We start from the raw sequence: 72,089 nt of genomic DNA, 5'->3' as shown, positions 1-72,089 counted from the left end.
AACATGAAAAAATGCTCACATCATTGGTCATTAGAGAAATGCAAATCAAAACTGCATTGAGATACCATCTCATGACAGTTTGAATGGTGATCATTAAAAAATCTGGAGACAACAGATGCTGGAGAGGATGTGGAGAAATAGGAACACTTTTACACTGTTGGTGGGAGTGTAAATTAGTTAAACCATTGTGAAAGACAGGGTGGCAATTCCTCAACAATCTTGAAATATAAATTCCATTTGACCTGGTAATCCCATTACTGGATATATACCCAAAGGATTATAAATTGTTTTACTATGAAGACACATGCACACGTAGGTTCATTGTGGCACTGTTCACAACAGCAAAGACCTGGAACCAACCCAAATGCCCATCATTAATAGACTGGACAAACAAAACGTGGCACATATACACCATGGAATACTATGCAGCCATAAAAAATGATGAGTTCATGTTCTTTGTAGGGACATATATTAATCTGGAAACCATTATTCTCAGCAAACTGACACAAGAACAGAAAACCAAACACCACATGTTCTGACTCATAGGTGGGTGTTGAACAATGAGAACACATGGGCACAGGGAAGGGAACATCACACACTGGGGTCTATTTGGGGGTGGGTGGCTAGGGGATGGACAGTGTGGGGCAGGGAGATTGGGGAGGGATAACACTGGGCGAAATGCCTGATGCAAGTGGTGGGGGATGGAGACAGCAAACCACCATGGCATGTGTGTACCTAAGCAACAATCCTGCAAGATCTGCACATGCATCTCACAACTTAAAGTACAATAAAAAAAATGTGTAAATGACAGTGGATAAACTATGTATATTTAAGCTATAGTACAAGTCTTTTATTTCATATAATCCCATGAAATCATCGTCAGGGTCACAATAATGAACTTATCTATCACCTTACAATTACCTGGAGCCTGTTTATGAAGTCTTTCTCTCTACCCTCCAGATAACCATTGATTTACTTTGCTGTACCATAGAGTACTTTCTATTTTCTGAAATTTTTGGACTGATGTAATAAAGTGTTTCCTCATAATATACATATATATATATATATAAAGATGCCTAGTATAATAGCATTGTTTATACACATGAGTGTGTGTGTATATACATGTGTATATCCATGACATTTTACTATTAGCAATCCATTGCACACCTACGACGGTATATCATATTTGATCTGAAATAACATGCATATGCTAATATCTGTGCTTTCTATATAAATAAATCACCTCCATGTCAACATCTATTCTTTCTGAATTGTCACATGTAGGTCCTAAACTCCACATTTCTCATCCTAACACACCTCTATTTTATTGGTTCATTTCTAGAAGTATTTTAGAGTAAAAGACATGTTCCAAGTCTGATAATTTTACACAATAGCAATAATTGGCATTTATTAACTTCAATCATAAACACAAAATATCTTTCCCCTTTTATTTTTACAACTATCCTTTCAGAAAATTAAACATCATTTCCTGAAGCCACATTGAACAGCAGTATATTTGAAGAAATATAAAATAATCATAGTTTGATGATAATACAGCCATTCACTTGAAGATTTATTATGAAAATACAGAATTGCCTATCTTGCTATTTTACTCTGAAACATATCCAGAAAATTTCTGAAGATGGAAGAGAAGTAGTTGAATAAAGTAGATATTTTACAACATCATAATACGAAAAACAAAAATAGTCTTTTTGTATAAAAACTAGTTATTCTTACCAGGACTTAAGCTGTTTTTCCTCTACCTTTATAACTATAAATCTAAATTATTGTCTGTATAGCTTTGTGTGCTCTTATAAAACTCACAATAAAAATAAAATTGTGGAAATTTATTCCCTCTGTTGTATAATTGAACAATGTGAAGTATTTGCATATTTGATATGCTTGCTAGAACTTCTTATATTACTAATTCTAATTGTACATGGCATTGCAGTAATCCTATGGCCAATACATGTTCACAAAATTTATTTAACCTAGCTTATATAGGTAGTCTTTCTTATATCCCCTTTTGACACAACAGAATTTTAACTAGGAAGGTATTAGAAAAATATGGTCTTCAAAACTTGCCTCTAAAATCACAAAATAATAAAAAATTTGATAGTTTTAATTACCTATCATATGTAATTATATATTATCTATTATGATTATATAGGTTATATCATAATAGGTATATATAATGTAACATATATGACATATTATATATCATTTATAATATATCTTATATCATTACATATGATAGGTATCTATGCACATCATATGTATATATCATACCTATGTATATATATAAAATATATTATATCATTACATACATATCATATGTAATGATACATTATATATTATGTAATAACATAACATGTATATATTGATATATGTAATAATATATATTATATATATACATATATATATATAATATATATGTGTGTGTGTGTGTGTGTGTGTGTGGCCAACAAACATATGAAAAAATGCTTACATCACTGGTCATTAGAGAAATGCAAATCAAAACCGCATTGAAATACCATCTCATGCCAGTTAGAATGGTGATCATTAAAAAATCTGAGGACAACAGATGCTGTATCATAGATATCTATCATATGTAATGATATATTATTATATATATATACATATATAACTATCATGTAATTATATGTTACATATTATAGTATAATATATACTTCATAATGTATATATTATTTCTGAGGTATTATTATATATTATATATTATTTCTGGTACCTCAGAAATAACAGCATACATCTACAGCTCTCTGATCTTTGGCACACCTGACAGAAGCAAGCAATGGAGAAAGGATACCCTATTTAATAAACGATGTGGGGAAAACTGGCTAGCCAGATGCAGAAAGCTGAAACTGGATCCCTTCCTTACACTTTATACAAAAATTAACTACAGATGTATTAAAGATTTAAATGTAAGACCTAAAACCATAAAAACTCTAGAAAAAAAAACTTGGTAATACCATTCAGGACATTGGCATAGGCAAGGACTTCATGACTAAAACAAAAAGAATCACAACAAAAGCCAAAATAGAAAAATGGGATCTAATTAAACTTAAAAGCTTCTGCATGGCAAAAGAAACTATCATTAGACTGAATAGGCAAAGTACAAAATTGGAGAAAATTTTTTCAATCTATTCATCTGACAAAGGGCTAATATCCAGAATCTAGAAAAAAATTAAACAAATTTACAAGATATAACAAACAACTCCATCAAACAGTAGGCAAAATTTATGAACAGACACTTCTCAAAAGGAGACATTTATACAGCCAAAAAACATGAAAAAAAGTTCATCATCAATGGTTGTTCAAGAAATGCAAATCAAAACTACATTTAGATACCATTTCACACCAGTTAGAATGGTGCTTATTAAAAAATCATGAGACAACAGATGCTGGAGAGGATGTGAAGAAATAGGAACCCTTTTACACTGTTGGTGGTAGTGTAAATTATTTCAACTATTGTGGAAAACAGTGTGGCATTTCCTCGAGGATCTAGAACTAGAAATACCATTTGACCCAGCAATGCCATTATTGGGTTTATACCCAAAGGATTATAAATTGTTCTATTATAAAGACACATGCACATGTATGTTTACTATGGCACTGTTCACAATAGCAAAGACTTGGAACCAACCCAAATCCCCATCAACAATAGACTGGATAAAGAAAATTTGGCACATATACGCCATTGAACACTATGCAGCCATAAAAAAGGAAGAGTTCATATCCTTTGTAGGGACATGGATGAAACTGGAAACCATCATTCTCAGTAAACTAACACAAGAACAGAAAACCAGATACCACATGTTCTCACATGTGGCGATAGCATTAGGAGAAATACCTAGTGTAGATGACGGGTTGATGGGTGCAGCAAACCACGAAGGCACGGGTATAACAATGTAACAAACTTGCACATTCTGCACCTTATCCCATAACTTAAACTATAATAATAATAAAAAGTGTTATTTTTATTCCTGTCCTTAGTGCAAAGCTCAGTTTTGGCACATAGTAATATCCCAATAAATGTTTACTTAAGTGAAACTTTATATTAATACTTTGTGGTCGTAGACAGTGAACATATCCTCTCTTAATAGATCACTTTTCTGTTAAATTTGTTTATTAAGTTTTAGGTTTTTGCACATTGGTTCGTATCCTAAGACTCTGCTGAAGTTGGTTACCAGCTTAAGGAGATTTTGGGTGAGAAAATGGGGTTTTCTAAATATGCAATCATGTCTTCTGCAAACAGAGACAATTTTACTTCCTCTCTTCCTAACTGAATACGCTTTATTTCTTTATCTAGTCTGATTGCCTTGGCCAGGACTTCCAATACTATGTCAAATAGGAGTGGTGAGAGAGGGTATCTTTGTCTTGTGCTGTTTTTCAAAGGGAATGCTTCCAGCTTTTGCCCATTCAGTATAACATTGGCTGTGAGTTTGTCATGAATAGCTCTTACTGTTTTGAGATATGTTCTATCAATACATAGTTTATTAAGTTTTTACCATGAAGCGGTGCTAAATTTTACTGAAGATCTTTTCTGCATCTATTGAGATAATCATGTGGTTTTTGTAATGGGTTCTGTTTATGTGGTGGATTAGGTTTCTTGATTTGTGTATGTTGAACCAGCCTTGCCTCCCAGGGATGAAGCCCACTTGATCACGGTGGATAAGCTTTTGGATGGGCTGCTGGATTTGGTTTGCCAGTATTTTACTGTAGGTTATTAATTACTGCCTCTATTTCAGAACTTGTTATTGGTCTATTCAGGGATTTGACTTCTTTCTGGTTTAGTCTTGGCAGATGTATATGTCCAGGAATTTATCCATTTCTTCTAGATTTTTTAGTTTAATTGCATAGAGGTGTTTATAATATTCTCTGGTGGTAGTATGTATTTCTGTGGAATCAATATTTTAAACATCAAGAATTATTATTATCATTTTGTAGGCTCTTCTCTTTTTTGATTTTTGACCAATTTAACTAAATTAGCAGTATCACTTGGAATTCATATATTCTCTACCACAGTTGAAAATCTTGAGAAAGTTATTTTATTACTCAATGCAGCATCAATGTAACTTCAGCATAATTGCCACAAAACTCTCTGGACACTTGAGGCAGAAAGGAAAAAAGGAAAGAGGGAAGAAGGGAAAATAAAGAAAATAATAAAATCAAACTTTTTGTTGTTGAGCTCCGAAATAAAATAAATTCTCTGTTTATAGTCAACATGCAGTATTACAAAGTGCTTATCTATGACCTTTCACTATGTAACACTACTTGATATGGTTTGGCTCTATGTCTCCACCCAAATCTCATCTTGAATTATAGCTCCCATAATTTCCACATGTTGTGGGAGGGACCTGGTGGAAGATAATGGACTCATGGGGTCAGTTTCCCCCACAGTGTTCTCATGGGAGTGAATAAATCTCATGAGATCTGATGGTTTTATCAGGGGAAACCTTGTTCTCTTGGTTTCCATTCTCTCTTGTCTGCCACCATGTAAGATATGACTTTTACCTCTGCCGTGAGTGTGAGGCCTCTCCAGCCACATGAAAATGTAAGTCCATTAAACATCCTTTTCTCTATAAATTATCCAGTCTTGAGTATGTCTTTATCAGCAGCATTAAAAAAGACTAATACAGTAAATTGGCACTGGTAGAGTGGGGCCCTGCTGTAAATATACCCAAAAACATGGAAGCGACTTTGGACCTTGGTAACAGGCAGGGGTTGGAACAGTTTGGAGGGCTCAGAACACAGGAAAATGTGGGAAAGTTTGGACCCTCCTAGACAATTGTTAAATGGCTTTGACCAACATGTCGATAATAGTGTGGGCAATGAAATCCAGGTTGAGGTGGTCTCAGATGGAGATGAGAAACTTTTTGGGAACTAGAGTAAAGGTGACTTTTGCTGTTTTAGCAAAGAGGTTGGTGACACTTTGCCCCTGCCCTAGAGATCTGTGGAACTTTAAACTTGAGAGAGATGATTTAGGGCATATGGCAGAAGAAATCTAGGCAGTAAAGCATTCAAGATGTGACATGCGTGCTGTTAAAACAGTTTTAAAAGCGGAACAGAGCATAAAAGTTAGGAAAGTTTGCAGTCTGACAATGCAGAACAACACTATAGGAGTGCTTAGTTTTTTACTTTTTACTAGGTACCAGTTGGCAGGGATAAACTGAAGAATTAGAGGAATGTGTGACTTACTTAGCTGCATTCCAAAGAAGAGACAGGTTATCTTTCATTGATGCCACAGAGAAGCAACTCCAGACTCAGTTGTTTTACTCAAGCTAAAACTGTATTTCCTGCTATAGGTATTAAGTAAATATGGGTAATCCAGAGATACAAATGTCAGTTTTGTTTCATTATCTTATTACCTGCTTTCACTATCTTTTATCCAGGAGTATAACTTCTAGGACTTACATAACCCTGTACGCTTAGTGAATATAAGAGCGCCTGTTGGTGCCAACACCACTGATAGGAAAGCACCTTTTCCCTCTCCAAGCCCCAAAGACACATTCTGAAGTCTTTCCTCCATTTGCAATAAAAAAATAAATTTGATTGTGTATTTTTAAGTTCTATAACATTATGTTATGGGATACATGTAGATAGTAAAAAAAAAAAAAGGCACTAATGTAAAGCAAATTACTGTAGCCATTAACTCACATATGTATCCATATTTTTGTGTTTTTTTGTGTCATATTTTTAAAACTTCTGTGTGAGGGTGATTTAGTTCAATAGCATTAAATTGTTGAAAGAATACCTCACTTACAATCAGAGATTTTGAGGTCAATGGCCATTTACTGGCTATAACCTTTAAATTATTACTAATCCCTCACCTATATAATCATCTTAAAAGTGGAAACTATTTTTCTCAAGATTTCCAACAGAGATAAAAGATAATAGAAAAGTAAGCAACAGTGGGTTCTTTTAGCGCCCATGCATATCATTTTTCAGGTAATTTATAATCATTTTCCTCTGGTGAATGACTTTCAAGATAGGAAATTGGTTTGATTTTTACAGCAGATCAAATGAGTCCTAAAATGATAGAGTGACTACAACAAATGACAATATAGTGTATATTTTAAGACAGTCAAAAGAGATTGTGAATGCTACCATCACAAATAATGATAAATGTTAATAGTGATGGATATGGTAATTACCCCTGGTTTGATGATTATGCTGTGTATACATGCACTGAAACATCACACTGTACCCCATAAATGTGTGCAATTATTATGTCAGTGATAAATAAGAAAAATAAACTTTGAAATGTTCCTTTAGTTTTGGCCTTAAGTTCTCTGTGAAATGAATTTAATGGCAATTAGAAAGAAATAAAGAAAAGCATTTCAAGTTACAATTATGAAGCTGCTAATATCCTTCAGGAAGCACAGCATGATTTGTTTCTGTTGCCTTGTTTGTTTCATTTGGCTGGAATCCCAATTGATTCAGGCATTCATGTATGCTTCAAATAAGTGAAAATCTCATGCTTCTAGATTTGTTTATTCACTTCTTTTTTTAATACAACACCTGCTTTCTTAATGTTATTTTTTCCAGTTATCCAGATACTGAAACACAAAGTATAAAAGCTCATTTCTATTCTAATCCTTGAAGATCATTTTTAATCCTGTTTTTCTCAACTTTCAAATGTGTTTGCTATTAAGTGTATCTTTTTATACCCCTTGTTGTTGTTTTGTTTTGTTAATTCTACAAGTTCTTAAAAATTAACAAGAAAGCTGTTTTGGCATTAACTACACATAACTGAATTAACATTTTCTATTTTAGAAATAATTAAAAAGAAATATGATTGGAACTATTTATACTGCATAGAGTTACAGTTGCTGAAAGGAAGTAGAAACACAGAACATTTCATTTCCACTCCCTCAGCTTGCTTTCTTCCTTTCTTATTTTCTCTACAGCCATTCCACTGGAGAAGAGACTTCTTGACACCCATATATGTTGTTTTCCTTTGTTATGTGATTATACCATGTTTGTTTATACATTCGCTTGTTATTGGGCATTTCTATCACTCCAGGTTTGGGCTACTATGAATAAAGTGTCTTGAGTATCCGTATACAGATCAGTGTGTAGTCATAGTATGTAAATTTCTAGGAATGGAATGACTGTCTGATTTGTAGATGTTTACTCTTATAAAAAGTTCTACTCAAATTTTCTTTATTTTTAATAATTATTTTACTTTTTATTTTTAAGTTCCAGGGTATGTTTGTAGGATGTGCAGGTTTGTTACATAGGTAAACGTGTGCCATGGTGGTTTGCTGCATTTGTCAACCCATCACCTAGGTATTAAGCCAAGCATTTACTAGTTCTTTTCCTTAATGCTCTCTCCCAACTCTCTCCCAACAGGCCCCAGTAAGTGTTGTTCTCTGTGTGTCCATGTGTTCTCATTATTCAGCTCTCACTTATAAGTGAAACGTGGTGCTTGGTTTTCTTTTCCTGGGATAGTTTGCTGAAAATAATGGCTTCCAGCTTTATCCATGTCCCTGCAAAGGACATGATCTTGTTGCTTTTTGTGGCTGCATAGTATTCTATGGTGTACATGTGCCACATTTCTTTATCTAGTCTATCATTGATGGGCATTTGGGTTGATTCCATGTCTTTGCTATTGCGAATTGTGCTGCAGTGAACATACATGTGCATGTCTCTTTACAACAGAATGATTGATATCCCTTTGAGTATATATCCAACAAATGGGATTGCTGGGTCAAGTGGTATTTCCAGTTCTAATCTTTGAGGAATCACCACATTGTCTTTCACAATGGTTGAACTAATTTACATTCCTACTGAGAGTGTAAAAGCATCCCTATTTTCCACAATATCACAAGCATTCGTTGTTTCTTGACTTTCTATAATTGCCATTCTGACTTGCCTGAGATGGCATCTCATTGTAGTTTTGATTTGCATTTCTCTAATGATCAGTGATGAGCTATTTTTTGTGTTTATTGGTCAAATGTATGTGTTTTAAAGCTCCAGAAGAAAATCTAGACAATACCAGTCAGAATATATGAAATCACCACATAGCTTCTCAACCTGAAAGATCTAACATTTAAATGTTCACATAAAGGTTAAGAAAAAAAAAAAAAGAAAGAAAAAATGTAAATGTGACTGAATACACCATTAAATCTCCTAACATAACTCCAGCATTCGAACCTCTATTAGTCATTCAAACAAGAGTTATGGCAAACTCAAAACAAGGCTTTTTCTTTTATTTTTAATTGTGTTTTTAGGTAGAAATTATTCTCATTCATGAACCTGTAGGGAATAGTACTGATGGAAATGGGAGCAGGAAGGGTTTCCATCAGAGCTGAAAGCAAAGGAGAGAAGAAGAACTCTTAAAAACAGATTTCCAGATTTAATCACCTTGAAATATGGTATTTGTTAGCTTTTTAAAATGCAAAAGACATGCAGCAGTATTTTGTTGTGAGCTTGACAAACATAACAGACTGATTGGTACACCTGTCATCATGGCTATTTAACATAAGACACACATCTTTAGTGCATGTTTAACAAACTGAAAATCTTAAGTATATTTTGCATAACAAACATATGTAAGATTCTAGATGCAGGTTTTATGGTTAAAAAAATGTGTTCCTATAAAACCCTGACAAATGAGTAAACAGAAATTTAAATGATCTTGTGCTGTTGGAGTATTGCAGAATATTATTAGTTACAGTACCTAGCATTTTGTGTCAAGGTATAGATTTCCATTAACAAGAATGCAGAATAAGCTTTGCAAATGGTAGGTGTAGAAAGCCATTATTTCTGAATGCCAGGTGGTAGCCAATGCTATGACTATATTGTTACAGTAACCATTTTGTCTTTAGTTTGCCCTATATTATCCTTCACAGGAAGTAGAATGATGACAGTACAATGATACTTGTTTCATCGGCATTGTCCTCAGTTCCAGGCATATGTTCTAGCCTAATCACTAACCATCATCACGTCTCTGTATCTATCCAAACACTGGTTTGGAGGAGGAAACACCTGGATTCTGTTGTGCTCTCGTCTACATTAATTGTAAATTATTGAGAACATTTTATTTCTCTCCATTATATCCAATGTCCAAACTAACTGATGTGATCTGTCAGTGACAAGATACGAATGCCATTGTCAATGCATTTTTCTTGCTATATATTTTTGATTTGTCAAGGATTCTGAAGCTTTGCTACATACAAATATTCTCTCATAACTCTTGCCACATTTTTAAAATACACACTAAAATGTGCAACAAATTCCCCTCCAAAAGGCTTTCCACTGTCTCAGCTTTTATTTCATTATCACCACTCATGTGCATGCATGCACATGTACACATGCATACATGCCTGTAAATGATTTATCTACTTTTCATAATTCAACCAGGAGTCTCCAGGTATTCAGAGCTAATTTGCTTGGTATACGTCAAGAAAAAGAGAGATGCATTTATATGTTTTCTAAGTGGTTCTTTACAACTATTTAGATGTCCTTAAAATAGAAACTGGAAGAGCTGGCATTTTAGAATTTATCTCGCTTTTCAGGTAATTTTTCTTTCGCCCAGTGTTGGGAAAAATATATTTTTGCCAAAAGTATTTAAGAGAGTTGATGAAAACTATTAAAATAATAGGAGCCCGGTGTCAATCAGAGATTATTAATACAATTAAATTCCATTCAAAATGTCTTTACAGTGGGCTGAATTAGAGAAAAGCACTGAACTAAATTGTCGTAATTACAACATTTTATCAGGTAATAAATCCCATACATAAATACAGCCATACTTACAAGTGTGTGTGTCAACAGAGGTATCTATCTGTGTGTTCACTATTAAAAGAAAAAAAATACAGGTAATCATATTTCTGTATGGTGTAATGAATACAAATGTAAAAGTTCACTTTGGAGGAAAATACAAGTCATAGACTTTTTTAAAAATTATATTGGAATTAAGTAATCTATGATTGTACCATCTTCTTGTTATAATTCAGTTCTTAGGTAGAAGTATGAAAGGCCTGGTTAAGTACCAAAGTTAATCATGGTGAGGAAAAGAAACTCAATTTTTAAAAAATATTTCATATTTAATTGCTGAATGCCTCTAGTTAATATTTGAAAGATCATTATTTAGTTCTACAACTGATGCATTTTTCCATTTATCATCATTTTGTTTGCAAGCCACCCAAAAGTTCTATTCCCTCATATCTTTGACACATTATCAAGATGGGCATATGCTGTAATCCTACAGGATAATGTAGGAATCTATACTGTAATCACACAGGATATTGGGAAACTAGTAATATTTAAATTATGTATTTATTTTTTATTTTTTTGAGCCAAGTCTCATTCTGTCACCCAGAGTGGACTGCAGTGGCACAATATCTGCTCACTGCAACTTCTCCCCCACAGGGTTCAAGCAATTCTCATGCCTTAGCCTCCCAAGTAACTGTTACTAAGGTGCATACCACCATGACTGATTGATTTTTTTGCATTTTTAGTAGATGTGGGGTTTCCCCATGTTGTCCAGTCGGGTCTTGAACTCCTGGCCCCAGGTGATCCTCCTAACTTGATCTCCCAAAATGCTGGGATTACAGGCATAAGCCACCATGCCTTGCTTTAATTATTTTTAAATGATATTTTTCCTTCTTTTTTAAAATTAATTGCCACAGTTTTTAAGACATGGTCACAGCTGCCTGAAAAGTGACTTATTCACCCATTGCATCACCTAGATCACTCCCAAATGCTCCTGAACTTGTGATCGGCCTTTCACATGGATATGAAGTTTGTCCTGGGGAATCCACTTGCTGCTGCTGCTCCTTTTCAAATGTTTCTCTTCTCTTCCAAAGTTATTCTGAAGTTAGATTTGTCTCTCAGGTCTATGGAATATCTCAAGATAAATTTCTAGAACTGCCATACATACTTAGCTGAACAGCCCTGCAGAGATTTGTGTCTTCATCTTCCAGGTCAATTATTTGGCTACTTAGTGCCAGAGCCCTCTGTAAGTCCTCCTCATCATCTCACATTTCTGACCCATCATTTGCCTCTAAGACTCATTGTAGGTTTGTTTTATGGAATCTTCCCTGTTAATTTATCTAATTCTTCTGCAGTGAGTTTTGGTCGATGCATGTATTGGACCCTAATCATCTCCAGGAGTTGGTCGGGCTCACAATCTAGCAGATCGTCCTTTACAAGAAAATATAGAATAACATTTCTGTTGTAATCAAGTGAGAAAAGTACAAGGTATTTATCTGATGTTAAGTCTGAAACCGTCAAGAAAGTATTCAAATTAAACCACTGTTTTCCTAACTTTCTAACTGTAAACAAGTATTCTTTATAATTGCATACAAATTATCTTACATTTAGAGGATCAATCCTGAGCCTCTGATACTCTGGACTATTGAACAAGGTTAGGTCTAAACCCCAAATTTTCAAGGCATTGCTTATAACCTGAAAAGAGAAAAACAAAATAAACAAAAACAAACAAAAAAATTGACATTTCCAGGAGGCTGCTGAAAAATGCGTTTCTAGTTTCTTCACTAGAAACTCCTTCTGCCAGTCTCATCCTCTCTTCTTCATCTAGCTGATGTACGGTTGAAGATAATTCCACAAGGCTAAAATATTCTCCTTGCATAAATCACGCAGGCAATGTTGAGCACAAAGTGAGCCTTCTTGTTTCTCATGAAAGATGGACTCCCTCTTTGTCTCAGAAGCTCGATTTTTAACAAATTATCTTAATTTCAAAACTTGTTTCACTGTGTTCATTTTCCTACTGTGTGTTTTCTAAAACATCTGTTTACACTAAGATATTTTAATTATGCTTTAATGTTTTTCTTGCTGTGTCATACCAAAATTTCTGTTGAAAATACGTATCCCACTTTCTTTGGTTAATGTGCTTGATATTTAATTATGTCCATTGAGTAGTACAAAAATTATATCTTATGTTAAACTGACATCCCAAGGATTCTATGGCAATAGTTCAAAATCATAAGAAGGACTATGGGCTTCTAGTAATGCTTGTTAACATAGCCTTAAAATAGTCCAAAATTCATAAGAAGGACTAGGGGCTTCTAGTAATGGTTGTTAACATAGCCTTAAAAACATAATGTTTTTAAGGCAACCTTCCAAATAGACTTAATTTAATATTACTGTATAAATTGCTCTAAAATTTATTAACAGCAGCTTAAAATAAGCATTTATTATCTCACATAATTTTTGAGACCAGAAATTCAGTAGTGGTTTATACAGCTGAGCCTGATTCAGGATCTTTTATAAGATTTTAGTAAAGCTGTCGGTCAAACTGCAGTCATCTGAAAGTTGACAGAGACTGAAGGATCTGCTTCCAAGGTAGCTCACTTCTATGGCCAGTGGCAGAAGGGCTCAGTTAAGTATCACACAAGTCTCAACATGGAGCTGTGCTCCCTTGTAGCTGACTTCTCCCTGATAAGTTAATTTTTTAAATAAGATACTAATTCACATACCCACCAACAGTGTATAAACATTTCCTTTTCACTACAGCTACACCAACATCTATTGTTTCTGATATTTTAATAATGGCCAGTACCGATAATGGAGTAAGGTGTTATCTCATTGAGGTTTTAATTTTCATTTCCCTTATGATTAGTGATATTGAGCATTTTTTTCATATTTTTTGCCATTTGTATATCTTCCTTTGAGAAATGTCTGCTGTTGTCATTTACCCACTTTTTAATGGGATTATTTGATTTTTGTTTTCTGGCTGACTTGCTTGAGTTCCTTGTAGATTCTGGATATTAGTCCTTGGTTGGATGTAAAGTTTGCAAATTTTTATTTCCCATTCTGTAGGCTGTTTATTCAATATTTCCTTTACTTTTCAGAATATTTTTAGTTTAGTTAGGTTCCATTTATTAGTTTTGGTTTTGTGCCTAAAAGAAGGGAAGCCATTACTTTAAAAACAAACCTGCATGCATGTTTATTGCAGCACATTTCACAATTGCAAAGATGTGGAATCAGTCTAAACGCTCATCAACTGATGGATGGATAAGGAAAATGTGGTATATATACAATATGGAAAAATAGTCATAAACAAGAATAAAATAATGAGGTGTTTTTGCGGGAACGTTTATGGAACTGGAGGCCATTATCCTACGCAAAGTAACTCAGAAATGGAAAACAATACTGCATGTTCTTACTTAGAAGTGAGAGCTAAGCTATGGATACGCACAGGCATGCAGAGTGGTATAATGGACATTGGAGTCTCAGAAGGAGGGAGGGTGTGAGGTGGATTAAGGATGAAAAATCATCTATTAGGTACAATGTATTCTGTTCAGGTAATGGATACTTTAAAAGTCCAGGCCTCACCACTATACCATTCATCCATGTCACCCCAAACCACTTGTACTTCTATACCTATTGAAATTACAGAAAAAAAGAAAGGGACCAAGATGGAGGCCATAATATAATTTATAACTCAATCACAGAAGCAACATACCATCAATTTGTCATATCTTATTGGCCACATAGATCAACCTTAGCACAAGGTGAAAATGGACGGTACAATCATACCAATAGTAGGAGGCAGAGACCAATACAGGTTATCTCAGAGGCAGGCAGCCACATACATGATCAAGATTAGCCCATATTACTTAGTATTTGAGAACTAAAATAAATTTCTTAAAATTGTCCTCTAATAAGCCCATTAGGGCTCTAGGTGAAAAAAAAAATCAGCCTAAATCCATTTTTTAAAATAAGCGTAGCTTATATTATTCTACTACATTTCCTTTTGGTCATCTATCGGTGATTTCTAGGACCTCTTTTCTACCTGGTTGTCCAAAACAACCAGAGGGACTACATAATGCTAGTCAACTTGATGAGCTCTAAATATTTAATATATCTCCCTCCTTTCCCCAACACATGAGCCTGAAACTTAAATAGTTATAATGTTGTCCTGCAGTCTATAAAATGTGTTTTGAACTAACAATCAATATTGGGAAAATGTCCTCCCATAAGCAGAATGCAGTAGGAGACAAGGGATAGAAGTTGAATTATATCTAAATACATACTTGGGAAAAAAGGTATATTCTTATCCCCCATGATTCTTGGCTTTGCGCATTTGAAAATCTGGGCACCAAAGAATGCTTCCAAGATGAGTCATACTGATTTAGGTAAGACTGCTTCTGGTCAATGTAGCTTTTTATATGGTTAAGTCAGAAGGCAAAATGGTATATTTATATTGACTGGGATGATTAATCCTCACCATCCAAATAGGTAAATATTACATAATGGAGGGAAGAATATGGATAGAATCAGACGAACTCCTATTGTACTCATGAGCATAACAGCATTTAGGCCTAAATCTTATTGTAATCTACACAGGCAGGAACAGCAAAGTCACAGATATTTTATTAACATAGATTGGATCATACAGTTTGGTAGAAAACACTGTTAAGTTGAGATTGCTGTCTCAAAGCCAGAAGAATTTGAAATAGTTTATAGAGGAAGTAATTTGTATATTATGTGCCATGAACAAAAAAATATAGAGCCTTTATCCATTTTGAAATCTTTGCTAGTGTTTGCACTTATATTTATATTGTAACAAATTCCTCCTGTAGAAAGCAATAAGTATTTTCTAGAGAATTCAGACATAAAATTGGGTGCAAAAATTGCTGAATTTGAGGGAATTTTCCCTTGAAAATGAAATTTCTTGCAGTTGCACAAGAAATATTTGTATTATGTCACATAAGCTCAATTTTTTTTCTAAGTAAAAGAAGAGTGTATGTATAATTTTGATTATAGTAGATATCTGCCACTTGTTAATTATCCATTGTGTAAACACCCTTTGAATTGCGAGGGAATCCCCAGTGTGATGGTGGAACTTGAGGCAGGCAGGGCCCCATCCTGCCCTCACACTCTAATAGCTCAGACATACAAACTTGAGTTGAACTTGAATTCAGATGCTTCTTCCTTAGGCATTGAATGTTAAGGGAGAATAAAAGCTATTCAAGAAAAGTTTGAAGTGATTCAAGTTAAAGGAGTCAGGTTTCCAAGAGTGGCATTCCTGAATGGTGACAGGGCTGTTTCCAGAAGCATTAATATTCAGAGTAACATCTAGCCAGTCTGTTTCTGTTGTCTGTTGTCTACTGGCTAGTTACCTTGTTTCTGCTTATTTTTTCATACTGGTCCTCCAGATTTATCCTAGGAGCAATTTTACATCATCTAGTAAAGCATTTTCATTTTCATGCTAGATTTCTGGTTTTGTTACCAAGTAGCAGGAATTTGAAAAATGCTGTTTTGATGTAGATAGTGAGCATAAACTTGTCCTTGATGGGGCTCCTGAATATAAGATAAAAATGTCAACAATCTGTCGACGAAGAGATAAGAGAAAGAGAAGAGAAAGTGGAAATGATCAGTTTACATTGCACCATTTATCAAGTAAACATGGGTTTGGAACCTCTATGTCAAATTGACTGCACAATAAAACATAGAAAAGTATTATGGTTGTGTATTTCTTTTTGAGTCTATCTTAAACTGTTAGTAGTTTATAGGACAGTTGGTAGAAGTTGGAGCAGCATATAAATTGTTGAATATTGCAGTTAGGTAAGTCCAAGGGTGAAAATTTAAAAAGATTTACTAAGGCTCTTTATTAAATCAAGAGCCAACTTTATAGACTCATAGTGACTCAGAAAATTGTTTTTAATTATATATGTGAGAGGGAATGAAACACAACAATGCCAAAATGTCAAACTGAAAAAAAGTTGTAATATTTTGTTCAAGAAAATACAAATAACTTTAATTACTTCATCTGCTTTTTCTGAAATTTCTTGTTATACTTGTTTTCTTAATATATTCTTTTCTTCCTGAGATAGTGTCTCATTCTATTGCCCAGGCTGAAGTGCAGTGGAACAATCATACCTCACTGCAGCATTCAACTCCTGGACTCAAGCAATCCTCCCACCTCAGCCTTTCTACAAACTAAGACTACCTGACTAATTGTTTAGTTTGTTTTTCTTTTTTATAGAGACAGGGGTCTCCCTATGTCACCCAAGCTGGTCTTGAACTCCTGGTCTCAAGCAATCCTCCCACCCTGGCTTCCCATAGTTTTAGGATTACAGGTGGGAGCCACTGTGTTCACCCTCAATTTTTCATTTATAAATATTATGTTTTTAGCTCACCTATAAGGTCATTTTTTATTAACATTTTTTCCTATATGATCACATTCAGTTTTAAGGCTTTAAATAACATCAATATTCCTATGCTTCCCAAATTTCTCTCTAAATCTGAGCTTTTCTCTCAACTGCAGATTCATATACACACAACACATATTAGATGATAGAACCATATGAAATTGATGACATTTGACTGTTTTGGGCTCACAAAATATTTATATTGTTCAAATTATCCATGCCTTTACTTGGGTATTTTATAGTAATCTCACATTTTACATTTTCAAAACATAGCTCATAATTTCCATTCCCTTAATCTTCTTGTCAAAACTTTTCTTAATCCAGGCATTTAATCTCAGTGGATGGCAAAACATTTTACATATTTGCTCATGCTTGGAACAAGAAGGGTTCTTGATTGGTTATTACCTCACATAACTCTAAATTCAGTAGACTAATAAGCCTTATTTTTCTACTTCCAACATATCCTACAGCCACTTCTTTCTATCTTTAAGAATAAAATCCAGTTAGAGTCACCATTAATTTTTACATTAGCTATCATTATGGTCTCCTGATTAATTTCCTTGTCTCTATGCTTGATCATTTTTAAAGGGTCCATTCTGTTCATAAAAGAGAGGGTATTTTTAAAATGTAATTTATATAATGGCACTCCTATACTAAAAATAATTATCTCCATATCACATTTAGATAATCAATATTATTTATTTGAGTAATTTTAATTTTGATATAATTTCAAAAATACATAAAAGTTGGAAGAATAGCATAAAGAACATTCACACCTAAGCAAAAGGTATACGGATGGTAATTTTTTAAATGTTTCTATCAATTTATCACTCCCCTGTTGTCTCTTCCTCCCGCCTTTTTTTTTTTTTTTTTTTGCTTTATGGGAGATGTTTATTTGCTCATTTATTGGATTTACATTTATAAAACAACATTTCTCTCAAAAAAAGCAGAGCCATTGCCTATTAAAAAAACACATACACTCTAAAAAAAAAAATGCCAGCAAGTTTAGCTGTTACAAATACAAGAAGGCCAGGCCACATCCTCTTCTTATAAGAGAGGAGCTTCCTAGGAAGAGAGTTCAGCCCAGAGACTGGGGGCCCATCCAGTGTGGAGAACTCAGCATAACAGACCGGCCAGGTGCACTTCTGCCAGGGTGTTTTTTTTTTTTTTTTTTTTGCTGGTAGTCAGATTAAATACTTATTTCTGTCTCTAAAACCTGTGCTTTAAAAAAATTATTATTATACTTTAGGTTCTGGGGTACATGGGCAGAACATGCAGGTTTGTTACATAGGTACACACGTGCCATGGTGGTTTGCTGCATCTATCCCCCCGTCATCTACATTAGGTATTTCTCCTAATGCTATCCCTCCCCTATCTCTCATCCCCTGCTATCCCTCCCCTAGCCACCCCCCTTCCTTCAGCAGGCCCCAGTGTGTGATGTTCCCCTCCTTGTATCCATGTGTTCTCATTGTTCAACACTCACTTATGAATGAGAACATGCGATGTTTTGTTTTCTGTTCTTGTGTCAGTTTGCCAAGAATGGTGGTTTTCAGCTTCATCCCTGTCCCTGCAAAGGACATTAACTCATCCTTTTTATGGCTGCATAGTATTCCATGGTGTATATGTGCCACATTTTCCTTATCCAGTGTACCATTGATGGGCATTTGGGTTGGTTCCAAGTCTTTGCCACTGTGAACAGTGCTGCAAAACATACATGTACATGTGTCTTTATAATAGAACGATTTATAATCCTTTGGGAATATACCCAGTAATGAGATTGCTGGGTCAAATGGAATTTCTATTTCTAGGTCCTTGAGGAATCGCCACACCGTCTCCCACAATGGTTGAACTAATTTACACTCCCATCAACAGTGTAAAAGTGTTCCTATTTCTCCACATCCTCTTCAGCATCTGTTGTCTCCTGATTTTTTTAATGATCATCATTCTAACTGGCATGAGATGTTATCTCAATGTGATTTTGATTTGCATTTCTCTAACGACCTGTGATAATGAGCTTTTTTTCATATGTTTGTTGGCTGCATAAATGTCTATCATTAGAGTGAACTGGCAACCAACAGAATGGGAAAAACATTTTGCAATCTACTCATCTGACAAAGGGATAATATCCAGAATCTACAAAGAACTTAAACAAATTTACAAGAAAAAAACAAACAACCCCATCAAAAAGTGGGTGAAGGATATGAACAGACACTTTCTTATGGCTAAACTAGCAAACAGAAAATCCCAGAATACGGCTTAGCAGATAACATTGGCCCCTGAAATGGACTGTTCTGGAAAGAGTGACCACTGAAAAGAGAAAGAAGTCAAAAGAAGCATAGCCTCATTTTAGGACTCGCAGAGAAGGTGGGGCTGGCAGATCAGCAGTGCACAGCGTCTTCCCTGGGGATGTGTGGGTGCCGGTTCAGGTTTTCACCACTGTCTTCCTGTCCTCCCTCCTTTCCTCCTCCTCTCCCTTCTTTCCCTCTCTCCCTCTTTTCCTCGCTCCCTTGATATATAATAATTAACATTTTCCTGTTTTATAGTTGAGCAGGTTAAGCGACCATTCAAAGCCACACTAGTAGCAGTGAAATAGGATGTGAATCCAGACCACCCCAAATCTGAGTTCTTAGCCACCCCAAATCAGAGCCTGTTGTATCCCCTAATTTCTGCTGGCATCGTTGGGGGAACTGTCCTGTTCAAATGAGGATGCCACCCACATCTGCTAGGGACCTTCTACCCACTCTCCTGTCCTGAGGTCACCCCTTCTCAATCCTCCCCCAGAGGAAGCCGGTGTCACTGTCACTTCAACCAGGCACATTCTGGCAAAAGAGGCACTTCAGCCCCGAGTTACGCTGGAATTCAGGGCAGGAAGTATGGGCTGGGTTCAGAGCCTCCGGGGAGCTGGACAAGGCAGCCTTCTGTGGGCAGGGTGTGTGCAGTGGGTGTGCAAACACAAGGTCTCTGAGCAGCAGTGAAAGGCATCAGCACCCGAAAGCCCAGGACAGATTCCTGAGTGTCCTCCTGGGCCCTCCCCTTCCCTTCCCTCTCCAATCACTAACCCTAGTTTCAACCTCCTAAACAGTTTTTATCCCCTTCCCAGACTGGAGCTGCCACCCCAGGCCCGGTCACCACCTTTCTCCTCTCATTCCCTCAGTACACTGATTGTTTTCGGAGCTACCTGATGGCAAGTTGGAGACATCATGACTCTTGATATATAATTCACTAAGTAGAACACAATATTATGTCCTTGGTATCCCTATGCATAACCAGAATCTAATCACAAGGACACATCACATGAGCCTAATGAGAGGAGCATTCTGCAAAATACCTGGTGTATACACTTCAAAAATGCAAGGCTGTGATAGATAATAAATGTTGTTTACTATAGCCTACAAGGTGCTACATATTCTGAGTCCAGCTATTTCTCTGATTTCATACAGCATCGGTCTTCCCTTTCTCATTATGTTCCTGACACTCTATTTTTGTTTTTGTGTTTATTTTTCTCCGGCAACATGCCAAGCTTTCTCCCTCCCTTTCCTTAGTATCTTTCTGGAGCACACTTATCTTAGATTTTCCTAAACTGATCACCCTCTTGTCATTGCTTTTCCAGTTCAAATTCTATCTAACAAAAGCGACTTCCTTTAGATAGACTTATTTTTCTCTCCCGAAGTACTCTTTTACCTCATAAAACCTTACTTTAGGTTTAGTATAGTTTATTACCTGATTTTCCCTATCCATCTCCCCTTTATTTTCCAGAATGTTAGTTATTTGACAATTGAAATCTTGCCTACCTTGATTACTATTATAAACTCTGCTAGGTTCCAGGCATCTGGTAGTTAGTCAATAAATGTGTTGAAAGAATGTAAAAAGGCATTCCATAAACTGATAAAATGACATATAATATTGATTTTTTAAGAGGTTTATGCACTAAGAAATGTGTAAAGCAATGTATTTACAGCAATTATAAAATGTTTCATGAATATTTTGTCAGAATTTTAATATATTTAATAATTTGATCTTATTTCCATAAATATGAATTATTCTTTAAGTTATCATGGATGCACTTAAAATATGCAAGTCTAGATAAGCTATCACTTAACTACCTGGAAAGAAGAGTTCGAGGTCAATAATTCAGTTACAGTTGCAAAAGACATAGTACATCTCATTAAATTTTGAAACATGACTATAAGTTCAAAATAATTACCTAGATTCTGGCTATTAAAGGAGGAGGAAATTAAGATGGCAATAATTAATGTGATGTTGTCTTATATCAATTTAGCAAAACTGTAATTATGTAATTTCAAATTCCCTTTCCTGTAAGGTTCGAGTGTAGTGTTGGCAAGATTTGTGCAACACTACACTCGAATTTGTGGAAGATTTAGAAGGCAGAAGTGAAGCAGCAGCAACCCATGTTTAAACTCAGAAATTTGACATAACGTCATGTATGGCTACATGTAACACACATTGTACAAATCTGCCAGATTATCTTGTTGGCATGAGGCAGTGGTTGGCTCTGCAGCACCTGGAGCTCCCACTGGGTCTGTGTCTTCAGCATCTTCAGACACTTGGCCAGGTGCTTTTGAAGTTCCATGGTAAAGTGCATCAACCCTATTGCAGGTCATTCACATTATCAAAGTTGGAGCTTCAGAGCAGTAAGAAAGAAATGTAGGTTCAGATTTTATTTATTCTTATTGCTTACAAGCCAACTACATAGATTTTAGATTAGTTTCTTTTTTTTTTTTAATCATGCTTGTGTAGCCTGGGACAATGTAAGACACAATTTCTAAATTAAAGACAACTTGCTGCATCTGTTCCCTCCTTGAATTCAGAGAAAGTGGCAAATACCTCACTTGGGCTTTCTAATCCAAAACTTTTATCAAATAACCTAAGAAGCTACTAGTTTTGAGTGTGGCTCAAATCAAGAAAAGATTATTCAACATGTCTAGGTTGCTTGAAAAACTGCTCTGCCACTTGGACCATAGGACTCAGCAGATCCAATTTTTCTTGACATCATCTATGACAAACAGGTATGCTGTACAGAGCACTTGGCAGGCATGTGCAGATAATCACAATGCAACTCTAAAGATTTTAACAAAATTATCCCATGCTCTAGGGATAACTATTTTCATTTTAAGAAAAAGATCTGGATGTGTTACAGAATCTGAGTAGAAACTAAATGTTTGACCATCAGCAACAAATTTATCATGTGAACATCTGGAAAAGGATGCTGCCTGACTGACTGAACCATAAAGTTAGGTGAGCACAGCAGCACTTCATCATCAAGCAAAATTGTTATATATGAGATTGAGTTCAAGTAAGTCCTGAAGGCTCAAATAAGGCATCTCAGAAAGTGGTCCACATGTCCATTGCTCATATGCCTGTTAAATTTCTTCCTCACTTTCTATACCTGTTATGGTTTCTTATGTCCTTTAGACCAAAAAAAAAAAAAATACTATAGCCCATTTATAATTGATTCTTCATAAAATGCTGATACTACCTGAAAGTGGAGAGCTACAAAGTTTTAGCCTCATATTGGAAAATCATTTAAAAATAATGATCAAGGAAAATCTTTCCAGTGGACAGAATTTTGAGCAGTTCACCTGATTGTTCATTTTACCAAGAAGAAGAAAATGCCAGATGTAAGCCAGATGTAATGATCTAAACTGATTCATGACAAGTGGCAAATTATTTGGTTGGATGATCAGGGATGTGGAAGGAACACAATTGGGAAACTGGTGACAAGGCATTCTGGGAAGAATTATGTACATAAACTACCTCCTTGAATGGGCACAAGATATAATGATATTTGTGTTCCACATGAAGGAAAGCCAAAAAGCATTTCAGCAGATGGTAATCTTAGTACCCATGTGGACAAGGGGAACAGTTCTATGGATGTAAATCAGCCTATCTGCCTGGATATCCTTGTTGTAGCCCAGTGGGCACAGAAACTTAGTGGTTATGTCAGCAAGGATGGATGTTATGCTGTGCTCAGTAATATGGGGCTTTGACAGCTTAATCTGGCTAACTATGGGCGAGTGACCAACATGTCAACAGCAGCGATCAATTCTAAGCTCTGATTCTGTGCCATTCCCCAGAGGGATACCGGCATGATGATCACATTGAACAGCTTTCATTGTGATAAGGGCAGTGCTTTGTCCTCTCTAGAAGAGATACTCTGGATATTGATTTACCTTCCCTATCCAAAATGCTTTAGTCAAACTCATCATCTATGGACTTATAAAATACCTTAATGAGGCCCTGAGTATTCTTTACATCATTCCTTTTGAACAGGGAACTTATTTATAACAAACAACGTTAGGCAGTAGGCTCATACTTGTTGACATAACTAGTCTTACCATTTCCCTCACTACACTGAAGCAGGTCGCCTGAGCACATGATGGTTTAGCTCTGATTACTTAGTTCCTGGGCAGCACACACCTTGCAGACTGAAATAATGTCCTTCATAATATTGTATATGCTTCACATCAGGGACAACTATATAGTTTTTATGTCTTCCTATTCAAAATTCACTGTCCAGAAATCAAAGGGTGAAAATTAGAGTCATTTCTGTTACCTCTTAAATTTGCTAATGAGAGTTTGCTTTCCTTTCTCAAATTTCTGGAATTTGGGGCTCTGTAAAGTACAGGTGTTTGTTTCCATGGGAGAATACTTTCACCAGAGGACACAACAGTGATAAGCTTTTGGAGAAATATTCTGTAAACTTTAGCGAATAGAAAATGTTAGGATTTGGAGAGGAGATGAATTAGCATTCAAAAGGAGAGTGTTAGAAAAGACCTCATAGACAAAATCATATTTAAACAGAGATTTAAAGTGGGATACAATGCCATGAAGAAATCTGGGAGGTAGACTTCCCAGCAGAGGGAAGAAAAGTCTGAAGTCCCCAATGCAAGACCATGCTTTGCATGTTTGAGATCGCCCATTCTTAACTTTTATAGGGTCATGGATCAAAGTACAATTAGAGGTTTATAAATTATATATTTAAATATTTTAAAATCAATCAAGCTAACAAATCCTTATAATCTATATTTGACAATTAAACCTTTATAATGACCTGGAACTTTGGGACTCTGAATTTCCACACAGGAGCACCTACCACTGTGGGAAGGACAAGGCCTCAAAGTGGGACACCAGACTGATGGTCACTTCCTTTCTTTTTCCACCCTGGGGTTTCATATCACTCCCCAAAGTGTCACACGTTTCTGGGTATTCACCTTGCGCACTCAAACTCTTACTCGCTTCCCAATGAACACAGCCTTTGTCCACTCTTCAGGCCAGTAGATGAGCACACTTGTGAAGATGGTCCAGGGAAGAGGCTTGTGAAGGCATTGGAAGTGGGATTTGGATCTTTTTGATGGGGATTTGTGGGATTCCAGGTGTTTCTAGCATATTCTAGAATAGGTACGTGCATTGGTACATTCTCTGTCTCCACAGACTCCCATTCAGGGGGAAGAGTATTGTACAGAAAGGCCAACTAGAACCATTTAAAATATCCTGCTCATGAAAGGATATCCTTCTTTCTTTACCTAGCGGCGGTAGTAGTTTGAGGACTATCTACAAGGCCATGTGACTGCAGTTCAGTTGGCAAGAAAGAATGTGCTAGATAAAGTTATAGAGAAATAGGAGCTAGAAAAAAAATGTCAGGGATGCTCATCCCCAGTTGCCCATTAAGATTACTATGAAAGTACCATTGCTTGGTTACCAACTCCACAAATTCTGATTCAGTTGATTTGGGCTAAGGTCCAGCCATAACACATTTTAAATGCCCTGGTGACTGTAATGCAGAGCCAAATTTGAAAATGACATATATATGCACTTTGTTTTTCTCACCGAGACAGGAAATTATTGAATAATTTTGATCAGAAGAATGCCACAAAATTATATACATTCAAGAGGAAATTAATATAGCAGCAGGTTGAAGAACAGTTTATAGGGAGTATAGAGAAGATGTAGAGAGATCAGCTTAGGAGGCTACTGAAACAGCACTGGAAAGTGATAATGGTGCCTTGGAACAAAATGGAAACACAGATAGAAATCTAGATGAAGGTACTGATTCGGGAGTCTGAAGCTCAGGATAATTCAATATATACACGTTTTTAAAAATAAAATAAATTTGACATCTAAAAGATTTTGTAATAGTACAGCTTTTAGACAGGTTTATATAGTCTCAGCTTTACAAGAGTGAAACTTGCACAGAATTGCAAATAATAATAATCTTTTCACTTGTTTATAAATATTCATCATAGCCAAAATGACTTAAAGTATTATGGAATCATGATAAATCATATTTGTACCTTGCTATTTGTACCAGCTCTAGATAAATTCTATGTACATTATAATACATTAAATACTATTTGAGCTACTAGGTTAAAAAGAATATATATATATATATATATATATATATATATAGAGAGAGAGAGAGAGAGAGAGAGAGAGAGAAAGAGAGAGAGAGAGAGAGAGCCTCAAATGGTTCATCATTGTCTAGTTTACAACTGAGGGCAGTTTTATTAAAAATCATTATTAATGTCAAAAATAATGAAGACAGGTTTTTTTTTTGACAGATGGTAAAAAATTAAATGCTTTCCAAAACTATGGGTAAGTTAGTAAAAATGTGATTTTTAAATAAACTGGTTCCAAACCATTATTTAAGTACACATTAGAAATATTATTACCTTTTAATAATTTTATTATAAGAAAATGTATGGACTTATTACCTTGAGATGAGAACTAGGGCAGGTGGCTGAATTTAATGGGCAATGGTAAGAAGCAATGTTGAAGTATACTGTTATTTTTTAAATGGGCAGCCCATTTGTCTTTATTAACTTAGTAACTGAAATTGTAAACCTTGCCTCATGTTAATATCGTTTATGAATATTTTGCAACATGTACATTGTCAGAACAAAATCTAGAAAAGGCCCTCTAAACCTAAGCATTTCAATTCATGCTTTTATTAATCTATTATTCATATATTTTTATTTCATCCTATTAACCCCATTAGTAAGGGAGGAATTCCTGCCCTAGGATTATGAAGACGGCTGAACACATGACCCCCGACGGTGGACAGATTAAATGGACAACAGTTCATTAGTCCCTTATATTCACAGTCCAGTGGAGGAGGACAATCCATGCCATATTTGGCAGTTGCACTTGGGAATGGAATGAAAAACCAGGTAGGGCGCCAACCATGTAAGGGCATGTGAGCCAGCAGATACAGTGTTTTATAGATACTAAATACTAAAAGTATTGAGAATGGAATGAATAGTTCTGCATTTCAAAAACAGAACTTTAGCTGCTTATAAAAAACTGGGTAAGGGCAGAAAAAAAGATACAGAAGATCAGCTTTGAGTATGTTTCAGTCAACAGACAGAAGCCTGAACTTGGCGATGGAGCTGGAACAGAATGATGATATTCAAAGAGCACTCCTGAAGCACGATAAAATAAACTTGGCTATAAATTTTATTTAAAGGCTGGAAAGCAAAGAGATTCAGGCTGATGCAACAAGGTGGGTGTTCCTTCCATTTACTAGAAATTAAGTTTGAGCCTGATAGGTTGGAAGAAGACAGATAATTGTTTCTGAAATTTTGAATGGGACTATGCTTTTTTAAGCATAGCAAGGATGAACATCATAGTACAATAGTTTTTACAGAATACTGAAGAAATAATTTAGCTATTGATAGAAACAAACATTAAAATATATTTATATGTATATATTTAACAATCTTGACTTTAATGTCATAATCGTATGATGTAACAGCTATAGAATACAAACATATTATATTCAGAGTTTAATATGGAAGAGAAAATGTTTAATACTTTCTTAGCTTTACTCTCATATATCATAAGTGTTTTCAACATAAACATACATGAATATAAAACATTTAACCAAGTTATGTTACCTGAATAATGAGTATCTTTTATTCCATGAGAAACAGCTATGGTCACTAAGTATAAAATATACTGCAGTTATTGTATAAACACTAGTATTAATAAAGAACAATGGCTTCCCATTTTCTTCAGGTCTAGTTGAAGAAAAGTCATAGACACCTGGTCTCATTTCTTGTTTGCTACTGAAAGCAAAATAACTGTGTTTTGATTAATAATTATCTCTAAAATTTTAAGTGTGTACAAGTGAGGTGAAACTCAGTGGGACAGAGAGGCACAGTATGTCTAATTGAGAAAACTGCATGATCAACAATATTGTGTTGTACCAAGAGACAAACAAAAACCAATTTAGCAGAAAATTGGCCTATGACTGATTAACAAAACAAAGATAAATAAGACTAAAATCTTAGTTGACAATATTTCTTATAACAGCAGAAACACAACCTGATCATGATTTTAAGTCTGAAAAGTACAAAAAATGATAAAAATAGAAGCAATAGTCTTAATAAATTGTCAAAGAAAGCACCAGAGTAAAATTATCAATTTTCTAATTCAAGGGAGAAAACTCATCAGAAGAAATAAAAACACATAGGTCTTGACTAGAAAATGCTTTTCAAAAATGTTTCATGATACCAGCTCAGGTCATGACTCTTAGCTTATCTTGTTAGGTCAGTCAAAGACTGGTGACTAAGAATCTAAGTGTTGACAAATATAGAAAGAAAAAGAAAGTGCCAATTTAATTTAATTTAATTTAATTTTACTTTAAGACGAAGTTTCACTCTTGTTGCCCAGGCTGGAGTGCAATGGTGCCATCTCAGCTCACTGCAACCTCCACCTCCCGGGTTCAGGAGATTCCCCTGCCTGGGCCTCACCAGTAGCTGGGATTACAGGCATGTGCCACCATGCCTAGCTAATTTTGTATTTTTAGTAGAGATGGGTTTTCACCATGTTGGTCAGGATGGTCTCCAACTCCTGACCTCAGGTTATCCACCCGACTCAGCCTCCCAAAATGCTGGAATTACAGGTGTGAGCCATTGCGCCCAGCCAAAAATGCTTTTTAAAAAGTGGCTACACTCTGAGAACCTGTTTTTTAGTTGTTGGTGTTTGGCTCTTAGGTGCATTTAAACATGTATATTTTAAATGATGATCATTATACAAATCAATATACATACTTTGGAATACTCATTAATCAGTTGTAATCAGGACATCTGTTGAATTTTATGGTTTAAAACCAGATATTCTGTGATACAAAAAAAAAAAAAAAAACTCAAATTTTGACATAATGGAGTATGGCTTATTTTATAAATAAGCAAGCTGAGATTTGAAGAGAATAACCTGCTTATAACAATAAGTATGTATGAGCCAGAGAATTTGCCACAGATCGTACTCATTATGCTTTTTGATAAAGAACGTTCAGAAAACATTATGCTAGGTTTCATTACATCATGTGTTTTAGTGTTTGTCTTATTTTAGGTTTTGATTTTAACCAGCATAATTTTATTTTATCATTTTGTATCACACACATACACATACCCACATATATGTGCATATAGTGGTTTATATCTAGTCCAGCTAAAGTAAATCATATTCATTAGAATTTATATGTTGAATTACTAAATATTTCTGTCTTAAGTTATAATAACATAAATAAAAGATCACCTTTAAGTTTCAAGTTTTTCAAGGCTATATTAAATTTCTAATCATGTTCTTCAATTAGTAAAAGTAAGATAACATGGATTACACTTGTATGAGCTCTATTTTTAATTCCTCTCATTTCCATTGGATTAATCTACTAAATGCAATAATGTTATCCCTAAAGGTGAAAGGATATTAACTGAGGTGGCAATATATTTTTATCACACAAAGGAGAATAAAATTTTAAGCATATTCTGAAAGATAAATAAAGATCTCCATTAAAAGGAAACTACTTTTATTTTTTCCTAAACACTAATTTCATCTGTTCACTGTTGAGCTTTCCCTTCCTATTGGAAACCAAATTTTTAAATAAAATTCTCTTACCATTGTATGCTTTTTCTATAACTTTTTGGCTGTTAAAACAATATCATAGAGGCAGCAAACCACATTGCCATGTGTGTACCTATGCAACAATCCTGCATGATCTGCACATGTACCCCAGAACCTAAAGTACAATTAAAAAATATATCATTTGGTATTCAGACACATTCCAGTTTATTTCCAAAATGTCAGTCTCCTATTCATTTTAGAGCTTAGTTCTTTTCCACCCTTCAATAAAGCTCAAGATGTTTAAAGAAAGGGCTGTGTGTGTGAGTGTGTGTGTGTGTGTGTGTGTGTGGTGTGTGTGTGTGTGTGTGTGTGTGTGTGTGTTGAGTGTTGGGGCTTGAAATACATGATATGGCTTGTTTTGAATCCATCTTCCACATTGCTTTTCTCCAAACTAAGCTATCCTGTTGGAAGCAGGAAAGAGGCACAGAGCTATCAGAAGGCTTCTGCTGAGAACATTGACCATGAGATTAAACTACTTTGGCTTGGCTCTGGTCCTTGTTGGCTCCCTCTGCTGTTGGTGGCCTCTGCCAATGTCTTCATTTTCAACCTAATTTGTTACTCTCTAACTCTTCCTCCTTCTTCCTTTGGCTCCAGTGACACCATGCTCTCTGAGTTTTCCTAACTCATTCTCCCTCATTCATATTTTACTTGGTTATATCCTATTTCTTTTCTCTATTTTTAAAACTGGAAGTTATCAAATCCTCTTTTATATTGACATTTACTGCTGAGGTCTAATTTTTCCCACCGCAAACCTTATCTTTCCTCCAGCCTTAAAATTAGCACCGTCATTTACTAGGTTACACAACATCCTGGAATCTACCTTGACTCCTCGATTTTCTCCAGCCCATTTTCATTTGTCAAATATAGGATTTTACTTTTGAAGTATATCGCTTTTGACAGGCTTCTTCATTGATGTTGTTTTAACCTACTGTCTTTTTCTCCTAACTTTCTAATTGCTCATTTTAATCTTCTAGCAAAGTTCCATTTTTCTTTTGTCTATATATCATTTGGTGCTTCTAGAAGTGCTGTTATTTTGTCATTCAAATAACAACTGTGTCTGATAATTACTAAATCCATACACTGTTCACATAAAATCTGTGTAGCCAGTCTCCTTTCTTGAATGTCTTCTTGCATATTCCATGTATATCTAATAGTGATACCATATGTAAAATTATTGAGTGTTTATTATGTATCTGTCCCTAATCTGAATGTTTCACTCTATTTTTTCTTTGAACAATCACAGTAACCTTAAGCTTTTGTTTCTATTGATATCCCTACCTCACAAAGAATTAAATCATGGAAAGCTTAAATAACACATCCCAAATTCACAGTAAATGATAGCACTGGATTGTTAAACCCACATAATCTGGCCCCACAGGAAACATCTACACAGCAGGCCCACTTAAATATGCAGAAAAAGCAATTCATCATTTCTCTTCCCTCAATCTACTTTGTCTCAATAACTCAAGAGCTACTAATGATAGTAGGACTATCTTTAGAGTTTATTTATCTAGCAAAGCTGGGGCATATTCTACTGCATCCTACCCTCCTATACACTTCTTGATCCTACACATATCTACTAAATCACTATATGTTGTCAATTCTAATGCCTACTTATCATTTATATTTGTTCACTTTTCTCTATTTCCTTTGCTTATCCAAGTTCAGATAACTATCACTTCTCAAAACTTTCATGGCTTCTCCACACATCCCATTGCCATCAAGGTAGACTACCTCTTATTTATTTTCTACACTGCAACCTAAATAATTTTAATAAAATATTACCATTCCTTCTTGAGCTTTAAATACTTCAATTGATGTGTCCTTTAAAATACAAAAGTAATCTATGTAACTTTTAAGTCCCTCATGATCTGAATGATTCTTCCTGAAACACTTGATCCTCTCATTTAGTTCGGTTAATATTTACTGAGTATACAAAATATTTACTGAGTATAGAAAACTCAGTTGGGAAATCGCTGTCATCAGGCGATGTCTTTGACCCTATCCCTACCACCCAAATCATGGGTAAGTAACCAAATCTTGCTCTTCTAGTACCCTACAATCTCCTCTGCACTTATCCAGCTTGGCCAAAAATGAGAGTTTATTTTGTATGACTCTTACCAGAATTCAAGCTCAATGTGCAAGGGCAGTGTCAGTTTTGTTCACTACTGAATAAAAGTCTCTGCCAATTTTTGTTGTGTTCTAGGCATCCACTAAATAGATTGCTTGAGTGAATGAATTAATAAATTCATTCAAAATTTTTGTTGTGTTCTAGGCACCCGCAAAGTAGATTGCTTGAGTGAATGAATTAATAAATTAAATTATATCATTTGTATCCTAAATTTTTTATACATCATTACTTTCAATTAAAACTTTAAATTATTACACTTACATAGCTTTTCTAACTAACACATTTTTCTGGTGCTGATATTTTACAAATTTGAATTACTGTCCTTTCTAGATATAGCTTTTAATTTATGATCATAGGTTTAGGAATGGTGTACATTTGTATTGAATGTCTTCTTTAATACAAGTTTGTTTTATATATACTAAAAATATTCTTATGCAAGATCACATAACATAGGCATTTAAATATTATACTGTAAAAGGCATGTTAAATAATCATCCAATGAGTGACTGTTGCTTGTCTTCTATTTTGTACCTCTCCTGTGAGCTGCTTATGAAATCCAACAGATAAAGGGTTTAGTGATTGTACATCACTAACTTTCCACACAGCCTTGTCAGTTCAATTTTTCATCTTTCTATTTTCACCTTCCTTCATCTCAGTAAAATTGCCATGGGCTACTGTTCTTGAATTACATTTATCTGAAATTCAAATATAATGAAAATAGGAATTGATGAATGGAAACTAGTCATAGCCATCAATTTAGATCTTAGGCAAATAAATTCAAGTTATGGAACAACAACATTTATTCCTGGGGTAATAGGAGTAACAAGATAAATTAATACAGTAGTGAATTGCAGCTAATTAGTGCCCATATAGTACTAGCTGAATATAGTAATTATTTAAATATCCAATGATCTAAGTTGTTTTTGTCATTCAATGTCCTATTTTAGCTACTAGAGATTTTAAGTAAATGTCATTGACTCATTTTATATATTTGTTATGAAACCAGAATATAAGGTACATGTCAAAAATGGAAATTGATTTTTGGGCATCAAACTCATGTAATTTAATTCATGTTTTTCTCCCTCCCGGTGCATAGAAGATATGTGTATTTCTGAGTAAGAATGGAAAAAAAAAAAAAAAAGAAGAAGAAGAAAAATCAAAACTTCTAATTCTTTCCTTGGGTCCTAGTCAAGGTTAATTTTGAAAGAAACTCTTAAATGCTCTTGTCAAAGAACATAATTGAAAAACAACAAAAACAACCAAACAAATAAACTAAGAACTACAAATATTTTCAAGCAAGATAATGGGCTTCTTGTTTGAACCAGCTGGTATGATGGTTGCTAGACTAGATGGTTTTGTTTCAAATAGATCTGATATTTCTTTGGATTAGAACAAATTAATATACACACACATGATCATTGTATTAGTCAGGGTTCTCTAGGGAGACAGAACCACTGAGAGAGAGAGAGAGAGAGAGAGAGAGAGAGAGAGAGAGAGGAGACAATTTATTAAAATAGTTGATTCATGATTACTGAGGTTGAGGTTATTGCATTCTTTGTTAATATTACTAACATTTGCTAAGCATTAAAGATACAGTTTGGAAGGACTTTAACTTATTTCCTTATTTGATATTCTAATTTGCATCTGTACTGGCAAAGTTTATTCACATCAGGTTCTAATGCCAATCTTCATATATCATCACTGTTTCTGTTAAAACATGCCATTACTAACGCTTTGGTAGGCCAGAGGCTCTGATGATGTTACATGCAAATATATGGAAAAGACATTATTAAAGTGATTTTTCAGAAGCTTCCTACTACCTTTTCAAACATAGCATTCCTTAACTCACATCACTATGGAATTAGGTAACCAAGGATATGTACTAGTATATGACAGTGATTGTGTAAATGATATATTTTGGTGTTTAAATACATATTTACTTATTTACTAAAATTAATTGAGAACAAAAACCCTAGCTTTTGTCTTTACTCAAAATGACTAATAAATCTGAAATGTAATAAGTAATATATTGAAAACTAAAATATAATTTATGTATGATACATAAATAAGTAAACCATTTTAATTAATGCTTTTCAATCACTCATATTTATTATTCTCTGGAGATTTAAAGTTTTTATTTTCTCAAATATATACTCATTATTATTACCTTAATAATAAGTTTTTACAGTAGATGCTTAGATTTTGGTCACTTATGAACTTTGTAAAACATATTTAAAACCTTATGAATTTTTGAAATATTTAGAAAAAATAAGTTGATTTATTTGTTAATAAATATTAATCAAGAATATTTACCATTTTATAAAGCAAGCATTTTAGCATCTTTTTGTTTCTCTATTTGAAATGATATTGTCAGCAAGATAATTCAAGATGCCTAGAAATCAAAGATTGTTTGTTAATTTACTCCAAAATTAAGATTCTAGCTTTAAATTTTCCTATAAAATAGTAGCACTTTAAACTGATTTTGCTTACCATTTTATAATAATTTTCCTGTATATTAGTCTATAGAAAATAACAAAGCATTACTCAGATATTTGAACTTCACCAGTCTAATTTTGTGCCACTTAACAACTAAAAGTTGGGATTTATTTCAATATATCGTAAAGCAAGTAGACTGAACTAATTTTCATATTTTTTAACAGCTTTAAAATACATTACATTTACTTTATGAATTTGTAATTTGGTGGATCTCAAATAGATAAGGAACTTGACAATGAATCAGACATATTTTTAGGGTAAATTTCTCCTTCTTATGCTATATACATGTGAGTAACTTGTTTATTGATTTGCATCACAGCTCAGAAAGATTAAAGGCAGATAAGCAGGTCTGTTGCTTATGCAAACCCCATCAGAGAACAAAATATTAGTTCCTTTTCATTGTAGACTCATTTAAACCCTATAAGTTATTTTCGTAGAGCCTCTATCTTACTTTCAGAGAAAATCATATGGGATAGGGCATAACAATATTTAGCACAAGGCTGGGCGCTGGTTTCTTGTGTTGCATGAGGAATGGTATAAGAAACCATATCTTATTGTTAAGGACTCTTGTTCCTAACAGTGTTTTTGCTTCTGAAGCCCATTAGCTAAAAGAGGAAAGAATGTGTGTATATTAGCTTGTTTATATCCAATATCTGTAAATATTTTCTATATGTACACATCTGTATATTATGATAAGCATGATTTATACTCATGAGTTTATGTTTCTATCTCTAATTTATTATTGTGTGAACCATTCCTCCTTTCTTCCCTTGCTTATCTGTATACCAAGCTTTGAAATAGTGAGATATAATAGTTTTCACAAAGCAGTATTTGCCTTTTGACATACTCAATTCTAGTACATATGTATCAAAACAAAACTAACAAATATTCCTGTGAAAAACAATTTTTTCAACTAGAATACAGTTAACATTTACAGTTTATTTTGCATGTAGACTTACAGTTTCAAAGCTTACTTTCAGTAGGCACTTTTACCACTACCACCACCTTTAGTGAGATTGTTTCATACATTTGGAATACAGTTCGTTTTGTCTGTTGTCATATTCTGCATTGAACTTAAAATCTCTCATCTTCCTGAAGGATTTTGAAATTACATACCTCAATTTTTGTAATGTAAAATTCTGTGCATTTGCAAAAATATAGAGACATCTGTGTATGATTATAGTATTATATAGCATAGATTCACCACCCTAAAATATTCCCTGGATTATTTTAATCCTACCCTTTTCTTTCCCCTGGATTCCTGTCAACCGCTCATCTATTTTTAATTTCTAAAGCTTTGCTTTTTGCAGTAGGTCATATAGTTGAAATTACACAGTATATAGCCTTTTTAAACTGAAATATTCAACTTAGGAATATACATTTAAGACTTATTCATAATTTTGCATGTCTTGACAGCTTATTTCTGTTTATCACTAAATACTGTTCCATCGTATGGATGTACCATAGTTCACCTATTCACTTATTGAAGGACATCTTGGTTATTTCCAGTTTAGGGAGAATATAAATACTGTTATTATAAACATTTCTGTACAGTTTTTTGTGGGCCTGAGTTTTCAAATCAGTTGGGATGAAATATTTTGGAGCATAATTTTCTAAATAATATGTTAAGGCTATATTTAACTGTGTTAAAAAAAATGGCAAACCCTATTTCAATGTGGCTGTATCATATGGTTTCCTATTAGGAATAAATGAGAGTTATTTTAGGTCTCTATCCTAACCAGAAATTGGTATTATCTGTATTTTAGATATTAGCAAAGTAAACAGATGTGTAGTGGTATTTTGTTATTTCATTTTGTGATTCTATAATGACAAATGATGTTAAGTATATTTTCATATGTTCATTTGCTATCTTTATATCATTTCTGGTGACATATCAGGTCAGATATTTTACCTATTTTTAATTAGATTGTCTGCTTTTTTGTTGTTAAGTTTTAAGACTTTTTGTTAAAATTTTACATACAAGTTCTAATGTGTTTTGCATATATATTCTCCCATTGCTGATTCAACCTTTTAGTTTCTGTAATAGTCAGGTTCCTCATATAAAAAACAGATAATACATACCTATATTTATGTCTATATCTATTTAATAAATCTATATTTAGATAAATAGATTTAGTGATAAATTTATTATAAGGAATTATCTCATACTATTGCCTTCTCACTTTGGGAAAAGAAATTTGCTTTACCGAATTTACCACTTAAAATGTTAATCTCATCCAGAAACATTCTCACAAACATGCTAAGACTAATGTTTAACCAAATATCATGGCACCCCATGGCCTAGCAAAGTTGACACACAAAAATTAACTACTACAGTTTCTTAATCATGTTTTTTTGCACACAAGATGATTTTAATTATAATAAGATTCAAAAGGAAATGTTAGAAATCAAGAACAGTATAAAAAGTATTAATAACAAATATGTCAATGTAAGAGAGTAGACAACCCAGAAAGACATTCATACAAATATAGTGAACTGATCTTTGAGAAAGGAACAAAAGTAACTCAAAGGAGAAAGGAATATTTTCAACAGTGGTGTTACAGCAATCGGACATTCACATGCAAAAAAGTGTACCAAGCCACAAACTTTACACTTACAAAACATTAAATCATTGACTTAAATGTGAAATGCAAAACTAGAAGTCTTCTACAATGAAACTGAAGATCAATTCTATGTAACCTTACACTTGGCAATTATTTTTTTAGATATAATACCCAAAGCATGATCCATGAAAGAAGAAATATGTGTTTGCTTAAACATCACTACAGTTTCTACAGAAATTAAAATATTTTGATGTAATGTTATCAATATCTTTTTGTAATACATTTGTTAACTTAGATAATAACTCAATAAAAAAACTGCATCAATTAATGAGCAACAAAACCAGCCAGTTAGAAAATGGCAGGATCAAATTCACAAATAATAATATTAATGTAAAATGTAAATGGCCTAAATGCCCCAATCAAAAGACACAGACTGGCAAACTGGATAAGAAGTCAAGACCCATTGGTGTGCTCTATTCAGGAAACCCATCTCACATGCAAAGACACACATAGACTCAACAAAGGGATGGAAGAAGATTTACCAAGCAACTGGACAGCAAAAAAAAAGCAGGGGTTACAATCCTAGTCTCCCATAAAACAGACTTTAAACCAACAGAGATCAAAATAGAAAAGGACATGACATAATGGTAAAAGGATTAATGTAACAAGGAGAGCTAACTATCCTAAAAATATAGGTACCCAATACAGGATCACCCACATACATAAATCAAGTCCTTAATGACCTGCAAAGAGACATAGACTCCCACACAATAATAGAGGGAGGCTTTAACACTACACTGTCAATATTAGACAGATCAATGAGACAGAAAATCAACAAGGATACCCAGGACTTCAATGCAGATCTGGACCAAGTGGACCTAATAGACATCTACAGAACTCTCCACCCCAAATCCACAGAATATACATTCTTCTTAGCACTGCATGGTACCTACTCTCAAATTGACCACATAATTGGAAGTAAATCACTCCTCAGCAAATGCAAAAGAATGGAAATCATAACAAATAGTCTCTCAGACCACAGTGCAAACAAATTAGAACTCAGGATTAAGAAACTCACCCAAAACCGAACAACTACATGGAAACTGAAGAACTTGCTCCTGAATGATGACTGGATAAACAATGAAATGAAGGCAGAGATAAAGATGTTCTTCAAAACAATGAGAATAAGAACACAGTGTACCAGAATCTCTGGGACACATTTAAAGCAGTGTCTACAGGAAAATTTACAGCAATAAATGCCCACATGAGAAGAGAGGAAAGATCTAAAATCAATACCCTATTGTCAAAATTGAGACAGTGAGAAGAGCAAAATCAAAAAAATTCAAACTATAGCAGAAGACAGGAAATAACAGATCAGAGCAAAACTCAAGGAAATAGAGACACAAAAAAAAACCTTCAAAAAAATCAATAAATCTAGGAGCTAGTTTTTTGAAAAAAATCAACAAAATAGACCACTAGCAAGACTAATAAAAATGGAAAGAGAGAAGAATCAAATAGACACAATAAAAAATGATAAAGTGGATATTACCACCAATTCCACAGAAATACAAACTACCATCAGAAATTACTACAAACAACTCTATGGACATAAACCAATAAACCTGAAAGAAATGGATAAATTCATGGACACTTAGCCCTTCACAAGAATAAACCAGGAGGAAGTTGAATCCCTGAATAGACCAATAATGAGGTCTGAAGTTGAGGCAGCAATTAATAGCCTACTAAACAAAAAGTCCATGTCCAGATGGGTTTACAGGTGAATTCTACCAAACATACAAGAGGAGTTGGCAAACCAAATGCAACAGCACATCAAAAAGCTTATCCATCACAACGAAGTAGGCTTCATCCCACAGATGCAAGCCTGCTTCAACCTATGCAAATCCATAAACGTAATCCATCACATAAATCGAACCAAAGACAGAACCACATGATCATCTCAATAGATGCGGAAGGACTTTGACAGAATTCAACAGCCCTTTATGCTAAAAAAATATGAATAAACTAGATATTGATGGAACATATATCAAAGTAATAAAAAGCCATTATGACAAACCAATTGCCAATATTATATTGAATGGGCAAAAACTGGAAGCATACCCTTTGAAAACTGGCACTAGATAAGGGCGCCACCATTCCTATTCAATATAATATTGGAGGTTCTGGCCAGGTCAATCAGGCAAAAAAAAAAAAAAAAAAAAGTGTATTCAATTAGGAAAAGAGGAAATCAAATTATTTCTATTTGCAGACATGATTATATATTTGGAAGACCTCATCATCTCAGCCCCAAATCTATTTAAGCTGATAAGCAACTTCAGCAAAGTCTCAGAATACAAAATCAATACACAGAAATCACAAGCATTCCTATATGCTAATTACAGACAAATAGAGAGCAAAATCAAGAACAAACTCCCATTCACAATTGCTACAAAGAGAATAAAATACCTAGGAATACAACTAACAAAGGATGTGAAGGACCTTTTCAAGGAGAACTACAAACCACTGCTCAAGGTAATTAGAGAGGACACAAACAGATAGAAAAACATTCCATGCTCACGGTTAGGAAGAATCGATATTGTAAAAATGGCCATACTGGTCAATTTGATTTATAGATTCAATGCTATCCCCTTCAAGCTACCACTGTCCTTCTTCACAGAACTGGAGAAAACCACCTTAAATGTCATATGGAACCAAAAGAGAGCCTGAGTAGCCAACATAATCCTAAGGAAAAAGAACAAAGCTGGAGGCACCAGGCTACCTGACTTGAAACTATACCCCAAGTCCACAGTAATCAACACAGCATGGTACAGGTACCAAAACAGAGATATAGACTAATGGAACACAACATAGGCCTGGGAAGTAATGCCACACATCTAGAATCATCTGATCTTTGACAACCCTGACAAAAACAAGCAATGGGGAAAGGATTTCCTGTTTAATAAATGGTATTGGGAAAACTGGCTAGCCATATTCTGAAAGCTGAAACTGGAACCCTTTCTTACACCTTACACTAAAATTAATTCCAGAGGATTAAAGATTTAAACATAAGACCTAACACTATAAAAACTCTAGAAGAAAACTGAGGCAAAATCATTCAGGACATAGATATAGGCAAGGACTTCATGACTAAAACAGGAAAAGCAATTGCAACAAAAGCCAAAATACACAAATGGGATCTAATTAAACTTACGAGTTTCTGCACAGCAAAAGAAACAATCATCAGCGTGAACTGACAACTAATAGAAAGGTAAAAAGTTTTTGTAATCTACCTATCTGACAAAGGGCTGATATCCAGAATCTACAAAAAACTACATTAGATTTACAAGAAACAAACAAACGAACGCATTCAAAAGTGGGTGAAAGATGTGATGAGCAGACACTTTTCAAAAGAAGACATTTCTGAGACCAACAAACATGAAAAAATGCTCATCATCACAGGTTACTAGAGAAATGCAAATCAAATCCACATTGAGATACTCTTTCACGTAAGTTCGAATGGCGATCATTAAAAAATCTCGAGACAAGAGATGCTGGAGAAGGTGTGGAGAAATAGGAATGCTTTTACACTGTTGGTGGGAGTGTAAATTAGTCCAACCTTGTGGAAGACAGTGTGGTAATTCCTCAAGGATCTAGAAATAGAAATTCCATTTGACCCAGCAATCCCATTACTGGATATATACCCAAAGGATTATAAATCATTCCATTATAAAGACACATGCACACATATGTTCAATGTAGTACTTTTTACAATAGCAAGATGTGGAACCAACCCCAATGCCCATCAATGATAGACTGGATGAAGAAAATGTGGTACATATTCACCATGGAATACTAGGCAGCCATAAAAAATTATGCATTCATGTCCTTTGCAGGGCATGGATGAAGCTGGAAACCATAATTCTCAGCAAAGTGACACAAAAACAAAACCAAATACTTCATGTTCTCACTCATATGTGGTGTTGAACAATGAGAACACATGGGCACAGGGAGGAGAACGTCACACACTAGGGTCTGTTGTGGAGTTGTGGGGACTAGGGTAGGGACAGTGGAGGGTGGGGTGTTGGGGAGGGATAACATTGGGAGAAATGCCTTATGTAGGTGATGGGGGGATGGAGAGAACACATCATGGCATGTGTGTACATACACAACAATCCTGTAAGATCTGCACGGGTAACTCAGAACTTAAAGTACAACAAAAATATATTATTTAAAAAAACATGGATTTCAGTTTTTTCATGGAAATAAACTCATACTAATTTATTATAACATGTCTAAACAGTATCAAGCTTGAAACACTAAGAATAATAAGATACCACTTTTAAAATAGCCCTTAGAAGAAGAAAATAATTTTTGCTAACATTGAAACAAGAGCAAACATCAAATTCATGGTGAAACTTGGGTGGAAGAATCGTGAAATATTTGATACTTACAAAAAGTTTATGGGGAAATCAGTAGTTTACAAATTAATAACTCATTTTAAGAAGGGACTGAACAATATTGAAAATGAAACATGCATTGGCAGGTCATCCACATCAATTTGAAATAAAAAATGTTATCTTATTTGTGTCCTAATTAAATAAATCTGATGATTAACAGCAGAAACAATAGCTAACACCATAAACATTTCAATGGGTTTAGCTTACAATTCTGACTGAAAAATAAAAGTTGAGAGTTTTGGCACTCAATTGTGCCAAAACCATTGTGTCCAGATTAGCTGCAAACAAGAGCAGAATATTCAATGGAAATTTTAAACAAGTGGGGTCAATACATTGAAGCCGTTTAGGGATAATCGTAATGGAAGATGAAACATGTCTTTGCCAATGTGATTCTGAAAATAAAGCACAACCGAAGCAATGACTACCAAGAGGTGGAGGCAGTCCAGCCAAATCAAGAGTGTACCAATTAAAACCATAAGTTATGAAAATACATTTTGGGGGGATGCTCTAGGCATTTACTTTGACTTTCTGGAGGACCAAAGAACAGTAACAACTGCTTATTATGACAGAGTTTTGAGAAAGCCAAAGATTTAACAGAAAAAACACTTGGAGAAGCTTCCCTGGAGAGTTCTTCTCTACCATAAAAATGCTTCTGCTTATTTGTCTTTTCAAACAAGGGCAATCTTGTGAGGCTTTTGGTGTTAAATCATTCGGCAGCTATCTTACAATCCTGATTTGGCTCTTCTGACTTCTTTTTATTTCCCAATTTTAACATACCTTTTAAGATGCTCAATTTTCTCTAGTTACTAATAATGTAAAAGAGACTACATTGATATCGTTAAATTCCCCAGGCTTTCAATTTCCTTAGGTATGTACAAAATGGCTGGTATTATTGCTTACAAATGTGTCTTCAACTTGATGGAACTTATGTTGTTTATTTTTATCTTTTTTTTTTTTTGAAAGAAAAAGAAAAAAGAAAAAAAGAAAAAGAACAATTAAAAAAAAAAAAAGAATGAAGGAGAGGAAGAAAAAAGAAGAAGAGGGAGAGAGAACAGGAGTGTTGCTTTATTGACCGGTCTAGAATGCAGTCTAAAAATGGGTATGCCTAAAATTGTGCTTAATAATGGAGACATGAAAAAATGAGGGAAGAAAATAACAAACAAGCAGCCAACCAATATTTCATTTAAACCTGTAAGTAGGTGTGATGTGGTACTGATAAGAGTATATATTTTGTGTATTTAAATTGGAGAGGTCTATAAATGTTTATTAAGTTTACTTGCTCCGGATCTGAGTTCAAGTCCTGGATATCATTGTTAATTTTCTGTCTCATTGATCTGTCTAATATTGATGTTGAAGTCTCCCACTGTTATTGTGTGGGAGTCTAAGCCTGTTTATAAGTCTTATATATCTGGGTGTTCCTGTACTGGGTGAGTATATATTTAGGATCATTAGCTCTTCTTGTTGCATTGATCCTTTTATCATTATGTAATGTCCTTCTTTGCCTCTTTTGATCTTTGTTGCTTTAAAGTCTATTTTATCAGAGGCAAGAATTGCAACTCCTGCTTTTTATTTATTTTTGCTCTCCATTTGGTTGGTAAATCTTCCTCCATTCCTTTGAGTCTTTGTGTATCCTTTCATGTGAGATGGGTCTGGATGCAGCATACTGATGGGTTTTGGCTTTTTATCCAATTTGCCTATGTCTTTTGATTGGGAGATTTAGTCTATTTAAATTTAGGATTAATAATAATATATGTGAGTTTAATACTGCCATTTGATGTTAGCTGGCTGTTTTGCCCATTAGTTGATGTAAATTCTTCATTATGTTGATGCTTTTTACTTTTTGGTATATTTTTAGAAAGGCTGATACTGGTTGTTCCTTTCTATGTGTAGTGGTTCTTTCAGAAGCTCTTGTAAAGCAGGCCTGGTGGTGATGAAATCTCTGAATACTTGCTCGTTCACGAAAGATTTTATTTTTCCTTCGCTTATGAAGCTTAGTTTGGCTGGATGGGAAATTCTGGGTTAAAAGTTCTTTTCTTTAAGGATGGTGAATATTGGCCCCCACTCTCTTCTGGCTTGTAGGGTTTCTGCTGAGAGATCTGCTGTAAGTCTGATAGGCTCCACTTTGTGGGTAACCTGACCTTTCTCTCTGGCTGCCCTTAGTATTTTCTCCTTCATTTCAACCCTGGTGAATCTGATGATTATGTACCTTGAGGTTGGTCTTCTTGGGGAATATCTTTGTGGTGTTCTCTGTATTACCTGGAGTTGAATATTGTATTGCCTTGCTAGGTTGGGAAAGTTTTCCTGAATAATATCCTGAAGCATATTTTCCAGTTTGGATTCATTATCTTCGTCACATTCAGGTACACCTATCAAACGTAGATTAGGTCTTTTCACATAGTCCCATATTTCTTGGAGACTTTGCTCATTCCTTTTTATCCTTTTTACTCTAATCTTGTCTTGTTTTATTTCATTAAGTTGGTCTTCGACCTCTGATATCCTTTCTTCTGCTTGATCAATTCAGCTATTAAAACTTGTGCATACTTTCAGCTCCATTAATTCACTTATATTCCTCTCTAAATTGTCTATTCTCGCTAGCGTTTCATCAAACCTCTTTTCAAAGTTCTTAGTTTCTTTGCATTGGGTTAGAACAAGTTCTTTTAACTCACAGAAGTTTCTTTTTTTTTTTTCCCATTTATTTATTTTATTGCATTTTAGGTTTTGGGGTACATGTGAAGAACATGCAAAATTGTTGCATAGGAACACACGTGGCAGTGTGATTCGCTGTCTTCCTCCCCATCACCTACATCTGGCATTTCTCCCCTTGCTATCTCTCCCCAGCTTCCCACCCCCCACCCTCCCTCCCCTATTTCCCCCCAACTGACCACAGTGTGTAGTGCTCCCCTCCCTGTGTCCATGTGTTCTCATTGTTCAACACCCGCCTATGAGTGAGAACATGCGGTGTTTGATCTTCTGCTCTTCTGTCAGTTTGCTGAGAATGATGGTTTCCAGGTTCATCCATGTCCCTACAAAGGACCCAAACTCATCGTTTTTGATGGCTGTATAATATTCCATGGTGTATATGTGCCACATTTTCCCTATCCAGTCTATCGTCGAAGGGCATTTGGGTTGGTTCCAGGTCTTTGCTATTGTAAACAGTGCTGCAATGAACATTCGTGTACACGTGTCCTTATAGTAGAACGATTTGTAATCCTTTGGATATATACCCAGTAATGGGGTTGCTGGGTCAAATGGAATTTCTATTTCTAGGTCCTTGAGGAATCGCCACACTGTCTTCCACAATGGTTGAACTAATTTACACTCCCACCAACAGTGCAAAAGTGTTCCTATTTCTCCACATCCTCTCCAGCATCTGTTGTCTCCAGATTTTTTAATGATCGCCATTCTAACTGGCGTGAGATGGTATCTCAATGTAGTTTTGATTTGTATTTCTCTGATGACCAGTGATGATGAGCATTTTTTCATATGTTTGTTGGCCTCACGTATGTCTTCTTTTGAGAAGTGTCTGTTCATATCCTTTGCCCACTTTTGAATGGGGTTGTTAGTTTTTTTCTTGTAAATCTGCTTTAGTTCTTTGTAAATTTTGCATATCAGCCCTTTGTCAGATGGGTAAACTGCAAAAATTTTTTCCCAATCTGTTGGTCGCCGATTCACTCTAATGATTGTTTCTTTTGCTGTGCAGAAGCTGTGGAGTTTGATTAGGTCCCATTTGTCTATTTTGGCTTTTGTTGTCAATGCGTTTGGCGTTTTGGTCATGAAGTCCTTGCCTACACCTACGTCCTGAATGGTTTTGCCTAGATTTTCTTCTAGGGTTTTTATGGTGTTCCTATACACCAGTAACAGACTTAAAGAGAGCCAAATCAAGAACAAACTTCCATTCACAATTGCCACAAAGAGAATAAAATACCTAGGAATACAACTAACAAGGAATGTAAAGGACCTCTTCAAGGAGAACTACAAGCCACTGCTCAACGAAATAAGAGAGGACACAAACAGATGGAGAAACATCCCATGTTCATGGTTAGGAAGAATCAATATCGTGAAAATGGCCATACTGCCCAAAGTAATTTACAGATTCAATGCTATCCCCATCAAGCTACCAATGACCTTCTTTGCAGAACTGGAAAAAACCACCTTAAACTTCATATGGAACAAAAAGAGAGCCCGCATAGCCAAGTCAATTCTAAGCAAAAAGAACAAAGCGGGGGGCATCGCACTACCAGACTTCAAACTATACTACAAGGCTACGGTAATCAAAACAGCATGGTACTGGTACCAAAACAGAGATATAGACCAATGGAACAGAACAGAGGTCTCGGAGGCAACACAACCTTTCTACAACCATCTGATCTTTGACAAACCAAACAAAAACAAGCAATGGGGAAAGGATTCCCTGTTCAATAAATGGTGTTGGGAAAGCTGGCTAGCCATGTGCAGAAAGCAGAAACTGGACCCCTTCCTGACACCTTACACTAAAATTAACTCCAGATGGATTAAGGACTTAAACTCACAGAAGTTTCTTATCATCCACCTTTTGAAGCCTACTTCTGTTAATGGAACACATTCGTTCTCCTTCAGGCCTTGTTCCGTTGCTGATGAGGAACTGTGATCCCCTGCAGAGGGAGAGGCGTTCTGATTTTGGGTATTCTCAGCCTTTTTAGGCTGGTTTCTTCTCTTCGTTATAAATTTATCCATCTGTCATCTTTGTAATTACTGATTTTCTAATTGGGTTTCTGAGTGGATGTCCAACTTGTTGATTCCCAGCGCCGGAATCCGAGCAACCCATTGCACCAGCTAAAACAGCTGCATTAAGATTGATGGTGCTTTCCTGACTCTGCACCAAGAACTGCCACACCGGCCACAAGAGTCGTGCTGGCGACCCATGGGGCTCCTCCGCTGGGAATCTCCTGGTCCGTGAGCAACAAAAATTCATCTGAAACTGTGGCATCCTCTCGTCTGTGCTTTCACTGGGAGCTACAATCCTGAGCTACTAGTGATCAGCCATCTTGGATCTCTTTCCATTTTATCTTTTAATTAATTCATTTTTTCACAAGCTTTTTGAAGTCCCTTATAAAGAATGAAACAACTACCAATTTTCTTCTTAAGCCAGCATTACCTTGATCCCCTTAACTTACACATCCATCCTAAGAAGAACATTGTAAATTGTTTCAAACATAAATGCAAAAATCTTTAAAATACATTATCAAATCAAGCAATATATAAATATAATTCATAATGACCAACTATTAACCTAATAATTTTTATCCAATGTTTTATTAGAGATCATAGTAAGCAAAGCAAAAAAGAAAAAAATATCATACTCATTGGGAACAAATTATAGAGTTAGAATTCTGTCTATATCTTGGCCAGTTGTATTGCTTGTATTATTAATTATAGGCAAGGACTAAGTTGGGATTTCACAGTCAGTAAGGCTTAACTCATTCAAGTGGGAAAATATCTAATTTTATTTTTCCCCAGTTCTCAAGCTAACATTCTGCTCATTAGCACTTGATCTAGTCACTTATAAGTAAATTCAGTATATTGAGGCAGAAGACCCTGATATCTGTTATAGCTTACAGGTGTACCAAGATATTGATTCCTTTCTTTATTTGGAAAATACATATATTTAAGAAAAGTATGCAATCACGGATAAATCCTAAAAGTGAACATGAGAATACATATTCAAAATATAAAACTCATTTGAATCTCTCTGTATTACCAATATAATTAATATCGATATAGACATCATGCCATTCAGATTATCATTGTTAAAAAAATACCTAGAAATGAACTTATTGGAAAATGTGCAAAACTTATACATTACAAACATCAAAATATTGCTTAGAAAAAAGTTGTAAAACACTACATAATTTGAGAGAAACACCATGCTCCTGGTTTAGAAAACTTAATATTGTTAAGATATCATTTCTCCCTAAATTTATCCATAGATTTAATCTCTATAAAAATCTCTCTCAAAATCTTAGCAGCTTTTGTGAAGATGATTAAGTCTATCTCTAAAATTTACTTCTGTCAAAAAAGAAAATAAATAGGAGAAATAACATTGATGAACATAATTGCACACTTGATTTCAAAACTTATAAAGCTAAGTGTAATACTGGTGTACCTACTTATATAGAAGGACGAAACAGAATACAGAGTACAGAAATAGACCCATACATATATAATGTTTTGAATTTCAACAAAGGGGGCAAAGGAATTCCTTACTTCAGAGCTTTCTAAAATATTCTTACATACAGGCACATGTGAAAAGTGATATTACCTGTAGTTTAAACAAGTAACTCAAAAACTCTATTACCTCAGACCCTCTCTAGGGGTCTCAGGGTCTAAAAGAATCAATATTTTGGTACATCTGTAACCTGGGACATAAATTTGTGAGTTAACTGCCTCTTTGAACTAAATTTACTTATAAATGACTAGGAAAAGTGCTACTGGGAAAAATGTTAGATTGAGAGCTAGGGGAAAATAAAGTTACATTTTTGTCCAGTTGAATTTTTTGAACATCACTAATTGTAAAATTTCCACTCAGCCCTTGTTACTAATAGTGGTGTGCCCAGTGCAAAACCAAATTCCAGCTCTACTCATAGGCAATCAAAAGATAAGGGCTGAAGCCTCACTTTCTAAAGACCTAAGTAGCTTCATGTCTATGCTATTAACATTAACTTTTTTATCATGAGATCCATTTTTACGACTTCTATCTCAATGTAATTATTTGTTGCAGTGTATTTGAGAAAAATTAGTAGCAAGAAGCCAAAAAAAAAAAAAAAAGGCATTCAAGGATACTGAAATAAAGTCAGGTAAATCAGCAAGAATCAATTAAAACTGCATCCTTAGGTGAATAGACAATAGTGATAAAGTGGGATATGTCAATAGCAACACAGAAAGACATGTTTTAATTATTTTAGGTTCAATATAGTCAATGCACAAGAAAGAACTGCTTACTGCTGTGGTTAATGAACTGGAACAAAAGACTAAGAATGAGTGTTAACTTTCACTGGAAGTCTAAAATTATAATGAGTATGGAATAACCTACCCTATATTGCTTTACAATTGAACGGGATAAAAAAAAACTCCATCCTCATTTCATTCTACAGTCAAAGGGAAGGAAATCAAAATTTTCCCTGCTATATACTGAGTACAAGTAATGTTATAACATTTATATTTTATATCCACTTATGTGGTGAGCACATTTTTATTAGTGCTTCTTACAGATAAAGAATCCAGATAAATTAAATAGGTTGCCAAAGAACACACAGATGGTAAGTGGTGGGCTTGGACTTTATGCTTTATTTTAAATCTGAATTTTGTGATTTTTGTATTATGCTAGGGAAAAATAACAACGATGGCAATTTTCACATTTTATATATAGAAAAATTATTTTAGTTCTTAGTTTATTTTTCAATAGCATATTTTAAGTTGCTTTAATATGCATTTCAAATATCATTTTTAATATCACTTATTGAATTTTCTCACTATTCTGGAACAATGAGTACCTCATATTTCCATTATCCTTCAGGAGGGAAATTGGCAAAAAAGAAATTGCCTTTTATTTAAAATTATCCACAAGGTCTATGGAAGGGCAATGCAGTTTCCTAGGACGATGTAATGGCAGCTTAGACCAATAGTATTCCCTTGATGACACAAAGCACACAGAAAGTTATCAATATGGATTTGTTAAATTATTTTCCTACATAAATGGAACAAGGTGCTTGTTCACCTTGGCATAGATAATTTTCCATTTCTCCTTAAATAGTAAGAATGTGTACAGAATCAATTTTGATTATTTGATCACTTTTTTTCTTTTACCTCTGAATAAAAGTAATCATTAGATTTACTGTATTAAGGAATCTAAAGACCATATGAAGAACTCTTGCTTTTTAAAATACATATGTATTTATGTCTTTTTTTTCTATTAAACTTTAAGTTCTGTATTACAGGTGCAGAATGTGCAGGTTTGTTTCATATGTATACATGTGCAATGGTGGTTTGCTGCACCCATCAGCCCGTCATCTAGGTTTCAAGCCCCACATGTGTTAGGTATTTGTCCTAATGCTATCCCTCCCCTTGCCTGCCACCCCCAGACAGGCCCTGGTATGTGTTTTTCCCCCTCACTGTGACCATATGTTCTCATTGTTCAACTCCCATTTATGAATGAGAACATGAGGTATTTGGATTTGTGTTCCTGTGTTAGTTTGCTGAGAATAATGGTTTCCAACTTAATCCATGTCCCTGCAAAGAACATGAACTCATTCTGTTTGATGGCTGCATAGTATTCCATGGTGTGTATGTGCCACATTTTCTTTATTCAGTCTATTATTGATGGACATTTGGGTTGGTTCCAAGTCTTTGCTATTGTGAAAAATGCTGCAATAAACATACATGTGCATCTGTCTTTATACTAGAATAATTTATAATCCTTTAGGTATATACCCAGTAATGGGATTGCTAGGTCAAATGGTATTTCTGGTCCTAGTTCCTTAAGGAATCACCACACTGTCTTCCACAATAATTATACTAATTTATACTCTCACCAACAGTATAAAACATTCCTCTCTCTCATATCCTTTCCAGCATCTGTTGTTTCCTTATTTTTAATTATTGCCATTCTAACTCATGTGAGATGGTAGCTCAATGTGGTTTTGATTTTCATTTCTCTAGTGAACAGTGATGATGAGCATTTTTCAATATGTTTGTTGGCTGCATAAATGTCTTCTTTTGAAAAATATCTGTTCATATCCTTTGGCCACTTTTTGACGGGGCTATTTGTTTTTTTCTTGTAAATTTCTTTAACTTCCGTGTAGATTCTGCATATTAGCCATTTGTCAGATGGATAGATTGCAAAACTTTTCTCCTATTCTGTAGGTTGCCTGTTTGCTCTGATGATAGTTTCCTTTGTTGTGCATAAGCTTTTTAGTTTAATTAGATACCATTTGTAAATTTTAGTTTTTGTTGCAATTGCTTTTTGTGTTTTCGTCATAAAGTCTTTGCCCATGTCTGTGTCCTGAATGGTATTGCCTAGGTTTTCTTCTAGGGTTTTTATGGTTTTAGGTTTTAAGTCTTTAATCCATTTTGAGTTATTTTTGTATTAGGTGTAAGGAAAAAATCCAGTTTCAGCTTTGTGCATATGGTTAGCCAATTTTCCCAGCACCACTTATTAAATATAGAATCCTTTCCTCATTGCTTGTTTTGGTTAGGTTTATAGAAGGTCAGATTTCTGTAGATGTATGGTTTTATTTCTGCAGCCTTTGTTCTGTTTCATTGATCTATATATCTGTTTTGGTACCAGTACCATGCTGTTTTGGTTACAATAGCCTTGTAGTTTATTCTGAAGTCAGGTAGAGAGATGCCTCCAGCTTTGTTTTTTTTGCTTAGGATTTTCTTGGCTATACGGGTTATTTTTTGGTCCTATACGAAATTGAAAGTACTTTTTCTTTACTCTATGAAGAAAGCCAATGGTAGATTAATGGGAATAGCATTGAATCTATAAATTACTTTGGGCATGATGGACATTTTCATGATATTGATTCTTCCTAGCCATAAGCATGGAATGTTTTTCCATTTGTTAGTGTCCTCTTTTATTTCCTTGATCAGTGGTTTGTAGTTCTCCTTGGAGATGTCCTTTATGTCCCTTGTTAGTTGTATTCCTAGGTAATTTATTTTTTGTAGCAATTGTCAATGGGCATTCACTGATGATTTGGCTCTCTATTTGCCTATTATTGGTATAAAGGGATGCTTGCAATTTTTGCACATTGATTTTGTATCCTGAGACTTTGTTGAAGTTGCTTATCAGCTTAAGGAGTTTTTGGGCTGAGATGATGGGATTTTCTAAATATACAATTATGTCATCTACAAAGACAATTTGACTTCTTCTCTTCCTAGTTGAGTATGCTTTACTTCTCTTGCCTGATTGATATGGGTAAAATTACAGCAGAGCTGAAGGAGATAGACACACAAAAACCCTCTCAAAAATCAATGAATCCAGGATCTTGTTTGTTTGAAAAAATTAACAAAATTAAACAAAATAGACCACTAGCCAGGCTAATAAAGAAGAAATAAGAGAAGAATGAAATAGACATAATACAAATTGATAAAGGGGATATCATCACTTATTTCATAGAAATACAAACTACCATCAGAGAATATTCTAAACATCTCTATACAAATAAACTATAAAATCTAGAAGAAATGGATAAATTCCTGGAAAAATACACCCTCCCAACAGTAAGCAAGGAAGAAGTCAAATCCCTGAATAGACAAAAAACAAGTTCTGAAATTGAGACAGTAATTAATAGCCTACCAATCAAAAAAAAAAAAAAGGCCGGGACCCAGATGAATTCACAGCCAAATTCTACCAGAGGTACAAAGAGGAGCTGGTACCATTCCTTCTGAAATTATTTCCAACAATAGAGAAAGAGGGACTCCTTCCTACTCACTTTATGAGGCCAGCATCATCCTGATACCAAAACCTGGTAAAGACACACAAACTCCTTCCTACTCACTTTATGAGGCCAGCATCATTCTGATACCAAAACCTGGTAAAGACACACACACAAAAGAAAATTTCAGGCCAATATCCCTGATGAACATTGATGGGAAAATCCTCATTAATTACTGGCAAACTGCATCCAGCAGTGCATCAAAATACTTATCTACCAATCAAGTCAGCTTTCTCCCTGGGATGCAAGGCTATTTCAACATACACAAATCAATACAAATAATCTATTACATAATCAGAATCAATGACAAAAACCACATGATTGTTTCAATAGATGCAGAAAAGATCTTCGATAAAATTCAATGTCCCCTCAGGCTAAAAACACTCAATAAACTATGTATTGATGGAACATATCTCAAAATAATAAAAGCTATTTATGACAAACCCATAGCCAATATCATACTGAATGGACAAAAGCTGGAAGCATTCCCTTTGAAAACCACCACAAGACAAGGATGCCCTCTCTCATCACTCCTACATAGAAAGTATTTGAAGAGTTATTAAAGCAATGCCACACCCAGAATCTGGATCTCCTGACCTCAGATAAATGTTCCATCTCCTGTGTCCCATTGACTTTCATTTGCCCATGTAGTTTATTATTTTCTAACTAAAAATCATTTTTTAACATTTGAGAATCTTTTTGAGAAACTTGATTGTTGTCAAAGAATATGTTTACAAAGTGTTCAAAATGCCACCATACTGACTATACTGCTTTGATTAGACTAAGTCAAACCCTACTGCCAATTTTAAAAAGCAGCAGCACAAATAAAATCAACAAACTCTAAAATCTTGTCATAGAAGATATGGACTATTGGAATGGTTATTTCTCCTTGACAGCTTCTTAGTGAGAAATCTAACGTTACATCTTGTCTATATTTTACACTGGCAAGATAAGCTCAGAGACATCTTAGAATTAATGTATGTAAGAATTGTAAGCGATGAAGAAGCTTATCAGAGAAAAATCAATTTCAATAGAAATTCTACTTCTTCTTGTAGTATAGATTCCTGTAAAATGTTGACAAAACCACCCCAAAATAAGAAATGTAAAAACTAATCAAAGAACATGTGGAGTTTATATAATGTAATATGACAGTATATACTTAGGGTTTTGTTGTTATTATTGTTGTAGTTTTAAACGTCCAGGGAACAGAATCTAAATAGTACAATTTGTGGTAAATGTCAAGGAACATTATTCTAATAAATGCCATTGTAATAATTAGATGGAAATTGTTCTGAGTATTACACAAAAAAAAATCTGTTATCATAGAAGGATCAAAGGTGTGAATTTCATGACCTTTCAGTAAAGGCACTTATCAGAAATTTTACTGGAGAGGAGAAAGGTAAGGAAGGATAACAGTCTATAGTAAAACCATTCCACTTAGCAATACTATTGGTTTCTGGCTTCTTGAATATGCTGTGCACTTAATCCTCTTTTGAGAGAGCAATTATAATAATTTTAAATACATGAAAACCAAAAGTGAAGTTCATTAAAATTGTGTGTTCCAGTTAGGACAAAAGAAACACAAAAATATGTTTCCTAAAGTTACAGTACAGGTTCTCATTGTGAGAATCAATGAAATTTTATACGTCACCTAACAGCAAAAAGAAATTAACAGGATCTTTCTATTTTTTTTTATAATTTTAATTTATTTTTTACTATAGAAGAAGTAAAGTACTGAATAATTAAAGGTGGGATACCACAAAGATATGGAGGTTACCTTCAAAAACAGATTTTTGAGAGACAATATTAATATACATGAAATAATTCAAACATATGCAACATTCTGTTTAACCTCTAAGTCAGAGCCTTTTGAACTGGGTGAGATATTGACCCCTCAGCCCTCAGTGAAGCCAGGAGCCATCTGTTTATCCCTTTGTGCCATATAAATATTTTGTTTTATGATATTGCAAATGGTGAAAAATATTGGCCTGGACAACAAATTTTATAGAGTGCTTAAAAAGGAAAACATCACTCCGAATTTCAGGGAAGAAAAAAGATGGGGAATGTGGTTGATAGGTGTCTTACAGTATTCAGGAGATACATCTGCTTTCTTTCAAGTTTAGAATGCTTAGCTCAAAAGAGACCTGACCAGCTGACGTCCTGTCTGGCTTCTCAAGTTGTACTGTCTGGATGCCTACGTATATTTGGGATTAAACAAGAGGGAAAGCAGGATAGTGGAGCTACAGCCAAGGTGATTTTAGAACACTTGCGATTAACTTTTCTATTCAGGAGTCCTACAGAACTCAAGGTCAGTCTAACTCTGGCGAAAAACCCAGATCAGTTTTGCAGTGACTGAATGCTTCTCACAGCCCAGGAATATCCAAACCCATATGAGAGAATGTGTTAGGTTAGTTAGCTTATGAATCAGGCATGACATATCTATCCTTTAATGGAGTATAAAATAATATTTCTGGTATCCCTCAAAATGACAAAATGTAGTTTTAGAGACTCAGACTGAAAGTTCTCATTAGTAACTGTTTAAAAATGGAAAAAGACAGAGACCATTAATCTTTTAAAGCAATATTTTGTAACCTTAAATTTTATACTTTATGGAAACTCTAATTTTACTGCACTTATTAAAATGTAATTAGTCAATGTATTTTTAGGACATTTTTAAAGATATTCACATTCTGCTGTTTTAGATGATCTAATTGAATTTATTTTAACTGTAAGAAACATGTTATGCTTTTTTTTGTTAACTGGAACGCATAGGTAGTTCATCTTGCCACTACCTTTACAACGTAATGAGTTCTTTTTTCCAAGAGACGTTTATGTATTTATTCAAGAATAAATCATATTTCTGAAAATGTTGTCAGGGAATAAATCGCTTTAATGTCTTTTTATTTTAATAAAATTGGTAAAGCAACGAAATGTTATTTGAAGTAAGCTTAATAAATATTAAATTTATTATGGTATTTGATGTGCAAAGTACCTACACACATTTTACAGTCAATTTTTATATTTTAAACTCTTTTATTTCTCTGAGGCCACTATTAAAATAGCTGACAGAGGATAATTTATTTCAGTGCATTCCTGATTGTTGTACAAGGAAAACTTCTCTCACCTTTCATTCAACAATTTATCTTTCTGAAGTGATTTATTTTACTCTTTCCAGACACGCTTTATTACCTACAGACTTGGCATGTGCTTTTTTTCTTTCTTTCTTTCTGGAAAATGACTGAGTCCTAACTAGTATGCACATTATAACAAGTTATAAACATGCAACATTTTACATTACAGAAAATTCTGTTGTCTTGTTTTGCAGAATTTTATAAGCATGCCTATATGCTGTTCTATAAAATTAAGAGAAATATTAAGATGTAACTATATATAAATTATATCAGATTATTTTTTATAAATAAGATACAATTGTAGGGCCAGGCATCATGGCTCATGTCTATAATCCCAGCACTTTGGGAGGCCAAGGAGGGCAGATCACCTGAGGTCAGGAGTTTAAGACCAGCCTGGGCAACATGGTAAAACCCCATCTCTACTAAAAATACAAAAATTAGCTGGGTGTGGTGGTGCATGCCTGTAACCCCAGCAGCTTGGAAGGCAGAGGAAGGAAAATTGCTTGAACTTGGGAGGCGGAGGTTGCAGTGAGCCTAGATCACACCACTGTACTCCAGCCTGGAAGAAAAAGTGAGACTCCATCTCAAAAAAAAATATGTACTTGTATTACATATCAGGTGGCAAAATCAATAGTGAAATAGTATTTGGGGTATCAGAAGTATGGTTTCTATCTCATGAGTGTGTATCTGCTTAGTTTCTGGTTAGTAAAGAAATGCTCCAACATGCAAGTGGCATTTATAGGAAGGAAAGAGAAAGAGATTACTTCATACATTTTATAAGCCAATGATATTGTGTTTATTTTGATGGTGTCAAAGGGAAAAATTAAAGACTATTTAATAACTTTGATTAATGAGATTAAAAAATAAACTGGGATCCAATGGATATAAACTCTATGGCTTGTCAATATCTGTGTCATTGGCAAAGTCATTTTCTCCAATTTTATTTGTAGAATTTCCCTTTCCAGCTCTGAATTCCTATAATCATCTGCCACCAAAACATGTTATTGTATTTCTGAGATTATTTTACAGATAGTTATTTCACTTTACTCGTATATATGTGTGCGTGTGTGTGTGTGTGCGCGTGTGTGTGTGTGTGTGTGTATGCAAGCACACAACATATATATTTTGGGTTTTTGACAAACAGATGTCTAGGAACAACCTTTTTTTCTTTCTTTCTTTTTTTTTTTTTTTTTTTTGATTTTTTTAGCTAACAACTATTAATTTGGATTCTGCTCCTTAGATGCACTTGCTTAAAAGTTCAAAATCAGGCTGTGTTGGAAAAGGAAAAATTTAGATAAGAATTACATTAGGGAACAGCAGATTGCTTTTGAACAGTGGCTTGATCTATTATTCTTACCAGAATCTGCTTTGAAAAGATATTCTTTAAAGTGAGGTTGTAGTTTTGAAACATGGTAGAAAGCTTGTGAAAAGTCTCACGAAAAAGCTCAATGGGAATAAACACGTGAAAAATTTTCCTGCTTTTGCTCAACAATTAATTTTATGTAAATTGGCTACGCTTTGTTATAAAGATCGCTTCTAATGTTATTTTTCACCCAGTCTCTGGTTTGTTTTTTAAAACAATTAAAATGACTTCTTTCAACATGCTTTATAAGCAATTTATGCCATTTCCTATTTGAAGAGTTTCCAGATGTAGAGTTCTATCATGAAGCCAAATGCCTTTATCTCAAACCTTGCCAAGAAAAAGGCAGAAATGTGAGTCATGACGATATAATTGGTTGATAAAATTGTAAGAATGGGTTATGAGAGAGAGAGAGAGAGAGAGAGAGAGAGAGAGAGAGAGAGAGAAATCAAGTACACATCAACCAAGAATAAGTATTCTGATTGAATAGAAAAGGAAGAGTCCATCATGTAGAAGATAAGGAACAGGAAAGTTCTGATAATTAACAATTGGTACATAGTGCCTAATGCTTTGGATTTCAATTAGGATAAGGTATGAGTCATTCACATTGGCATTAGATAATATAGAGGATTAATGTCCTTGATGAAGGTCGATTAGATAGAATTTGAAGAAAAATGATGAAAAGAATTCTTAGTTGAAGAATGAATGTGAATATAAGAAAGCCAATTAGTAAATCTAAAATACTCTGAAAAGGTTAGCTGAATAAGAATGTAGAGCTAAATCTTGGTAACTAAAAGTGATGTATATGAAATGTTATATTTTTGGTTTAGAAACATGTATTAAAATGGGAAACTAGAACCAATAGAGAGGGAGAGATTAAAGATACATAAGAATAGGAAAGGCATTTGAGTCAGAAAAACACAGCATTACAGAAAAAGTAATCATAAATATGTGGCAAGGAAAGTGAGAATGGGTGCATATATAGAAAAATGAACACATATGGTTGGGAATAGGAAGTTGAGCAACTGCACTCCTATATTTCCTTTATATAGTGAATGAAGAGGCTTTCTTATAGACTTAAAGACTATGTATTTTTAATGTAATATATTAAGTTATAATTCAAGTACAAAAAGTCACACTTTGTTTCTTCTTCCTCTTCAATATCTAGTGATACTGATAAGTGTATATTTAATAGCATGCTCTATCTTTTGGACTTCAATAAAGTAGTTTTTATTTTAGAGGCAAAGACTATATCACCTTCTAATTAGAGATGGTTTCTGAAAACTAATAGATTATTAATGTTTTATTTAAAAGTAAAATTATTCTATTCAAATATATGTTATTAAGACATCTTATGAAAAACCTTTTGAGGTTTTTTAGTCCAGAGCCACTGCTAGAAATGTGACATGAATAGTTACATTTGGGGTTGTGCAATGTAGCAGTTGCTTTTATGATCCAAGAATCACAGATCCTCTCCATGTTCCCTTTTGTCACAAGATTACGACTACAAGGCAATTTCTGAGATTAGATCCATGCACAAAAAGAGCTCGAATATGGTGTACTAAAGAACAAGGGGTGATAGTTACTCAACTGCAGGCTAGCTAGTGATTTCCTCATTTCCTCCATGCAGATATTAATAAAAGCAACTCAAGATACATATTCTAGAACACTAGCACGCTCATATAAATGAATGTACAAAAGTCTGTTTTTAAACTATAGAATCCTCTCATCTTTTAACTAATTTTTATATGTAAATAATACATATATATTTCCATAATGTATATATATATTTTAGGAGAATTTCTAAAAAAATATTTTTCTTTCTCAAATTTTTAGCCTATAAATAATTACATACTTAGAATTCATTAATCAGTTTCTACTCAGTGGGAATCTTCAATGATACGAGTCTTAACAGAAATCATAAAGTATATTTTTAGTGTATTTCAAAAAATCCTTATCTTTTAGTTATTTATTCTTTTTTTAGATATTTACTACACTCAATATACCTGAGAGTGGACTAGAAGAAAAATATAAAGAGAACATACATTTCTATATTTTGTTGTGACATCATTGCCATTTGTTTTGTCTCAAAGAAAGAGATTGGCATTGCTTTTTTCTCTAAAAAACATCATTTATTTTTCCTCAAAGCTGCAAAAAGTTTTTTTTTTCTTTTGTGTTCTAAAGTATTCAGATGCCTATGAAGTCAGTCCCACTCATACTGAAAACTATAATAATAATTTGTGGATTTGCAGATGAATATATATATATATATAGTTTAGGAATGTTTAAAGGAAGGAAAATTGAAATTCTTTGCTTAATAATAAAACTCGAGTTTGTTAATAATAAAACTCGAGTTTAGTCTGGGGCTTAGCAGAGGGAAAGGAAAGTCCTCAGCAATATGACAAGGGCCTGGGGCAAGAAGAAAACAAATAGGCAGTGAAAAATTACCTTTCTTAGGAAATAAATGATGCATTTCTAGAAAAAGTGATACCTAATATCGGATTTAAAGTTATTTTTAAATGGGGCATAGTAGTTCATGCCTGTAATCCCAACACTTTGGAAAGCCAAGGTGGAAGGATAACTTGAGGCCAAGAGTTCAAGACCAGCCTGAGCAACATGTTGAGACCTCATCTCTACAAAAATTAAAATTAAAAACTAAAGTTATTTACAGCACCATGTGATAATTACATTCTGCTATTCCCTAAGCTTTAGAAAGGTCTGCCAACTAAAACCACCTGGTGACAGGGTAAATTGGTGTGAATGAAATGACAGACAAAATCCAGAAAAGGACAATACTGTAGAAGCAAGTTAAAGCAGAAAAGGCAGCTGTGTAGGCTGACTTATCAATAAAAATGAAAGAAACCAGTTGTTTCTACCTATAATAGCAGAATGTGACCTTTAAGGTTGAGAACAGATGTTCACATGCTACGTAACATCTATAGAAAAATACTAATAATGCCTAAACTGCCTCATTCCCAGAGATATCTGATTGAGACAGCAGAGCAGAGAGAACACAGATTTATTGCAACCCTTTCTATTTCACTATTGTCTTCTAAATTTTAAAAGCATTAAAAATAACATGCAAAAACCCTAAGCAAACAACAATAAAAATGTGAAAACACACTTTTAATATATTAACAGTGTGAAAAGGTGGGTAAGTGAGAAAGCTTAAGAAGTGTTCCCTTTAAAGTGTAGAAAAGTTTTGTGAGGGTTTGAAGGAGGCAATTAACTGAGAAGTTGTTTCCTGAGCAAGAACAGTATGTTCCAGGGCTAATGAGAACATGAGAGAGCGTGAGTTATCAGTCTCTTATGGCTATTATTAATCTATGGTTTCCAGCAATTTGCTTGAATTCTAAGAAACATCCACTTTGTGAGAGTAAACAAAATCTTTCTTTCTGGCATAAATATTTAAGGCATTTCAAGACAGAAGAGACTGAGAGGCATCACAACATTCTTGTAAGTTTCAATATGAAACAGTTTAGTCAAAATTCTATTCATTAATTTACCTGATTTTATTTTTTTTTTAGTATTGTCCAAACACTATAGAAGCAGCTATGAATAAGACACATTTTGTATTTGCCTTTCTGGAGTTTATTCATATTCTGGAGGAGCAGAGAAACAATAAGAATGCCTGTTGCTATTTCCTCTGGTTACTATGACTACCTAACCAATTACCTCGAAATGCAGTGTTTTAATACACATCCATCTGCAATTTGCACAGGACTGAGATGGTGCAAAGGTTAGGGGTTGAAATATAAGGGCTTATTGTGTGTAATGTTGGAGGCTGACTGTGAACTGAAACTTTTCTGCCAGGTAGAGGAACTATACACAGGCTTACTATGGCCTGAGTATTCTCAAAACATGATGTGTGGATTCTAAGTACTAGCAATCAGAGAAAGAGAGATTAGAGAGGAGAGAGGAGAGAGGAGAGAGAGAGAGCGAGAGAGCGAGAGAGCTGTACTCTTACTGTTTTGGTTTTGACCTATCCTTGAAAGTCACCCAGCAGTATCTATTTTAGCACATCCTATTCATTGGAACAATCATTATGTCTCAATCAGATTCAAAAGGAGGGAAAATAGATATCACTACTTAATGTGTAGTGACAAGGTTGTAAAAATTTGTAAACTAAAATATAGCTGCGGTCATTTTTGAAATATGCAATTTGGCACATTCTGTTATTAGTCTCTAATTTGACAAAAACTTGAACACAGTATTATTTTAAAATATGCATTTACTTAAAGTCTTTCATATTAAATTTGTTTGTGTCTCTTTAGAGTTTTATTATTACTATTACTGGTATCATTATTGGCTTGTAAACTTCCACATGCCATTGGCCTTTAACTTTTTGTCAGCTAGAGCCTAAAGGTTTGAGCGTAACATTCAAAAGTCAACATTGTAAGAAGTCTAGTGAAAAGAAGTATATTAAATTTGTTGGTTAAGAATATTTAATTTGAAATATTTCTTCAAAAGAAAATAGTACTTTTTCAAGTGGTTTTCAAATTAAACCTGTAGAGAAAATATCAGAAATGGATTATGTCTACTATCCCCAGCTCACTCCAATAAAAATTATCATTTTATTTTACTTATGGTCATTTAACCTAGAAGAACTTGTTGCTCTGGCATAATGTAAACAAAGCTTTATCACAAGTAAGTATTCTCTGTCATAAAATATTCTACTACACATTCTGTATGTTATGCTCTAGAGTAGAAATTGGTTTCCCTTAAAAAAAAAATGGTACAATGTTTCCTGTACCAGCTTCAGGTACAGAACACAATGAAGAAACATCATTCTTAATAAAAAAATGTATTAGAAAAATGCAAATAATATATCACTTTTGTTCAGCTCAAAGATAAGAATCCATTAAAGTAAAAAGGGTTATTGAGGAAATGATTACAGTAGTCAAAATGACATCATCAAGCCCACATTTCATCATTTTTTTTTTAAAGGTAAGTAGGCAAAAGACTCTCTCTGGTCTTTGAAAATGTAAAATAAAATGCTAATTTAAAGTGTGAATCCATATATGTACTTATGCAACAATCCTGCATGATCTGCACATGTACCCAAGAACCCAAAGTACAATAAAAATAAATAAACAAAAATAAAGGGTGAATCATTGTTAATCTACACATTTCAAGGACAAATAAAATTAAGGAATAAATTTAATGGTGTTGTCAGAAATTACCATATATTACTAGTATGTTAGGAGGTACTCAGAGAAAGTGTGAAGTAGCATAAAAACCCATGTTTATTATATTTAAATGCATGAACATTAATATAAGGACACTGGACAAGAAAGAATAATGAAAGACTTATGAATGCAATTGAAACAGAAAAAAAAGGAAAGCAAAAAGTAGAATGGTAGTTACAACAGGAAGAAGAGTGGGGCAAATGGGGAGGTAATGCTCAAATAATACAAACCTGCAATTAGAAGAAAATTTTTTAATTTTGAGATATATTCACAACATGGTGAATATTGTAAATAATGTATTTTACATTTCAAAATCGCTAAGAGTAACTTTCAAAAGTTCTCATGACAAAAAATAAGCATTTGATGTGATAGATATGTTAATTAGCTTAATTATTCCACATCTTCATAAATTATAACATCACTTTTCACCTCATAAATATATGCAACTATAATTTGTCAATTTAAATTTAAAAATAAAAATTAGAATTTCAAGTACAGAGAAAGAAAATTACTGCAACAGAAATAATAGGCAGAATTCCTGATTCCTAGAAGAGGCCTAGTATATATACAGCTTCACTTGCTAAAGGGAATCAAGAGATTAAAAGTGGTCATCAGATATATATGCATGCCAATCATTGGCTACATTCTCAATAAACATGTCTTTCATGACATGTTCTTCTCTCATGAAGTACTCTTCTTCAAAGGTCACAGAGGTTATTGTGAAGAATGACATATATAATTTACTATCTTATATGCTTCCATCCATAGTTGCTTATTCCCTTTTCTTAATTACACAAACTCCTATCAAAGAGATATCCATAGTAATTTTACTTTTAAAAAAATGTTTCAAATTTCACTTTCATAAAATGTATGATAATCATAGGATAATTGTATACATTTATGAGAAGTTCTAATACTAAGAATACATTAATAGGTTGGAAGGAATTCTTCCTCTTCTTAGAAGAAGAGAAAAGCCAAATAAACAGAATGTCAACAACTCTACTCAGATACATTAGAGAATTCATGTCTGAAACAACTTGTTGCCCTGAAACTATAGCAATAGACAAGCCAATGCAAAAATAGTGACAATTTTTATACAGTCACAGAGCTCTCTGTTCTTAGCAAGGCTTACCTTCAAAAGAAACAATTTTAGCATTGCCTAGACAACCTGTCTTACCAAAACCTGACCAACCTAGGGGAAGAGAAATATCCAACCCTAACCCCTTCTAGCCTTAAATTTGTAAAAAGGTAAAAACCAAACTTAGGCTCACTAAAACCTAATTTGAGGACTATACAATGTTACCTCCATGTGCCATACCATCACAATAGAGCTCCTGTATAATAGCAAAGGATTACAGCTTATTTATGGAGTCCCAAAGAAACCAAAATACAGAGGAGACTAAAAAAATAACACTGGGGAAAATTTTAGTTTCTTACATTACAGCTATAATGAAGAATAAATAAATTCTAACTGCTAAACAGAAAACCTCACATTCAAGTCATATCTTCGTTAATTTATTTTACTCAATTACAGCATGCTCACTTTTAACAAAAAATTACCTGGTGTACTGAAAGACATAAAGCACAGTTTGAAAAGTAAAGAAAGCAAGCATTAAATCCAGGATAAAATATGGCAGAAACTTTGAAATTATTAAACGGAAAAGTTTAAATAACTCTCACAGTGCCAAAATCTCTAATGGAGAAGTGAACAACACGCAAGAATAGATTGCTAATATAACAGAGAGATGGGAAATGTAAAATAGAATCAAACATAATGCTCTAAATGAAAAAGTTCATAACAGAAATAAACAAAGTATTTGATGGTATTATCTGTGGACTGGCCATAGACAAGGAAAAAAGTCATTGAACTTGATTTATGCTATGTGTAGAAACTTGAAAAAAAGTCAAGAAACTTAAAGATATGTTAATAGAAATTTGCAAAACCGAAATCCAAAAGAAAATTGAATGAAAACAGATGACCATATCCAAGGAATATGGGTCAATTCCAAAAGGCATAACATGGATGTAATAAAGATATCATAAAGAAAATAAGTGAAAAAAGAAAAAATATCTAAGTAATAATGATTGAGAAATTTTCAAAATTAATGACAAACATCAAATCACAGATCAAACAAGCTCAGAGAACACTAAGCAGAATATGTACTAAAAGCATACACGTAGGCACATTATTTTCAACCTGCAGAAAAATTAGAGCAAAGAAAAAATGTTGAAGAAGGTGAGAAAACAAACAAACACCTTTCTTAGAGATAAATAAGAATAAGAATTACACTAAGTATTTTGTCAGAAACCATGAAAGTTAGCTGGACAGGGTTGCTCACACCTAAAATTCCAGTGCTGTGGAAGAGAGGAGGATCCCTTGAAGCCTGATGTTCAAGACCAGCCTTGGCAACATATTGAGGTTCTGTCTCCACACACACACACACACACACACACACAAAATAACTAAAACACCAACAACAAAACAAAATAATTCAGGAATGGCGACTTGTTCCTGTAGTCCTAACTACTGCAGAAGCTATGGTAAAAGGACTGCTTGAGTCCAGGAATTTCAGGTGGCAGTGAGTTTGTAGGGAATAAATTTAAATGTTTAAAGAGAAGTGCTGAAAAACAAAAACAAAACTCAACTAACCTAGAGTTCTATATTCAGTAAAATTATTCTTCAGAAGTAAGGAGAATAGACTTCCTAAGATAAACAAAAATTGAGGGAATTTGTGATCCGTAAACCCGTCTCGTGAGTAAAGTTAAAAGAAGTTCTTCACAAAGAAGGAAAATAATATAGGTCAAAACTATGAATGTACATAAAGAAAAATAATGTCAGAGAAGAAATAAAGTTAAAATTAAAAAAAAATAATTTATATTTTTAATTGATCTAACAGGTAACAATTTGTTCAAAGTAACAACAATGTATGTGGTGATTATGGAGTATGGATAAACGAAGTAAATGACTGTAATGATATTAGGTATGACAGGGTAGAATTTGGAATGCTCTGTTATAAGATTCTTACACTGACAGTGAAGTGACATAGTTATTTGAAAGGGGATTTAGTTACAAATATGTAAGTTGTAAGAAACTCATTAAATTTTTTGAAATGACATAATTTTTATACTAAAAGAAGAGAGAATATGGAATTATACAAAGGCAAAATCAAAAGTAGAGAAGGCAGAAAAAAGAGGAAAACAAAACAAAACAAAAAGAACAAGGGCAATGAAGAGAAAATAGTTACAAATAATATACACTAATCCAATGATGGCAATAATCGCTCTCAATGTAAAGAGTATAAATTTAAAAACTAAAGACAAATAATATCATGGTAGATACAGAAAATAAGACCCAACTATATGGTGTCTACAGGAAACTCAGTTCAAATATTAAAACATAGATAGAATAAAAAAAGCAATGGGATAGAGAAAGACAAACCATGGTAACATAAATTAAAAAAAAAAAGGCTAGAGCGGCTATTTTAATTTCAGATAAATCAGACTTCAGATCAAGGAAAATGTTTTAGAATACAAAGAGGCATTAAATAACCATAAAAGAGTCAATTGTTTAAGAAGACAAAATAGTCCTTAATGTGCATTATATCAGAAACAGAAGAGGGCTCGTGAATCTTTAAATTTCATTAAAATATGATAAAAATACTATGCTTGCAAATTTGATAAGATGAACCAATTATTTAAAATATATAATCTAGAAAATACTTTTTAGAAGAGGCATATAATTTTCTGTTAATCATTTACCTTGAAACAATTGATATTCTAAGCATTCAGTGCCATTTAAAAAGATTATATTGCTTTGTATACATTCATATAAGCTATTTAAAGGAGACTGCTTCTACCGTATTGTCAGTCAATTGACATTTCTTGTACACTTCTCATTTACCAGTAAAATAGTATTCCTCACATTGTGCTAAATATCAATCCCACTGGTGTTATCAGAAGTAAAGAAAATTCAAACATTTACACCTTCCCTTCTGATTTGTATCTTTCAAGTGCTAACATAATATTTCATAAGAAAGATATTCTCAATTATATTATGTATTAATTTGTTTGCATGCTGCTATGAAGAAATACCCTAGACTGGGTAATTTATAAAGAAATGAGGTTTAATTGACTCACAGTTTCACATGGTTGGGTAGGCCTCAGAAAGCTTACAGTCATTGTGGAAGTCACCTCTTCATGGGGAGCCAAGAAAGAGACTGAGTTCCGAGCCAAGGGAGAAGCCCCCTATAAAACCATTAGATCTTGTGATAACTCACTATCACAAGAAGAACATGAGGGAAACCACCCTGTGATTCAATTATCTCCATCTGATCTTGCCATTGACATATGGGAATTATTACAATTCAAGGTAAAATTCAAGAGTGGGGACACAAAACCAAATCACACCACTTAGCCCTTGGTCCCCCCAAAATCTCATGTTCTCACATTTCAAAACATAATCATGTCCTTTCAACAGTACCCCAGTCTTAACTCATTTCAGCATTAACTCAAATGTCCACAGTCCAAATTCTTACATGAGACAAAACAAGTTCCTTCTACCTATGAGCCTGTAAAATCAAATCAGGTTAACTACTTTCTAGATAGAATGAGGATACAGACATTGGATAAATACACTCATTCCAAAACGCAGGGGCTACAGGTCCCATACAAGTCCGAAATCCAATAGGGTAGTCATTAAACTTTAAAGTTCCAAAATGATCTCCTTCGACTTCATGTCTCACATCCAGGTCACACTGTAATGCAAGTGATGAGTTCATTGCAAGGCATAGTGCAAGAGGTGGGTGATGCAAGATGTGGGTGATCATGAACTTGGGCACCTCTGCCCCTGTGGCTTTTCAGGGTACAGTCCTTCCCCCCACTCCCGCCATTGAGTGTCTGCAGTTTTTTGAGGTGCATGATACAAGTTGTCAGTGGATCTATAATTCTGGAGTCTGAAGAACAATGTACCACTTCTCATAGCTCCAGTGTGGACTCTGTATGGAAGCTCCAACCCCACATTTTACCTTCACACTGCCCTAGAAGAGGTTCTCCATAAGGGATCCATCCCTACAGCAATTTCTACCTAGATATCCAGGTGTTTCCATACTTCTAAAATCTAAGTGGAGGTTCCCAAACCTCAATTCTTGACTTCTCCACACCCTCAGGCCCAACACCACATGGAAGCTGCCATGGCTTGGGGTTTGCACCCTCTGAAACAAAGGCCTAAGCTGTACCTTGGCTCCCTTTAGCCACAGCTGGAGCAGATGTGACAAAAGGCATGAAGTACCAAGGCTTCACACAGCAGGGAGGCCCTGGACCTGGCCCAGGAAATAATTTTTCTTTCCTAGGCTTCCAAGTCTGTGATGGGAGTGGTTGCTGTGAAAGTCTCTGACATGCCCTAAAGACACTTCCCATTGTCTTGATGAACAACATTCAGTTCCTCACTACTTATGTAAATTTCTGCAGCTGGCTTATATTTCTCCCCAGAAAATGAGTTTTTCTTTTCTATTGCGTCCTCTGACTGCAAATTTTCTGAACTTTTATGCTCTACTTTCCTTATAAACATACATTCTGATTCCAAACCATATCTTTGTGAATATATAAAACTGAATACTTTTAACAGCACTCAAGTCATCTCTTGAACAGTTTGCTGCTCAGAAATTTCTTCTCCTAAATACCCTAAATCAGCTCTCTCAGGTTGAAAATTCCACAGATATCTAGGGCAGGGGCAAAATGCTACCAGTCTCTTCACATAGCAAGAGTCACCTTTACTCCAGTTCCCGACAAGTTCCTCATCACCATCTGAGACCACTTCAACCTGGACTTCATTGTCCATATCACTATTAACATTTTGGTCAAAGCCATTCAACAAGTTTCTAGCAAGTTCCAAACTTTCCTACATTTTCCTGTCTTTCTTTGAGCCCTCCAAATTGTTCCAACCATTGTCTGTTACCCAGTTCCAAAGTCGCCTCCATATTTCTCAGTATCTTTACAGCAGTGCCCCGCCCTCTGTGGTACCAATTTACTGTATGAGTTTATTCTCACACTGCTATGAAGAAATACCCAAGACTGGGTAACTTATGAAGAAAAGAAGTTTAATTGAGTCACAGTTCTGCATCGCTTGGGAGGCCTCAGAACTTGCAATCACAACAGAAGGCAGCTCTTTAGGGGGTGGCCAGAGAGAGAATGAGTGCCAAATGAAGGGGGAAGGCCCCTATAAAACCATCAGATCTTGTGAGAACTCACTCACCAACACGAGAAGAGCATAGAGAAACTGCCCCTATGATTCAACTATCTCCACTTGGTCCTGCTCTTGACGTGGGGATTATTACAATTCAAGGAGAGATTTGCCTGGGGACACAGAGCCAAGCCATATCATATTATTTTAAATACTTGAGTATTATAGATTGAATAATATAATTGAGAATATAAATGATATTTATACAATTATATTATTCTGAATATTAAATATTATAGATTAAATCTCTCTCTCTGTCTCTCTCATTCTCTTTCATGCCCACCTTTCTCCCTTCCACCTTGCCTCCCTCTTTTCTTGCACATAAATACATGCATAAGCATCATTGTCTATGCTGAACATTTTACACCAAACTGCAAACTCTATTTTGCTAGTTTTATCAGATAGCCATTCCCACTCAGCCCCTGGGGTAGGATCATGATTGTTAGCCAAAAATAATGACTTCTACTTATACTGAACTTAATTCAAGTTAAGTGTATGGCTGTTCTTGCTAATGAGATGTATGAATATTCTACTGGACAGAGTGTGTATATGCATGGCAGAAGAATTTTTGCTAAAAAATCTGTTCTTTCTTGTAAATGTGCTAGATATCTTTTGCTTTCCTCTTGTCTTTACTGTTTGGTGATGTTTTGTTGTTGTTGTTGTTTTGGCATATCTGGAACTCTACTAGCTATTTTGCAATCAGATGGCAAGTCTGTGATTCAAAGCTCTCAACCTGGATTCAGGCATGGATGTGTATAAAGAGCCTGGAGTTTCTACTGATATTGTTAAGGTAATACACCAACTTTGGCTTCTAATAAAAGGTCAATAGTCTCATGATATCAGCCATTACAAATCGGGTAATTTTGCCGAAATGTAATACTTGGCACAGGTGTTCACCAAAACATACTTGCTTAGTGATAAGACAAGCTTATTTAGATATAGCTGAAACACAAACACACACACACACACACACACACACATACACAAACACCCACACTGAATGAAAGAAGAAATGTATTCATAAACAATTATTCCCTGTATTTTTCTAAAGGAAGAAAAGAAACAATATGCAACTCCTACTATCCAGAGATGAGGACAAGGAAGAAGAGAGTTGGAATAAAAGAGAGAGAAAGCATCAAGTGCCCTAAAAAAATTTTCACAATTTTCCATTTAACTGGCCCTGGTAGGACTGAAAATATGATACAGAAAGATATTATTCTGGATAGAATAGAGGTAGTTAAAGGGAAATTGATGTCCAAGTGTTAGCCCAATTTTTGCCACATTAAGGTTTTCTGATTTCTTCCTGCTGATACAGCGTTTATAATTGATATAGTGCTTATAACTAACAATGCTCATGACTAATACAGTGTCCCAATTTTACTTTTGCCTGAAAATACATGATCTTTAAAAGTAAACTCTATAATGTTATTTCCTTTCAGTTTTTATTTGCAATATCAATTTTGATACTAACTTAGACATTTTGACTATCTGGTGGCTATGATGGGTGGACATATGAATAAGGCTGACTCAAGACTTTAAAAATACAAAGGACATGCACAAAATTGAAAATCATTCTCCAGGAAATCAATGTCTATAAAATATTCAGGGACATTCTCTAAATGATTAATTTTAATATCTGTTGCTGTAATAACATCTGGTCATAACACCATAAAATCCCTAGAAGAAAACCTAGGCAATACCATTCAGGACATAGGTGTGGGCAAGGACTTCATGACCAAAACACCAAAAGCAATGGCAACAAAAGCCAAAATAGACAAATTGGATCTAATTAAAGAGCTTCTGCACAGCAAAAGAAACTATCAGAGTGAACTGACAACCAACAGAATGGGAAAACTTTTTTACAACCTACCCATCTGACAGAGGGCTAATATCCAGAATCTACAATGATCTTAAATTTACAAGAAAAAAACAACCCCAATTAAAATGTAGGCTAAGTATACAGACAGACACTTTTCAAAAGAAGACATTTACGCAGCCAACAAACATATGAAGAAAAGCTCATCATCACTGGTCATTAGAGAAATGCAAATCAAAACCTCATTGAGATATCATCTCTTACCAGTCAAAATGGTGATCATTAAAAAATCAGGAGACAACATGCTGGAGAAGATGTGGAGAAATAGGAATGCTTTTATACTGTTGGTTGGAGGTTAAATTAATTCAAACATTGTGGAAGACAATGTGGCGATTCCTCAAGGATCTAGAAATAGAAATACCATATGACCTCACAATCCCATTACTGGGTATATACCCAAAGGATTATAAATCATTCAATTATAAAGACACATACACAGGTATGTTTACTATAGCACCATTCACAATAGCAAAGACTTGGAACCAACCCATATACCCCTCAATGATAGACTGGATAAAGAAAATATGGTACATATATACCATGGAATACTATGCAGCTATAAAAAAGGATGAATTGATGTCCTCTGCAGGGACATGGATGAAACTAGAAACCATCATTCTCAGCAAACTGACACAAGAACAGAAAACCAAACACCACATGTTCTCACTCATAAGTGGGAGTTGAACCATGAGAACACATGGACACAGGGAAGGGAACATCACACATTGGGGCCTGTCAGGGGGCAGGGGAGGGATAGCAGGGGTGAGGGGATTAGGGAGGGATAACTTTAGGAGAAATACCTAATGTAGATGACTGGGATGGATGCAGCAAACCACCATGGCATGTTTATACCTATGTAACAAGCCTGCATGTTCTGCACATGTACCACAGAAGTTAAAGTATAATAAATAAATTACAAAAATTAACATCTCATCATAGAAAAGTGATCCATGAAAGAGAGAAAGTTAAAGCAAGACAGTCTCCATTGGTAGTAGCTTCCAAGGAATGCATCATCTTTACTGACATTTAAACGCATATGTAAAAATACTTAATGTGTTTGGGTTAGTGTTGATGATGGATTGTCATTTAAGTGTATCTTCTGCATAACTTCTTCTGCAAGCTCACCCTCTTAAAAGGCAGATGTTTCAGGTATTTTGGGGCTTACAGTTTTAATGGGTTACTATTTTTTGTGTGTGTGGCAAATGGTGCTGCCAGAATGATGATGTAAGTTTTCAGAATAGCTAATGTGATAGAAGTCTCCGAAATCATAATTATGTGCCTTGATTTTGTTTATAAAGAAATAAATTTGGTGGCATCAGTTTCTTAAAATAGGCAAAATGACACAGTACTCTAGTGATACTTGTTTGGAAATATAGATAATAGGAGTTAGAGTTAGTTACTGGTAGTCAGGAGAATTAGCTAACTTCATGATCTGTTACTTGTAATGTCAATTAGCTATTTCTCCTCACGTTCATCTGTTCTGTAGATCAGCAACCATAAAGTCACAAAAACTAGTGGTATGAAAAAATTTAAGGCCTCAGTAAGTACTTCTTTAAGTGAGTCCTAATACTGGCTCCTTATCTTGCCACTTTGCATATACTTATTTTGAACTTCTCACTTCTTGACTGTCAGGTGTTACTTAAACTTCCAGTCTTTTTTATACATAGTTTGCTCTTTCAACATTTCATCCCCGCCCATATGATAAACTCAGATTTAATTATTCTTTGGGTTCCTGTTAGATTTCTGCTTATTTCAGTAATCTTTTCTCTCCAGCAAATCAGGATTAGTGACTTGTTTATTAAATTTCATGATTCCTATGACAAAACACATAATAAATTTAAATTGTGTTTATCTTTATGAAGTCAGTGTTCAAAACTCTCTACAACACTATCACATTTTACTACACTGTATTAAAATGTACCAATTTAAATATTTAAAACTTTTAATAAAGTGATTTTTTAAAATCATTGAGTATTTAAGATTTACTTCAAAAAAAAAAAAGTTACTACTAAGTGTTTTCCATAAATACTTCTAAGGTATCTAGTTGTATTTGTGTTCTGTGGCTTCCATAATAAATTACTGCAAGGTTAGCATCTTAAAAAAACATAAATTTATCTCATGTTGCTTTTCTAAACACTTAGGGGAAAAAACATAAATTTATCGTCTTATCTTATAATTCTGTATTTCAACAGTTTCATTTGTTGTTTGGTTTGTTTATTTTTAAAATAGGGTCTCACTATGTTGCTCATGCTGGATTTGAATTTCCAGACCTAAGTGATCCTCCTGCCTCAGGCTCTTCAGTAGCTGAAGTTACAGGTACTTGCCAACATGCCCTTCTTTGTATGGCAGAAGCCTTAAGGCCAGATTAATAGCAATCTTAGTTCCATCTCCAAACTTCATTAGGTTAAAAAAAATAACTGACAGATAATGTATGTTTGTTTTTTGTTATTTTTTTTTTTTGAGATGGAGTCTTGCTCTGTCTTGCCTAGGCTGGAGGGCCGTGGTACGATCTCAGCTCACTGCAGCCTCCGCCTCTTGGGTTCAAGCCATTCTCCTGTCTCAGCATCCCAAGTAGCTGGGACTACAGGTATGTGAAACCACATCCAGCTAATTTTGTATTTTTAGTAGAGATGAGGTTTCATCATGTTGCTCAGGTCAACCTCGAACTTCTGACCTCAGGTGATCCACCCGCCCTAGCCTCTCAGTGCTGGAATTACAGGTGTGAGCCACAATGTCTGGTTGACACACTAACACTATATGTTTTTATTGTGTACAACATAATTTTTGAAGTATATAAACATTGTGGAATGGTTAAATCTAGCTAGCTAACAAATACATTACCTCACATAGTTAATTTTGTGGTGACAGCACATAACAACCACTCTTTTTACATTTTTCAAGAATACATTATATCATCATTAACTACCAGAGGCTTTGATGATTAGCGGAGAGGGGACAATGGGAAGATCAAAGGGTACATAAGTACAGTTAAAAGGAATACATTTCAAGACATCTATTGTACAAGGCGACTACAACTAATGGTGAAATATTGAATTACTAACTTTTGACATTGTATTTGAACATACTTAGAGGTTTCAGGTAT

At 34.4% G+C, this 72,089-nt stretch overlaps 1 pseudogene; it reads right to left on the bottom strand.

The window, feature by feature from the left end:
* Positions 1–12,008: 12,008 nt before the first annotated feature.
* LOC116529997 lies at positions 12,009–45,686 on the bottom strand (annotated as a pseudogene).
* Positions 45,687–72,089: the final 26,403 nt, after the last annotated feature.

This window comes from Sapajus apella, unplaced genomic scaffold, assembly GCF_009761245.1.
Source record: "Sapajus apella isolate SASKATOON/1434 unplaced genomic scaffold, GSC_monkey_1.0 scaffold3, whole genome shotgun sequence".
In the NCBI taxonomy this organism is placed as follows: Eukaryota; Metazoa; Chordata; class Mammalia; order Primates; family Cebidae; genus Sapajus; species Sapajus apella.
The sequence above is the reverse complement of the archived record's forward strand: the minus strand, read 5'-3'. Positions and strand labels throughout refer to the sequence as shown.